General features: G+C 38.1%; 3 long non-coding RNA genes across 4 annotated transcripts; 2 read left to right on the forward strand and 1 right to left on the reverse strand.

The window, feature by feature from the left end:
• The first annotated feature begins 9,151 nt into the window (after positions 1–9,151).
• LOC106015272 (uncharacterized) lies at positions 9,152–10,594 on the forward strand. The gene is made up of 3 exons (XR_002399629.4): positions 9,152–9,325; positions 9,974–10,063; positions 10,189–10,594. It is a non-coding gene; the product is annotated as an uncharacterized lncRNA (long non-coding RNA).
• Positions 10,595–38,150: 27,556 nt separating this feature from the next.
• Positions 38,151–48,462, reverse strand: LOC110351777 (uncharacterized). The gene is made up of 6 exons (XR_002399602.4): positions 48,355–48,462; positions 47,572–47,655; positions 45,295–45,376; positions 42,291–42,391; positions 40,775–40,932; positions 38,151–39,994 (listed from the first exon to the last, which is right to left on the reverse strand). It is a non-coding gene; the product is annotated as an uncharacterized lncRNA (long non-coding RNA).
• Positions 48,463–49,197: 735 nt separating this feature from the next.
• LOC106015308 (uncharacterized) lies at positions 49,198–59,960 on the forward strand. 2 transcript variants are annotated; one of them, XR_005264935.2, is made up of 5 exons: positions 49,198–49,464; positions 52,149–52,247; positions 54,308–54,407; positions 55,511–55,634; positions 57,222–59,960. It is a non-coding gene; the product is annotated as an uncharacterized lncRNA (long non-coding RNA). The 2 variants fall into 2 exon arrangements; XR_003496483.3 differs by having other exon boundaries at positions 52,149–54,407.
• The last annotated feature ends 12,129 nt before the right edge of the window (positions 59,961–72,089 follow it).

A 72,089-nucleotide genomic window follows, 5' to 3' on the forward strand; every position in this document is an offset into this window, starting at 1 on the left:
GAATTCCTTCCCTCCCCAAAGGCATGACCAAACTGCTAGTCAGTGGTTGCCTGCATCCAGACCATCAGATGGATTGTTTCTAAGAAAAGCAAGCCTAGTTTTAGTTGTTGTACCTCTTCTGGGCAGGTTTTGCCATTACCTGGAAAGAGTTTTTAAGAATCTGCAGCTCAAGAAGCATTAATTGGCATCACAATAAGCTGACAATGCCAAAGCAAAGCTTATTTGAAACATTTTTGACCAAAAGGCCATTCTAGATGCAAGTTTTAGATGTTATGACCTTTCTTAAAACACAGAATAAAGCTGCAACTTTTTTCCTTGAGGTAGCTAGCACTCTACTATGTGAAAGTTAGAGTTACAAGCAGCCTAGCACTTCAGTGTTCTAGAAGTGTGTCCTGGTTTCAGTTAGAACAGAATTAATTTTCTTCCTAGTAGCTGGTGGAATGCTGTGTTTTGGCTTAGGATGAGAAAAGTTCTGATAACACCCCGATGCTTTAATTGTTGCAGAGCAGTGCTTATACTAAGCCAAAGACATCTCAGCCTTTTGCTCTGTCCTGCCAACGGGCAGGCTGGGGGTGCAGTAAGAGCTGGGAGGGGACAGACCCAGGACAGGTGACCCAAACTAGCCAAAGGGGTATTCCACACCATCTGATGTCATGCTAAACAATATATAGGGGTGGCTAGCCGGGGTGAGGGTTCCGGACTGCTCGGGGTTAGGCTGGGCATCGGTCAGCGGGTGGTGAGCAATTGCATTGTGCAACACTTGTTTGTACATACTATTATTACTTACCTATTATCACCATTGTATTATTATTATTATTATTGTTATTATTATTTTTGTTATTATTATTTTCCTGTCTTATTAAACTGTCTTTATCTCAACTCATGGGCTTCACTTTCCATTTCTCTCCCCCGTCCCAGAGAGGGAGGGGGGAGGGTGAGCAAACAGCTGCGTGGTGTTTAGCTGCCGGCCGGCTTAAACCACGACAAAGTGTCACCACACATACAGTGTAAATACACATACTTTAAACCACCAAGTACAGTGACTTAGGCAACACTGGACCACTTCTGTACTGGCAGCACTGCTTAGGCCATTTCAAGTACTGCATATCTGGCATGCTTTTATGGCTATAAAGGTTTAGGAGACATGTCTGCAGTAAAAAAGCTGCTATCATACTGAGTGTATGTTTTTATGATGTTTTATGACTCAGTGCAGGCATAGTTGTGAATAACAGTTGCTGTTTTAACTAGAAACATTTAATTAATTTGATGAATGTATTTAGTTTTTATTTAAATAAAAATTCCAAAAGACCAAAGTTAGTTTGCATAAATTAGTTTAAGGTGAGTGACTTCACCTTCCCCCTTTGTCCCAATTATTATATTACTCTTGTACTGAAAGAACACTTCCATTTCATTTTGAGGGAAAGAGAAACACACATTGACTTGGTCTTCAGCTTCTCTGTAGTGCTAAAATATGCTAAAGTCTCACACCAGAACTCCCAGAACTGAGTCAAGCTCTTTAGGATTAAGATAAACGTTCATAAGTGCCTGAAGAGAAATCTGGTTTACATGCTGGAATAGGTTAGAAGGTAAAGAGGTCTGTTTCTTTTAAACCCTTGAACTTATAATTCTTTAGAATAAAACCATGCTGGTAACAAAACCAGCAATCTTCCCTTAGTCGTGTGTTAGCAAACAAGTATTAACTAGCTTGGTTGCTTTTGGATATAAACAAAGACATCCACAGTAAGCACCAAAGTACTATGAATGTCATTGGAGATATTCAAAACTCAGATGGACAAGTTACAGAGCAACATGACCTCACTTTGAAGTTGGCCTTTCTTTGAAATAGAATTTTTGACCTCCAGAAGTCCTTTCCAAACTAAATTATACTAAAATTTTATAACTTCTAACTTTCATTAAAATTGCTCTTTCCACATCACAGAATCATAGAATCATGAGGGTTGGAAAAGACTTCCAAGATCATCTGGTCCAACCATCCCCCTACTACCAATGTCACCTACTAAACCATGTCCCTGAGCACTGGGTCCAACCTTTCCTTTGAACATCCCCAGGGACAGTGATGCCACCACATCTTTGGGCGACCTGATCCGACACCTGACTGCTCTTTCTGAGAAGAAATGTCTCCTAATTTCCAAGCTGAACCTCCCATGGTGCAACTTGTGACCATTCCCTCTAGTCCTATCACTAGTTGCCTGTGAGAAGAGGATGACCCCCACCTCCCCACACTTTCCTCTCAGGTAGTTGTAGAGAGCAATGAGGTCTCCCCTCAGACTCCTCTTATCCAGACTAAACAACCCCAGTTCAGCCGCTCCTCAAAGGACATGTGTTCCAGGCCCTTCACCAGCTTTGTAGCTCTTTTCTGGACATAATCATCATATTCCTGATTGATTAGAACTTACTGTCTCTGAAAGTGAGTAGTCTGGCTTCAGATTCAGAACATCTCTCAGCCTGGATTTCAGTCTGCCTCATTTGTGAGTTAGGCTAAAACTGGTATGGGATATTCAAAGGCCATGCAGAAAAAGTGTGTTCTGGGTGGCAACTGATTGCTGTCCTCAGGCCAAGGCGTAGGCAAAACCTGAGTTTGCAAATGAATAAAGTGTATAGGGGTATGCTTAATTCAGCATAAACACAGACAGCCCCTTCTAGTGGAATTTTCCGTGTCTTTCCCTAACTGTATGTTCCTGTTGCCTTCCTGCCCTCAGTCAGAGCCACTGAGCAGCCATAGAGTTGGCCAGATAAATTTCCACTCTTAATTTAATTCTCTACAAGAGATGGTTAGCTAGTGATATGCAAGGGCTAGCAAAATGTTAAAACAGCTTAACATTAATATCTTTTTCCTTTAACATGTTAACTTGTGGTTTTAATCAGCAACGTATGTACAAACTCTTAATTCCATTGTTCTCACTTGTATATAGTATGTATTAATTTACAGAAGAAAGCATATATCCAGGGAATTATTAGGTGGCTTAAAAGGGAGTTTTCAGCATCCAATTGCAGGAACAGCACAGTTGCAATCCTTTGTAACACATTTACCTCATGTTCTGAGTGACACAGCAGCAGTAGGGACACATTTTTGACTTTGGAGTGTATGTCATAGGATATCCTACCCTTTTCCTTATCCCTCAGTGCAGGAGATGGGAAGGAGATGAGAGTTTCAGAGTTCCTACTTTCCCGGGCAGGGTTGTATCTTGAGATGCACCTGCTTCCCTGACCAAGGTTGAATCTTGAGATACAAGACTTGCAAAACAACTTCTCAAGGTGCCATGCTGCTGGGGGTTGAAAGGGTAACCACATGGCATCCCAAAGACTCCATGTGGGGCAGCTCCCCCTATATTACCAGACTTTCCCAGCCTGATTATCTAGTCATCCTTGTACAGGCTAGGGCTATTCTTTCCTTCCACCTAAGGAATAATTTCAGGATTAAGGCCAACTATAGGTTTGAAATGCTAGAATAATTTTCAGAGCTTAGTTTAAATGAAGTAATTCAATGAGAATCACTCTCTTAATTACTCAATGAGCTCTAGGAACATGTTTTCACCTGACTATCATGTTCTATTGAAGTGATAACGATGGACTACTTCAAGAAAAATACCTCCTTGCAGGTTTTCATTGTACAGTTCTACACAATTCTCCAAGTTACTCTAAATCACAGATTTACCAAGGAAAGGCTTTATAAATTGACCCTCTGCAAAAGGTGAAAAACCAAACCAAACCAAACCAAAACACAATGAATTTCCGCCAGAGCTGTCGTGGAAAAAAAATAAAATAAAATAAAATAAGTCATATTTTATTTTGCCAATTCACCTAGCACTGAAATCTCAGTGTTGCATCTTTTCCATCTTTAGTATGTATAATTCTTTGTGCACATTGTAATAAACACATGGGGCCATGATAGTGTCAGAAGTTTTTCCAGTCCAATGATATAAAGTTCAAGTTTTCCAAGTTCTACACCCTGCAGACCTCAAATTAGTCTCAGATGGCTTGACATGCTCTAATAGTGCACTTGTATGTTTGTGAAGGCTCAGTGAATTGGTTATTACTTATGCTTGGTTAATATCAGTGTTTGACATATTTAAAACAAATTATGGTCTGAACAACTATTGATGTTTTTTTTTTTTTTCTTTTTTTTTCTTTTTTTTTTTTTTCAGACAGTGTTTTGAGAGTTCTTCATCAGGAAGATTGATTTTCTTTTTGACATTTTTTTTTTTTTTTTTTTTTGGCCTGCTCTTTTGGGCCCAGGGGTTGGTAGGCTAGTTGTTTACTTTAGATTTGGTCACTCTGAATACCTATTCTTCCTCTTATCTCTGCAGTGGTATCCTCTCCATCTGCTCAGTAAGCACTAACAATTTTCAGCCTTATCTTTTAAGACCATCTTCAGAAGCTGTTTTGTAAATGTTTTCCTAAAAGTACTTGGCACTTAGGAAGTCCAGCTGAAAAACCATCTAAATGAGATTTAAGGAGAGACTGCAGAGAAATGAACATAAGCACTGCTGCCTTTTTTCTTATGTAGAATTCTTTTATTTTCACTGAGTTTTAATCACCTCCATCTATGAAAAAACAATGAATTGAGAAAGGCAGGGAGATGAAGTAAGAGTATCTATAGCTTCAAGTAAAGTGCATTTACATGAATTTACTCCACCGATACATATGTAAACTGAATGCTATTAAAGAAGGCATACATGACCTTTCATCCCAGTATCTTTATGAGCAGCAGATGTAATATATAATAAAGATGAATGAACACAGCTCATCCCTGTTACTCTTTCTTATTTTCAAAAGGTACCCTGAAATTAGATTGACCACTGAGATTGACTGTTCATTTGGCTGAACACACCTTCAAGCAGGCATAGCATACCAACATAATGTAAGTTTGCTCTATAAGACTATTAATACATTGTAATTAACAAACAATGTAATCAATCATCTGCTTTACTGCTGCATGTCTTACATATGTTGACTTGCCTGAAGGAAGGAGACTAACAACTAAGGACACTGCATTATCTAGTTCATCGTCTTTACAGTGACAGGTGCCATAAATTATAGAAAACAGGAAAAAGAAAGCAAGAGCTGATCAAAATTCCCCCAAAGCTTGTGAGAATTACAGCGTTTTCATCTACTGTTGAATTATGGTGAAGAAGATCTAAAATTGCCCTGTAAAAGGAGTTGAATATCAGTTTAAATAAATTTCTAAAAAGGCTGCTCACCAAAGTCTCTTTAGGAAGTGGTAATTGGAAAATAAGGAAGCTTTTCATGTGGGTGAAACTGGTTAAATCAAAGGAAACTCAGAGTAGAAATATATGGTCAGCTTTAAATGGAGTGAGATCATCACTGAAGTCCCACAGGGACCTCTGCTTGGGTCAGTGTTGCTCAACAGAGAGATAAAAGAACAGAAAAAGGGGTGGATGACTGGTAAAGAGGCAAAGTTCTCTGATGATACTAAATTATTCAGGACAGTAAAGACAAAATTTAACTCACGGTATCTCACAAGCACATTCTAGTATTGATTGAATAGGCAATACAATAGCAGCTTGTATTCCATGTGCCTAAACGTAATGGGAAAGAAAAAATAAAATCCTGTACCATTATGTACTGATGGACTCTGAGCTGACGGCTATTAAAAATGACATCTTGAGGTTAAAACAAAGAACTTCATAAGAACATCAGCTCAAGACCTGTTTCTGGTCAAAAAGATGAATTAAAAAGAAAAAAAGCAGAACAAGGAATACCACTACATTGCTGCATGAATACATCTGAAGCATTGAACAGGAAGGCAAGAGAGAAGGCAACAGTCTATCACAAGGATTCCCACACCCTTTCAGCCACCTGACATTCATCAGAAATCTCATTTGTCTTTAGTCACTGACATTTGTAAACAACTCGTGACATTCAGGAGAAGAATCACAAGAGTTAAAAATCTTGATTTTGCTCATTCACACACATGAATGAAGATTCTTACTGATAGGGAAAGAGTCATACTGAGAAGTAAACAAGCAAACCACTCCCTCTTGAACATTTATAGAGGGCAATACACTTAAAGAATTAATAATGCAGTGAGAGTAGCCATAATTTCAAAACACATCCTTTTTCTTGGGAACACCTGTAATGACGTATAGAAGCCAAAATGACTAATTGCATATATACAGAAATGTTGTTGTGTACAAATAATTGTGAGGACAATCCACTACGTAATGAAAAATTTTTAATTTGTCAAATGCAAAATATTGTTAATACAAATCAGTACAGAGGAGATTTGATCTGAAAGTTAGCTTGTTTTACAACTGTGATCAAGAATCACATAATGGACTATTTCCAAACTTTTCTTCATTTTTATTGTTTACTATTGGGCTCTATGGATTAGTGAGGAGAGAGTTAGCAAGGTTTTTTAGCAAGGTATATTAAACTATTGGTCAGATAAGACACACAGGAAAATCCTACAGAGTAGAGAGTGTGGGAACAGAGGAAACTGCATCTTAAAATTGAGAAAAAAATAAATAAAATTTAAGACCACTGATAAAATACCCATTAGACTTATTGTAAGAGTTGAATAGCCATTTTCCTATGGTTTCTTACTGAAGGAGTTAAATCTCTTCACTGATATGCTGATGACCTATCTGATGAACTATAAAAGTAGCTGGTTGGAATCTTATTTTTGGGAGACAAGGCATATGCCTTTGTATTTGCACTTATTCCACATAGGCCTGTTATGTTAGTACCATCAAATATTATTGATTATTTCTGACAGAAACAAATGCAACATACTGATATTTCTGTTATTTATTTGTAAAGATCTTATTATTTTTATATGATTCCATGTGAAATTTACACAGTAATGCCATCAGTGAGACATTTTTTGCAAGAGCTAAAAATCACCTGGGTGGACTCTTGCAGTCTTTGAAGTCTTTATGAGGGGAATGAATGGGGAATGCATAAGAGTATTATTACATACCAGCATAAGCTAGGGAGGAATCAGTTCCACTGTCGCGTTACTTAGGGCATGACATTTCATCATGCTGCCAGGTGATGGTGAAAGCTGTTGGCTTTCTTGTAGAAACGTTTTTGCCAGGCCACAGAGGCTGGAATTTAGGGCAATAACCCAGTAAGGACAAAATTTAACTATAGAAGGAGGATCTGAGGGTTAATTTACGGCCTGCAGTAGAGAGAGGGAAGAGAAGGTCAAGCTAGTGAGCATCTAAATTATAACATCTACTCTTAGGCCTGAACTAATATCTCTAAATACTGCTGTTTCTTACCACAGAGTTACCAGGTATAGGTATTTTTGCAGTGTGTCCTGTTGTTTCATCTTGGGTGAATTGGGTCTCTAATCTGAAGATACAGTCCTTTGTGTTGATCTTAAACCAGTTAGGTTTGCCATGGTCCTTGCTTTGAATTATTTCAACTCATCAACAAATCTGTTGATGAATCAGATGAGTGTTCTCACCATGAGTATTGGAGCTCATCTGCCCCCTTATTAAGCTGGTCTTGGGAATGAAGGGGAGAGCGCTGAGGTGAATAGATTTTCTTTTCCTGCTTTAATACCCTGAAAACATAGTGCATTACCTGGCAAACACCCAAACACATTATCAACATAAGGGAAGAGAAATAAGAAGTGGAAAATCATCATGGGGCAGGGCCACAACTGCTCTGGCATAGATTGGTTTACAGTGCCAGGAAGTTACATCCTTCAACTCCTATAGCCATGTTAACACAGCAGTTTAGATCAGTGTTTCATTTTCATTGTACCCTTTCACCATGCTTTGATTATCATTGTGGAATAATTTCCATGCCCAAAATGATGGTGGATAGATGGATGGTTTGGATGAAATGAAGTGATAGTTACACTCTTAATGCACTCCAACCATGACAGACAGTCAGTCCACAGAAGCAGGCTGGACCTAGAATGAAATCTTCCCACTGGATGAAAAAAAGGAATCTTTTCCCATCCACACATAGATGTCATGTCTTTAACACCAGCTCTTTGGCTCTACAGATCTGCTCCTGTTGCACTGGGTGGTGTGCTACCAGTGTAGACAGATGCAGATTCACCCTTCGGAGAGAGGGTAAACTTGGAGAGAACAGGGAGAATTTTGTTTCTGGTTTTGGTTATCATCTCTGAAAAATAACTATCCTATATCATACAACCAGATTTCTTTATCCCCAAACGGGAATTCCTTATTTAAATAATTACCATTACATTGGCAAATTAATAAGGCACTTAATATTAGACAGGGTAAGCACTGGGATTGCAAAAGGTTTGTTATTTAGAGCCCCAGGTTGCCTGGTATTCTTGGTTGTTTCTCACTTTGTGCCAAAGTGCTTAACATTCTAGCATCAATACCTGCCAACTATGGGCTCACTCCAAAAGCCCAAAGATATGAAGGTTTGTCGAGTAGGAGAAAGCTGTTACTGCATAGCCAACAGAAATGTTCAGGAAAGTTATGAGCCAGGCCGTCTAAAACAATAATGCTTAATTTACAGATTGTGAGATTAAAACCTTATATTTTAGCTGGGTAAAACCTTATATTTTAGCTGGACTGGACTCTCCTTTTCATTATACTTGATGTATGTTAAACTTAAAAAAAAAAAAAAGGAAACACAAACAATTAAAAAAAATAAAATATATGAAATATTTATATATTCATATACTTCTACCACATGGTTTACAAATGAATGTGAGATTTATAACAAAACCTCAAAATCTGGCAACACTTTTTTAAAAGAAAAGAGGAAAATGCTGAGGTAAACAAACAAACAAACAAAAACAACCCCCCCCAAAACAAAACAAAACAAAACAAAACAAAACAAAAACAAAAACAAAAAATGCTTACAGACATAACCTTGTAAAAAATTAAATAATAGTGAGCAGTTATGGTATTTGTAAAGATTAATCATTTCTGGTTGTCAGCATCTAATACCACTGATGTTTATGGCTGCTTTCTCAAAAAAATAAGAAAATAAGACTACCTATCATTATCTATCTTCCAGTAGCAAATATATGTTATCTTTCCTGTTTATCTTTAAACAAAGCTTTCTTACTCTACAGCCTATGACTGAAGTCAAATCCATAGCACCTGAGTATGATGAGTTTACTGGGAACTAACCAAAGGAATGGTAATTCAAAGCAGATGTTAACTGACACTGACTACATTGTTCTATCAGTGTGATGTGAAAAGGCACACAGTTAATTAGATGCATATTCTTATCTTATGACATGTTCTTAGATGTCTACAGCCTATAGTATTCTAAGGGCCTGCATTAAGTCACACAGATTGTTATGAAGGAGGAAAAAAAAGTACTTTCTTGATATAAGGTAGTACCATTTCACTTGTATAATTTTTGTATCTGCTGTCCTTCCTCTCTGTTGGGAACAGAAGCAAATTTCTATTCCTACCACATGGTTTGTTATCATTGCTTGTATAGTCAGCAAGTAGTTGCTTTGCCTGCAAATGGTCTATACTTCAGTCTCAGTCAGTTTTTAGGTTATTTTTCCAACATAAAATCTTAGGGTATGACTGTTGTACTCCCTGTTTTGTTTATTGACTCACTCACACTTAAAATACTTCCTTGGAGAAACTTTTTTTCAGTATATTAGTTCAAAGCAGATTGTAGTCAGATTGTTTTAACTAATGCAGTAATTAGTATGTGTGTTCAGATACAAGTACTAGATTTTTTTTGGTTTTACTATGTTTCTCACAGTTGCACAAGGTTTCTTTTTTTTCTTTTTTTTTTCTTTCTTTTTTTTCTTTTTTTTTTCCTTCTCTCCATTTAACCATTTCTTAGTTTGTGTATAAATGATTTTGATCTCCTCTGAATGAGCCAATATAGGTGCAAATTGTATAAAAGGATAATAGAGCATACCTCTATTAAGACATGAAGTGCTGATTTGCAAAATTGATAAGAGACTGCAACTGATAGCAACAGACCTGATATTTCTGTAATTTCCCTACTGTCCTACTAGAGCTCTTCATCCCACCTAATTCTTCAAAGAAGAGATTCATCATTTCCTGAACATTCAGTGCTAGAGTGAGCATTGGACAGCTGCCCAGAGGTAATGTCTGCAACTCTGTCTGCAGAGAAGCATCTTTAAAAACAAAGCTATTTAGTGTTGTGAAATATTTCTAAGAGGTTGTTTGTTTTTCTGATTTTTTTTTTTTTTTACATGAATCACTGGAGACCAATCAGATAACAGAAGAGAGAGCCTTTTCATCTCTGGAAAACTCTTCAAAGAGGTGGATGGGAATTTAGCCACATGACTTCTTCATTGATGGAAGACATACAATTAGATCTAAGTATTACTTCACCAGTGGTTTTTGACCCTTGTCAGCTGTGGAGCTGTAAACATTTTCTGTGGAAAATCTAGTCTCTTTAGAAATTTCACACATATGGACAGTTCCGTGCATATATGTGTTTTCCATGTTTTTCCGTGTTTTTTATAATCAGCTGTCATGTTCGCATTAGAAACAGTATTTAGTTCACCTTAGCCATCTGCAGCCATTCATCAGAGGAAATTTATGAAAGTTTTCTCTCTGTCATAATCCTGTGTAGCTCACGTAGAATGGAAATAAAGTTTGATAATTTATCTGTAGATCTCAGCTTTCTTTAGCATTAAGAAAGTATGGGTTATAACGAATTTGCAACTCATATTTTTTTTTCTACATGACTCTAGACTTGTGTAGGAGAACATGTAGGACCTTATCCAAAATCTGTTGAAACTCCTAGGATTCTTTCCATCAAGGAAAGGTTTCTTGGCCCTTATGGTGGCATTGGGGGGTGGGGGGGGAGGGAAGAGAAAAAAAAAATGTTCTTCTTCACTTAGCCTTTCATTTCTTGACTATATTGTCTGTCCTCTGGCTACAGCTTCTATTGCTTTAAAGACTGTATTGTCTGTACTGACAATTGGACTTCACTGAAATCTTTCAGACACTGAAGGGGTCTTCTCACCAGCAGAGGAGAGCTGCAAAGTCTAGTCAGGGCTGCAGAGAAATCTTGCTGATTGGATGACTACATTAGGCACCTCTCCTGTAAATCAGCACTTATGGTGCCTTAACTTGTCATGGTTTCCCAGCAGAGAAGGGATTTCAGAGGTACTTGTTTCACCACAGACTTGTCTGTCATATATTGCATCTTCTCATGAGCCTGTAAGGGCTGACATAACCCAGAGTTAAATTGATCTTGTAGTTGGCAAAATGCACCTGGAAACTTCTGGATGAAAGTAATTCTCTGACACCAGCTCTAGCTACTGCACATAATTGATTTCACTTATTCATAAAAAATTATCTAGTTGGAAGTATAGATGGAATGAATTTAGGTCATTTGGGATATAATTACTCAGACTGGTGTTTGGTCAGGAGACAGTAGTTAGCAACACAAAACTTGAGAAAAATATTTGTGATGTTCAGATATTTCTTCTAATTGTGATACAGAAATTGCTGCTTCTCTAGTGAGTGTTTCAGGTGACTACACACCTGACATTCCCCTTATGATGCATTATAACCGTGTTTGTATTTTTACATTGCTAAGGAAAAGATGGGTCAATCTACTTTTTATCACTGAAGGAAAAAAAAATGAAATTGTGAATAGGTTGTGGCTAAAGGCGAGAAAGGAGGGGTAACTGGAATATAAACTCCTGCTGCAATGATTAAGAGATATGCCAAATGATGCATAGGTACTCCATGTATGGATGGACTTATTCTGGAGTGGCAGGACATAGCCATTTATCTGCACATAGAATATTTTTAGAGGCTAGGATCTGGAACACCTCAATACAGTCTTTCACCAGAAGCTGCCTGTACAACTACAGGCAAAGCAAATACTAACATCAAGATTTAGATTTTGCACAGAAGCCAGGCATGTAAAAATGAGGTGCTGTGTCATGGTGCTATTGCAGTTCTCAAGTCCGTTTTGTAGACCTGAGCCTTAATCTCTCTGTTCTATAGTATCTGACAGAATATAAGTATCTGTCCTGCCCTACGAAAAAGGTGCGGTGGGAGCAAGTGCCACAGGACGCTTAAGGTGCTCAGGTACCTCTATAAATATGGTGTTTAAGATGAGTGGATAAAAACAGTGTTTCATACAGGAAATCTGTTTAGTGTTCTGGACATTCCTTAATAACAGCTAACTGTACTCTGTGCTTTCTAGTAGTTGATCCATATACAGGATGAAAGCCTGGTCTGGCTGCCAGAAAACAGGATGGCATACATCTCATTTGACTCAGATGACAAAACATGAGGTGTTTTGTCCAGACTGAAGATTCTGTGTATAGTCAGGGCAGTGGGCGAGCACTTCCAGAAAACAGCCTGTACCATCCTAAAATGGGTGTCTGAGCCATAGGGGGCTGAGGACAGGCCCCCCCCCCCCCCAGGAGCCTGTCTCTATTCACAGACTAGTGAGGAGGGTCTCTGGGTGGATGGCACAGTTAAGGCACCTCTCTGTCTGATGGCTAAGTAAGATTAGGTGAATCCCACTGTGGTCTCCCTCCAAGTGACAAAAGACTCTTAAGGAAAGTTGAGAGTTTAATCTTGCCTTGTGACCCACATGATATTAGGAGTATTAAAAACCTAGGTCCATAAAAATAATACATATATATATCCTTTAGCTTTTAGAATTGTTTGTTTAGGTGTCTGAAATAAACTGAATTCTGATAAATCCCGTTCCACTATAAATGAAAGGCTAAAGTAGTTAATATATCTTTAAATCAGCCAGACAGCAAGTCATACACCTCCTGTGTCAGCTAAATAATTAAAGTTTGATCTGTGAAACCTTACTTACCTGTAATGAGCTACCTGTGGTTAAGAGAGAAAACAACAACAAGAAGACCTCAATGCATGGTTGTTTTAACTTGAAACTTGACTATTTTTGCCTAAGCTGAAACAAAATCAAATGAAGCAAATACAAAACCCTCTCCTGTTCCAGAGTCATGCATAGCATTAAATTGTCACTTCTGCTGTGATCTGAAACCAGGAAAGGAGTGTGTTGATGCTGAATTGACTCAGGAGAAAACCTGTTTAAGGCTTGCTCATTTGTTTCAATTTCAATGCTGTAACATTTCTTCAACTCTGGGAAACCACGACAGGTTTCTCCAAAGCAGAAATCCTGAAATGTATGTCACAGCTTGAGTTGTCTGAAGGACTATTTCAGACAGCTAACAACTTGGACAAATCATGAAGGCTTATTGGCCATCACTGGAGTGAAGCATGGACCATACTATGATTCCAGTTGTGAGAAACCTTGTGCACTCACGAGGTATGTTGCAGTCTTAGCCACAACAGATTTTATACACTGCTACTCATCCACATATTTTGTAACCCTTTCATATCTCTATTGAAAAAATATGTCAAATTTCACATTTAATATTAACCTAATTAATTACTTGAATATTACAATAAAATTATCCCTTGATCTCTAGAAATGTAAGATGTGTGAAGCTTTTATCTATATTCCTGAAAAGACGGGGGGGGGAGGAAAGAAAAAAAGTGATGCAGATGGATCAATATAAACATATATGACAGTAGCTTGGAGCTGCATGCAGTAGCCTAAGTAAACAGAGTGACAGAATGACTTTTCAAAACAAGCTTGTCATGTTTATGCTTGTTATCAGTTCTCCTGACAACCATTTTCCCATCAGCTAACTACAGACTTAATTAGGGCATTAACACAGTCCTGCCCCCATGCCTCCTGCCTTTCCCCAGCTTAGCACTGGGCCATTACTGGTGAAAAAGAAAGCAAGCCAGCAAACAGGAAAGAGAGAGAGAAAAAGGAAGGCAGGAAAGAAGAGGGATAGAGAGAGAGTGAGAGAACAAGATTTTGGTTGCATTACACAGGGTGGAAGGAAAACAAGCAGTGCTTTTCTACATTTTGTACCACATTTTTGCAAAACGAATAGTTCATGGGAGCAGGCAGGCCAGACCACACCACTGAAAGAAACCAGACTCATTCTGTGATTTCCACTTGTAGATGCCTGAAAATGCAAAAAACGCGAATTCCGTCATCATCTGTTAAGATAAATCCCTCACGCAGAGGGACTGTTCTATGTAAGGAAGATCCAAAGATCCTATGCACAAGACAACATACCAAGTTGTAAGGTACCTTTGTCAGACTATTTTTTTTTTGAGGTAGAGATTAATTACTCACCTGGGGCTTGCACAATACCCTCACTTTAATTAAAAAAACAGAGCACATTTTGCAGTATCCGGTCCCTATGAATAGTTCCCATGTATCATACCCAGACTAGAGCTCCATGTCTTACAGTTACCAATAGTAACTGGAGTAACCCTGAGCATATTCATCACAATGTTATTCTTCATAATGACAGTTTTACATACAGTACTACTTTTAACCCTTCATGTTTTTGTAACTAGTAAAAGACTTGAATTTTCTGGTTTTCATTATTTCAACACTGTCCTGACATATATTTTCTCTAGTATAGCTGGTAGACCATGTCTTTGGTATCAAGGAATTTTGCTTCACTAGTCTTTCCCTCATTCACTACCATAAGACTATCTCAATCAAGATATTAATTGTAGTTTATTACCTCTGACCTGTCAGAACTGCCCAATCAGTACAAGTGTTGGTGAATTTGGACCTTTTTTTTTTTTCTTTTTTTTCTTCTTCTTCCCCCTCAATTGTGTTACTGATGTGAACGGCTGATGGCTAATGATGTAGCATTCTATTGGATGCTCTGGATGAGGAAAGCCCAGACGGTGGTACCCAGACCAAAGACTAAAATATATAGATATCTCCGCAGTGTGTATGAGCAAATGCTATATCCACTGTTTGGCTTCCAGGAAAATTAATAAAATACATTCCATCTGAGTAACCAGTAGGTGTTAAACAGTAGGTATTTGAAGCCCAGGAGATTTTAAATCCACACACAAAATGACATGTTTCTAAGGAGATGTTAGAGGAGCTCTTGGAATGGCTGTTAATTCAGCCCAACTTTGAAACGATCTGAGTCTTCTGGAGAAGAAACAAGTAACCCTTCAAAAAAGGAAAGAGAACACCTGGATTATCTTAATTATGATGTAATCTATACATTTTTTGGTCTAGGAGAGAACAATTGAATGAGAAGTCTGAGTCTCCATTAAGATGGAGAATAACTAAACTAGTACCAATAAACATGTAGTATATAGAAAATAAAGCTTGTTATTACTGCTTAGGCCAGTTCACTTGACATAGATAATAGCATCAATATAATATGTTTCTGTAAAATGTTTGAGTGGTATTCAATGGCTTTATGTTTTAAAAACTAGGTGAAATAAAATCAATGTGGCATGTATTACAGGAACTAAAATTTGGAGACATATCAAATCTCAAAATATAACTGTAAACAGGGAATGGATCATAAATGAACAGATGTGTTTCTAGCCAGGTTCTGAAGAGATCACTGTTTTTCCAACAATATTTAATGTTTTTTTTTTTTTTTTTTTTTTTTTTAAGAACCTGGAAAGAAAAAAACAATTACTGATTCAGCTTACAAAAGGTACATGGATTAAGGAAAAAATTATAAATTTAAAAGAGATCTAGTTACATGTTGCTTAAAAAAAAAAAAGTCAACATGTGATTTAATTAGACCAAATAGGAAAAATGGCAGCAAGAAAGCACGTACATCTTATCTATAAGAAGTACTTGAAAAAGACAAGCAGATTAATAATTTTTGGTTTTGCTGTTGTTATGATTATGACAGCTATTTAGCATAATGCCTAGGAAGAACTGTCTTTAGCAAGGACTGTATGATGCCACAAATACACAGAATAAAAATGCAATTTCTCTCCTCCAGAAGCTACCAGTGCAATTTTGCATCCAAAACACTGTTGTTTTTGGATATATGAACAAGACAGTTTCAAAATGGAGTGGGGAAATGGGTAACCTGGGTGCTAAAGTGACAGACAGATGTGTGGGAATGCATTGGAGCCATAGATGTGATTATAGGACTGGAAATTCCTATATGCTTAAATTCTTAATTCACATGCTTATGGTTCTCAACCCAGATGGAACATCTGAAGGAGTTTATGAGTGTCTCCCTTATACTATGTAAATATAAAGTGTTGAAAAGCTGGAAGTAAAGGGCTTTTCCAATTTTACTGGGCTTTGATATAAGCATCTTGCTTCCTAAGGTAAATTATATCCTTATAGGGTTAAAAGAAGTGACACTAACCTGGAAAATTTTCTCTTATCAGTTGCAGATACTTTTAAAGATGCAAATGTCAAGGGTAATTCAACCACATTGTTTTCACAGTATTTCTTAGAAGACTGTAGGTACCAGATATTTTTATTTGTTGTCATTGGCTTTCACAATATTTTTCCAGATGAGAAAGTCTCAGTGAAATTATATATTCTTTTAAGATGGGACACTGAGCTGAAGGAAAGCTCAAAATGCTGCTTGGTGTTTCAGCTGCATAATTTCCAGTGATTATTGTGGGTCCCTGTGTTCCTGGGCCTAGGGCAATACTTTGAAAATGAAGGGGCTATTGCCCAATCTTTATATCTTTGAAAAGACATAAAATTAGAGCAGTTTTTAGAGTAAGCCCTGCAGGTTCACTGAGCAGCTGCCTTCAAAGGAAATTTCTTTGTCTTGGTAAACAAGAAAGCAGAAAGCACCTGGGTTTGGACACATCGGTTTTCTACCTTGGAATACTAATATCTGAAATCAGATGGTTGAAAACAAGACACAAGTTATCATCAATAAGAAAATATTATCTTTCTGAATGTTCTTTGTCCTAAAGTAATGTTAAGTATTTTTACTTATATAATTCAACTAGCACAGTGTAAAAGCTTCAAGGTTTTATTACTTGAAGGGTAGTTGAGGTACCTTGGACAAAGCATCTTAGTTTACAGCTCTGCTTCTGACCCTGTTTGTGAATGTTCCAAAAAAAAAAAAAAAAAAAAAAAAGCTCACTGAATATTATATTTTTATTTTATATTTATATTTTTTATTATTTTTAATGCTTTTGGAAATTCTCATTAACTTGAAGAAATAATGCTACTACCATTATTTCTATGCAATTCATTTGTAAGGCTTCACATAGGTCTATTTTGTTCAGACAAATCTAGTGTAGAGATACCATTCAGTAGAGACTGTAACAATGGAAGTTAAGTATCAAAAATCTCATAAGAGCAATTAAATTACAGATAATGGGGACTAATCTAACATAGTACAGTATATGACCAGGTCAGGTGAGTCAGGATGAAAGTGTTTTTATTTATTGATTTGCTTTTCTGTCATTCCATTTTTTTTTATTTTTATTTATTTATTTTTAGAATACATTGTACTTCTGAATGCAAGGTCTTAGTTTTATCTAGAGTCAATCCAACAAAGGAGGACAGGTTTAACTTTGGATAAAAATTTCAGGAAGAAAAAATGTTCCTTTCAAAATATAATAAACTTATTTAATCCCTAGGACAGATTTAACTACTGTCAATTGGGGTATGAAAGATCAGGTTCTACAGGGAGTAAGATCATTTGGAGTAATGGTCAATTTGTATTTATTTCAACAGTGTTGTCAGCATCTTATGTGTCCTTACTGGTCTTGGCAAGGGTGATTGACAAGTTTGAAGTCACAGAAACATGAGACGAATTACTGTTTGCTCATTAGTTGCAATACACAAATTTGAATACTGCTTTGCTCTTGACATAACCAGTTTTCTGATTGATTAATTAATAATTTCTGTTTCTAATTTTATTTAAAGCATACTTACTGTCAAGAGTCTACAGGGAATACTGAGAATTAAGATGAAAGGCTTCTGTGAGATTTTAATACATAGAAACTCACACAGAAGTGTCCATGAACATCTCCTGGTAATAGGAATAGACAATTCTAACTCAAAAGAAATGAGTCAGACCTTTTAAAATACAACCTGGTACTGAAAGTCTGCAATGTCCACATCACATTTTCTTTCTCTCCTTCAAGCTGTGATCTGGGAGCTGAAGTGGTACAGCTAGGCAGTTTTAACACTAATTCCTCTGAATTACCAAATTAGATGTCTAATAGCTGATACGATGTGGAAAAATCAGCTATTCCCATCTATAAGCAGTCTTAGAAAACATCACAGCCTATTATTTCTCCTGATCTTGTCACCTAGAAAATACTAAATTGAGAGCAAAAAAATATTTTTAGAAGGCATAAGGACAGTATTTCAGCTCTTCCAGCAGGAGATTGAAGCCTGTTGTTCAATGTGATCATCCCAGCTTTATCAGTGTAACAGCATGATGATGATTTGTATCGTCTGAAACATGTCTGGAGGAACTGAAAGATGTCACCTCGCCAACACTCTCTCAAAAAAAGAAGAGTGATAATGTGTCAGTAAAATTTCTGTGAATTCTTCTTGATTTCTGCTCTCTTTATAGAAAATGAGAAGTCAAAGCAATCTGATAGCCACAGAGAAACAACGCTAAAAGCTAACCCCAGATGATATTTTTTCTCCGTTTATATAGTATACTTTTTGGTTGGCAGTGGATCTTCATACATCACTGTCTCAATATTGCATACTGGCCTGGAATTTAGGACTGTTAGTCTGCTAACTCTCTGTGGCTTTGGGCAAACCATGGAGCTAAAATTTCAAAACTGTCATTTAAGTCTGGGGCTGTGTTAGCTATTGCGGACACCTCTGACTTTATGATGAGGGCATCTGCTTCAAGAGATGGTGAAGAAACCATAACAGCATCTGCTAACAAAGATTTGCAGACACTGTTCCACTGTGCAAGGCAAAGCACAGTGCTTTCTGTTGGTGGATCAGGGGAATGAAGGGGGAGGCTCTGACCCTTAAAGACTTGCTGAAAGTGTAGGATCTGTTTTGTAGAGTAGTATTCCCAGAGACTGCTGTTATATGACATGATCCAAGCAGTGATAGCCAGTCTATTCTCTTCTGGCTCACCATACCTCACTGGTCACTGCTAATGTGATTTCTCCTCAAAACATAAAGACATAAAGGAGAATGGATATGGAACTATGACTATAATACAAGTGAAGAAATACTAACAATAATAATGGTAGTAATAGTAATGTGTCAGAGTCATGCGGTGAATGAATTTACTATAATTAAACCAGCAGAAAATGAATCATCTCTACTATATTATTTAAGTAACCCTATGCATCTTTCCCTTTTCTTCTGCAGTCCCATTCCCAACATCCACCTTCTCTAAGCTAGCCTCCAGCATCTGCTCCCTCCTCTCCTACGTCCTCCTGTGCTCCGTAACACCAGCTCCCAGCCCAGCTAGCTCATGTAAGCTGCTCAGCCAAATAATGCATTGCACAAGTCTCCAATAACCTACCCATGTCTGAGCAGTCTGTGCCTACAGGGCCTGCACTACCTGCAGTTCACTGGAGCTCCAGAGAGGCTCTCTCCAGAGAGGCTGTCTCAAATCCAGGCTGCCTTGAATGATAAAGTATATGTACCTTACCAAAGAGTTAAAGGTTGAGCTCTCAAGAGCAATTTTGGCCCTGTCTTCCTTCCAAATCTGGCAATTTGGCATAACTGATTATTTAATTCTGTGAAGGTAAAGCTTATGGCTAGAAGTCAACAAGCAACAATGCCAACCTAACAGCTTGATGCTGCCACAGAAGGTCTCCCTCCTCCTCTCTCCTTTGTGCTTTCCCTCCACAGTCCCTACCCTGTCACAGTTCTGTCCCCACTGCTTTGTCTCACCCTTTACCTCTTTCCTTGAGCCAACCAGGAGAGAATTATCAAAATTTCTCACAATTTTCTTCCAGATTAGGGAGATGAATTGTCTAATGGAGGCATCTGAAGAACACTTCAGTCAGCAAAAGGTATGTGGCAGTACTGCACTGCCAGGACCACAAGTGGAAAACACGTGGGCAGAGGTGGGATTTATGCTTTCTGTCAGCAATGAGCTGTAAGATCCATCCACCACATCTTGCAAAAGTAGATTACATTGGGTCTGATTTTCTGCTATCATAAAATGTATGTAAGTGATTTTACAAAAACACATGGAAAGGTGCCAACAAGTTGGGGTAGCAGTGTTTTACTTTCTTTCATTTGGATTTCTTCTGTCTCCCTTTACAAGTAATGGAAAATCAGACCAAACATACCAACTCTTTTTCTCTTTAACCCCTTTTGGGAATGTCAGATGGCTTTTGAAGTTTTTTTTTTTTTTTTTTTTTTTAAGTTAAAAAAATAGCAACACAAACAACTAAACATGTCAGAAGTACAACAAATTCCTCTAGTCCATCAGCTGTGGTACAGATAAACATCTCAATGAACATCTCAAAGATGTTTATTATGTACGAGTAAATCCAGATGGTTCTTCTATATGTTTTTCACCAGTGAAGCTGGACAGAGAGTAGAATTCAGCTTTCAGTTGTGTTTTGTTTGCTTTGGCTAATCAAAACTGAAGTTTTACTTCCTACTTTCTCCCGTTTGCCAGGCTTTTTTGTTGTACTGTAAAACTAATTAATGAACAACTTGTATTTAAAAAAAAAAAAAAGGTCTTGCATTCTGTCCTTGTCTTACATATATCATTACATATCATTAATCATAGAATCATAGAATCATAGAATATCCTGAGTTGGAAGGGACCCTTAAGGATCATCAAGTCCAACTCTTGACACCGCACAGGTCTACCCAAAGTTCAGACCATGTGACTAAGTGCACAGTCCAATCTCTTCTTAAATTCAGACAGGCTCGGTGCAGTGACCACTTCCCTGGGGAGCCTGTTCCAGTGTGCAATCACTCTCTCTGTGAAGAACCCCATCCTGATGTCAAGCCTAAATTTCCCCTGCCTCAGCTTAACCCCGTTCCCACAGGTCCTGTCACTGGTGTTAATGGAGAAAAGGTCTCCTGCCTCTTGACACCCCCTTACGAGGAAGTTGTAGACTGCAATGAGGTCTCCCCTCAGCCTCCTCTTCTCCAGGCTGAACAGGCCCAGTGCCCTCAGCCGTTCCTCATACGTCTTCCCCTCCAGGCCTTTTACCATCTTCGTAGCCCTCCTCTGGACACTCTCCAACAGTTTCATGTCCTTTTTATACTGTGGTGCCCAGAACTGCACACAGTACTCGAGGTGAGGCCTCACCAGCGCAGAGTAGAGCGGGACAATCACCTCCCTTGACCTACTAGCGATGCCGTGCTTGATGCACCCCAGGACACAGTTGGCCCTCCTGGCTGCCAGGGCACACTGCTGGCTCATATTCAGCTTGCTGTCTACCACGACCCCCAGATCCCTCTCTTCTAGGCTGCTCTCCGGTGTCTCATCGCCCCGTCTGTACATGCAGCCAGGGTTTCCCCGTCCCAGGTGCAGGACCCGGCACTTGCTCTTATTGAACTTCATGCGGTTGGCGATCGCCCAGCTCTCCAACCTATCCAGATCCCTCTGCAAGGCCTTTCCACCCTCATTTGAGTCCACAGCTCCTCCAAGTTTGGTGTCATCAGCAAACTTGCTCAAAATACCTTCTATTCCTACATCCAGATCGTTTATAAAAATATTGAAAAGTACCGGCCCTAAAATGGAGCCTTGAGGGACCCCACTGGTGACCGCCTGCCAGCCTGACACAGCGCCATTCACCATAACCCTTTGGGCCCTGCCCATTAGCCAATTGCTCACCCATTGTATGATGTTTTTATTTAGCTGTATGGTGGACAGTTTGTCCAGTAGGATCCTATGGAAAACCGTGTCAAAAGCCTTGCTGAAGTCCAAAAAAATCACATCAGCTTGGTTTCCCTTGGTCGACCATACGGGTGATCTTATCATAAAAGGAAATCAGGTTAGTTAGGCAGGACCTACCCTTCACAAACCCATGCTGGCTGGGACCAATGACTGCTTTGTCCCCCAGGTGCGCCTCAATAAGTTCGAGAACCATCTTCTCCATGATTTTACCAGGCACTGACGTGAGACTGACAGGCCTGTAATTGCTAGGGTCTTCTTTCTGACCCTTCTTGAAAATCGGCACAACATTTGCCAGCTTCCAGTCTACCGGGACCTCTCCAGATTCCCAGGATCATTGAAAAATAATTGAGAGAGGTTCCGCAATGACGTCCGCCAGCTCTTTCAGCACCCGGGGATGAATCCCATCCGGACCCATGGACTTGTAGGGATCCAGGTGGAGTAGCAAATCCCGCACATGTTCAGGGTCGGTTGGGAGTTTGTCATCCCCACCGTCCCGGTCCTCCAGTTCAGGGCACCCTGGGTCCCGAAGCCCATCATCGGCATTGAAGACAGAGGCAAAGAAGGCGTTAAGCGTCTCTGCTTTGCCTATGTCATTGTCTGTGAGGAGACCTTCCCTATCAAGGAGTGGCCCTATGTATTCTTTAGTTCTCCTTTTTCCATTCACATATCTAAAAAAAACCTTTTTATTTTCTCTCACAGACACAGCCAGCTTCAACTCTAGGTGTGCTTTAGCCACACAAATTTTCTTCCTACAAACATGAACAGCATCCCTGTATTCTTTCCATGACACCTGGCCCTCCTTCCAGTAACGAAACACTCTCTGTTTCCGCCTAATCTCCATTAGAATGTTCCTGGTCAGCCACGCCGGCCTCCTGCCCCGCCTGCCTGACTTGCGATATTTAGGAATTGCCTGACTTGCGATATTTAGGAATTAATGAATGATAATGATGTAAAATATATCAAAACCATAAATGGTTTGGCTCATGCATTTTCTAATAACTAGTATATTTTGACTTTTGAACATCTCTACACAAAAGATTACAAAGAATATCTGTTGCTCTCTCAGAGCAGCAGGGTTGTATTATAGAAGTTACAGCACTTTTGATGATGCATGGAATGTATGTATTTGCAGTTCTAAAGCCTGATTTCACCCTTCTTCACCATGCATGTTCCTGTTTACCCATAGCATTTGCTTGTCTTCCATGAGGGAGACATTTCTCAAAAGTGTGTAGTCATTTGGTTGATATAGTTGGACTGAATTCAACTGTTGGCTTACAGGGGAGAGGGCAAGAGAGCTTCAGCATGAGAACTTAGTGATGTGGTGCACTGTCCTGTGTTATGCGATACAATTGTGACTATATGCCTGTACTATGGTCCTCTGTATGAAGTTCAACAAGGCCAAGTGCTGGATCCTGCACCTGGGGCACAATAACCCCAAGCAGAGCTACAGGCTGGGAGATGAGTGGTTGGAAAGCTGCCTGGCGGAGAAGGACCTGGGAGTACTGGTGGACAGTCGGCTGAATATGAGCCAGCAGTGTGCTCAGGTGGCCAAGAAGGCCAACAGCATCCTGGCTTAGACAAGAAGCAGTGTGGCTAGGGAAGTGATTGTCTCCCTGTACTCGGCTCTGGTGAGGCCGCACCTCGAGTACTGTATTCAGTTTTGGGCCCCTCGCTACAAGAAGGACATCGAGGTGCTCGAGCGAGTCCAGAGAAGGGCGACAAAGCTGGTGAGGGGTCTGGAGAACAAGTCCTATGAGGAGTGGCTGAGGGAGCTGGGTTTGTTCAGCCTGGAGAAGAGGAGGCTCAGAGGTGACCTTATCGCTCTTTATAAGTACATTAAAGGAAGCTGTAGCGAGGTGGGGGTTGGTCTATTCTCCCACATGCCTGGTGACAGGACGAGGGGGAACAGGCTAAAGTTGTGCCAGGGGTGTTTTAGGTTGGATATTAGGAAAAACTTCTTTACTGAGAAGGTTGTGAGGCATTGGAATGGGCTGCCCAGAGAAGTGGTGGAGTCACCATCCCTGGAGGTCATTAAAAGACGTTTAGATGTTGAACTTAGTGATATGCTTTAGTGGAGGACTGGTTAGGGTTAGGTCAGAGGTTGGACTTGATGATCTTGAGGTCTCTTCCAACCTAGACAGTTCTGTGATTCTTAATATACACTCTTTGTTCTTCATTACTCAAGACTTTTCTCCTTACTCTGAATTGTAAAATATACTGAAAAATTATTCATATAAGGGCTACACAAAGAAAAACTGTGAGGGTAGTAGTTGTGGTTGATGGTAGAGAAAATTAAGAGCCAATATAAATTATTCATTGAAAATTTTCCCGTGTGTTATCCAAAATGCTCTCTACAGTCTTTTTTGTACACCATCTTGTTTTCAGTAACTCCCCTGTTTTCTGCCTTATTTTGCTTCAAGGAGTTTTGTGTCACTGTAAGCATATCTTCATGTGTAGGGAGAGCAGAGTATCTTGCTTAAGCTCTTCAGCATCATTAGAGGAAGTTTTTACTCTGAACTTGAAACACAGTTCTCTGATAAATAGAAATGAGTCTGAAAATGCCTTTTGAAAATAGTTTGTAATGTATTTTCAGGGGGCTGCTAGGAAGGTAAGACCTCTGATTTTAAACTCTGATGCTCCAAACTCTTTTGTCAAATTTCAGATATTTTTGTAATGGTCTGTGACCAGACAGCGTGTGAAGGAATGAAATGATTACTCTCTCTGCATTTCCTTGTTGTATTTTATTTTCCCATTTTTGTATTTTATTTTTTATTTGTATTTACTAATAGAAAAAAAAAAGACTGGATTTTATGGTGTCTTCTGTCAAGAAATAGGAAAGTTCTTTGTACATATCACACACAACCAAATTAGCTAAAACTGTAGCTAAACTTTTAGCTAAAACAGGCTGAAACACCTATATGAGGTGACACAAGAAAACTATTAACCAATTTAAATTTAGTAGTAAATAGTTCTTTTGAAGCTGAGGGAATATTTTGTGAGGTAGTTTGTAATTGGAATTGGAAATTCCTGAATTGGAAACTGGCCAGGACACCATGGTTAATATTACATGTGTCATGAAAAACTCCAAGATCTGTTTTTTTCTTAAGTGATTTTCCTTCTTCTTAAGATTCAAATTCATTTTTGGTTATATTTTTGAATTGTATTCCAAATGCTACTTAACCAGAAACCTGCTTCTTTGAACAATAATCTAGTGACACTTATGTTCTCCCAGGACATGCACCCTGAAATACTGCTTATTTCTATCATAGACCAATGCCCTGGCAGCCCTTGTGAAGTGCCTTTTATTTTAGGGAAGGGCTAAAGATTTTCATAATGTGGAAAAAAATACAAGAACTGTTATCTTTGAAACCATAATTTTGTAATTCTCTTGCTCAAGATTTTTCACTCTACCTAGTACACATGGACTCAAATTCAAACCAAAGAGAGAGTTATATATTTATTTATTTTTCCCCAGGAAAATTAAAAGGTGTGACGTATGAAAACTATGTTCCCACTCCTCTCCAGGAAAGACTTCTACCTTTCTTTACTTCCTATTCTTATCTTTGGCTTCACCACCTCTGGAAACTGTAAAATAAATTGGAGTGAACTGACAATTGTAAAATGAAGCCAACACTGCCCAAAGTAGGCCATAGGGCAGAGTGCATGAAAACCCTGTCTATGAGGTCTTCTTTATCACCAGCCCATGCAACTATGATGAGGGAAGATTTCTTTTCATCACAAAAGGTCAATTTTCTTCTAAGGAAATCTTTGCCATCCTCACCAGTCTGGCAGATAGCCATGCCTAGCCAAACCACAGATGCTCATGTTCCTGTAACAAGGAGAAGGGTAGTCCCATGCCACTGCTTTCTGGAGCCATAACATCTTTGGGCAGGCGGGTCCCATGGGTGTGCCCTGTGTGTTCCCGTGGGTGTGCCCTGGCTGGCACAGGGGTCTCTACAGGTGTCCATTCTCCTGGAAGACTCAGCCTTGCTGAAGCTGAAAAGAAAAGGAAAGAGGAGACCCCTGGCCCAGTTTTTTGTCTTTTACGTGATAATCACACTAAGCTTGCTGGAAAATAATGTGGGTACTGTTAGTGTTAGGTTAGAGGTTGGACTCGATGATCTTGAGGTCTCTTCCAACCTAGAGATTCTGTGATTCTGTGATAATGAATTTCTGACTTATGAAGAAGTTTCCCAGGATTACCACAGGAAGTGTGAGGCACAGCACATAATATTTTGTCCACTGCTATTTAAATTTGCACCCGTTTTTTACAAAGACTTTCTCACCTGTATGCCAAAGGTGAAGGTATTAAATATGTTCTTACAAATGGATTCATATACTTTATTATCTGCATTTTCCTTTTATTTATGCTGTTTTCCACATAAGTACTTATACAGTAGGGTAGGGTAGATTAGAGTTTATTTTAAGTGGATCAAATATTGTAATGTACACTATATAAGTCTATAGGGTGTTTTCACAAGAAATTGCAGACTTGCCATGAGTAGCATATGAGAGCATCAGGGATTTTGTGTAGCGCTACTTATTTTACCAGGGATATAATGCCAGCAAAGGTCAAAATGATACTTGGAACTTTCACAAAAATGTCCTATGATTTTTTTTCTTTTTTTTTTTTTCTTTTTCTTTTTTGAATTTTCCACCTCTTTCATTCTGTGCATTCTTCTGGATATTTAGGTCTGAAAGCTGATGGTCTTTGTCACCCTTACTGTTTAATACTTGGTCCCCTCACAAATACTTTCATGCTCGGGCTATTAGATCAACTGAAGCTGGTTCTAAGAATGCTCTGTCCACCCTACAATGAACAGTTTGTTCCCATTCAAACCACTAGAAATAAGTATTCGAGGACATGGGAAGATTTTGCACTGGACAAAGCTTTAATTAACTGTTGCATACATATGGACAAGCTCAGGGGGAAAAGTACAGTCAGCCAAGAGCTGTATATGAAGAGAAAGGAAACAGATTTGGGTTAAATGATATTGCTTGCCGATCTGTATTATGGAAGATAAAGAAAGCTACATTCAAGAAGAGTATGATAATAATTTTAGGTATCTTTTCTACTGTTGTCAAGGTTCTCTGTTCATTGATGGTGAACTGTCTGCCAGCATTTTCTGCTACTTAATTGTCAAAAACAGGTCAGAACAATTCTCTGATGAAAAAATCTAAAACGTAGAATATAATTATGTATTTTTTACTGTACAGAAAAAAGAGGTTAACCACCACCAGTAAATAAAACAGGCCAGACATTTTCCTTCAGTTCTGAAGCCAAATTGGCTTGACATATCTCACATTCCCATAGCTAATCTCTCCCAGCTACCCAAAACAAGGTGACTGTATTTTAACTACTGGGAATGGTCCCAGGGATTTTACTAGTGATTTAAAATCCCATGTAGCAGTGTTTGGTCTGGGCCCCAAGCCATGCTTAGTTAGCTAATAGAGATGTAACCTAAGGCTTTTTGGGTTTTTAGTCATATATGGTCAAGTGTAACCACTATACACACAGCCAGAATTGCCCTGACCTACAGAGGAGGCTGAAAACCAACAGAAAAATGCTGCTTTAGTAGCCATTTTTGGTACAGTTTGTGTAATAGTTTGATGAAAGGGAAACTGATTAGGATGGTCTTGTACAATGACTTTGAACTTGAACAATTTCCCTGCTATTAATCCGTAACTTCAAATGCCTAGTTGATTAATCCAAATTATGAATGATTACTAGGGGTTTCACCTGAGATATTCAAACAATTTTACCTCTCACAGACATTGGCAGTGCTTTGATACAAGAAAGGTGACAGATGATTCTACCTCTTCAGAGACAGAGAAGGAAAACAGGGTAGTTACCATCAACTTTTAAGAGAAATAAGATTTTTATAAATACATGTAGTGCTTATACAAAGCATCAGTCAGACTGTGTGACATACTTTGGCTTGTTTATTGCTGAAATAAAGGTGAAGCTTATAAATGCAAAGACCTTATTTTTAAACATCACATCACAGTAGATAGTGCAGATGGAAGGTTATGCAAACTTCAATATGCTTTAGTAAAGATACTTTACTGAAGGACTTGCATCTATCTCCATGTATGTATTTTTTCCCCCTCTTTGATCATGTGATCTGCATGTTCTGCAGATACATTGATGATCAAAGAATTACAGATTCTCTTTCTCTCAAAAATCTGCAGAAAGGAAGATTCTTCATGAAATGTAGGAAATCCAGAGCTCTTCCGGAGCTACTCTTTTAAATGAGTTTACTTTCTGACCAAGGAGTAATGTAGACCCCTCTGAAGTCAGTGATAGATACAGGAGAAAGAAAACCCTTGCTGTGTATTATCATGTAAAGAATTAAGTATTTACATACTGCAGTAAACAAACACCTATTTAATATCTATCACAATTAAAATATATTACAAGTAAACCTATAAATCACTAAGGTTATCACAACTATACCTGGCTTTAGAATAGGGAATTTTCACATGTACTTAGATTTTGAAATGCAAAGACAGGCCGTGTAAGAAACTTTAAGAATAAAGTTTAATCTTTTGTGCAGGAATATTTCAAGTGATATTACAAAGATGTAATGTAAAGGATGAAGTCTAGTTAGGAGAACTCTCATGAGACTATATTGCGATAATAAAGAGCACAGGTGATAACTTTTGTATCTTTTCAAAACATTTAAAGTTCTGTTTGAGAGCAGTAAGATAAAAACAAATAAAGCTGGAAAAACAAAAGCTGGAAGAATTAAAACCAGCATGTGTGACAAGGATTTAAAGATAAGCATTACTGTGATTTTATAGTCACGAAACTAGGGATAATGATTTTATATGGCTGAAATCCTGCAATTCTTCTTCAGGGGTGTCTCCCTCTGACTTTGGCAAGTTTTTTATACTTGATCTACAAAGGCATGATCCAGCCCCATGTAGAAATATAATAGAACACTGAATTAATTGCCAAAGACGAACTGATGCAAGTGGTATGTGTTTTATGAAGGATAGTATAATGCTTTGTATACAGTATAACATAAAATCATATTAGATTTTGTAAATGTAATAGTAAAATTAAAGAAAAAATTGGTAGTTAATGTCACAAAAAAGGCAGTTTGTTATTCCTACTGTCCTATAAAACACGAAGGAGAGACAAATTTTGTTTCTAAGCTATCTGTAAATTCAAATAGTATAACTTTATTCTGCAAGAATCTCTTTCATATGATGACTTCAAAGCCATTAGATGTATATATATATATATATATATATATATATTTTTTTTTTTTCCTCCTGAGAGATTTATCTGCATTTGTGGAAATTCCTTCACATCAAAAGAGTGCAAATGTCCAGTGATGCAGCTCACTATTTTACACTGCCAGAACACCTCATCGTTTTTAACACCCGGCAGTTGTTTCCTGTTAAGGCTCTAACCACTTTAACAAATAGTACATCCAACAGGCCTTATCTGTAGGTCAAAGCATTGAGGGTTGTATGTCCATACTATGCATGTTTTGGAGGAGTTTATTTTGGACTAGCCTTATCTGCTTTTGTGGACTGAAAACTCATTCTAGTTGCATTATGTTACTTGATCTTCTGAAGCATGACTTTTGGTTTAGTTATGTTGCAGATGAATCCATTTGTTGTGCTCTAAGACCACTCCATAGTATGAATTGAGGACAGAAAGTGGGGATAGCTGCTGCAAATACATGTCTAAAGTGTGATACTGGTTCCTGAAGCAATACTGCTGTTATATGAAGTTCTCTTGCCAGTCTCATGACTTTTGGGTAGATTTTCATTGACCAGAAGAAAAACCTTTTCTATGTGAGCTGGAAGAGCTGCCTTCCTATGGATCCTATGGATATTTGTAAAAATGTTTGCAGCTCACTGTTCTCCTGGAACAGAAAAACTTCATGATCTTTTCTTTGTCTTCTGAAAGATCTTTTTTCAAACAATGTACCAATTATGGATATGAAGGGCAATAACAGCTACCTTCTGAAGAAATACTCTAAGAAATGTGTGGATAAAACCAGGGGACTGGAGCAAATTTTCCAAAAATTAGCCAAGCGGTAATGATGCAATTTACTTTTATAAGACAAATAAAAAGGCAAGGCAAGACAAGAAAAGACGCTGTTTTGTGAGTACAAAAATTAAAAAGCCAGATTTCCTGTAGATTTCTGCCTTCTGGTTAGAGATTTTGGCATCTAAAGAGGAGTAGACTCTAGCTGAAGTTTCTCCCATTATAGGGTCATTTACAGGAACACTTGTGGGACCTTTCTGATGTTTGTTCATACTTCTCAGCCAGAGTATCTGTGAAATACATCCTTATGCAAACACAGAGTCTGCCCAAACAACCCTCTTTTTTTATGGTAACTTTTAATAACACCCATCCTACAGTGTGAAAATCTTTTTTTCAAAAGGATAGGAAAACTGGGGTAATTTTTATTACAGTACTACTAAGCATCCATATTAAGTATATACATATATTTAAATAAACATGTTTCACTTGTGCAAGAAAATTCTAATATTCAGAATGATTTTTATTCAAGGGAAAAATAAAGGCACTTCTGTGAATGTACTTTCTTACCTTCATTTTTCAGAAAGGTGGTAGGCTAATATAATTAAATTAACTTCTGTTGGCTTACTAAAGACAGATGCACTGTGAAGAATTTTGATTGTTCATAAAATGAAACTCCAGAAAAAATAAATGTGTGTGAAAGAAAGTGGCTCTGTAATGGAGATTTTTTGGAATTTGACTGGGAGGGCTGTAAGTGGGAGTAGATTGAAATATTCTCTCTTCCTGGATATGAAGAGGCTATATAAGAAGCTATACCAAATTAGTGGAAGATCCAAGAAGCATAGTTCTCCAGGAAGCATGGTTCCTTTTTCATGTTTACACTGCAGATGAAGGGCATCTCATACACATGTGCATGCACATATACGTGCATGCACACAGACACATAGTATGTTTCTCTGACTTCATGCAAGAAAGACTGGCTGTTACAAGGAGCTGAGGTGTAGCAACAAGTGTGGGGCATAGCTCTTTCCCCCAGCTCCTTTTGCAACCTGATAGCAGGTGGCAGTCAAGGTGTACAAGCTGCTGATGTTCATCAGCTCTTGCTGCCCAGCTCCACATGGACATGGCCATGATACAACTAGAATGATCCCTGACTCTGTCCAGGATTTTTCCTTATTTTGCTTTGAACTTTAAACAGTCATAGCCATTGCTTTCTGTTATATCCTTTGGTCACAGAATCATTTAAGCTCTGCTGAGGTATGATTTTTTTTTTTTTCTCCGCAGGCTGACACATGAAAACATGATTTTCATAAATTCCTAGTACAGCTAAGTGTTGAAAGGTCTTTCTTTCATTTACTCCTGCTAATACTTGATGTTAAAGAGCAATAGCTCCAATAATAGTAGAATTTGACAATGGTAATCACATACTCATTGTTTTCATCTTATCTGTCATTGCTATAAGGCATTGATTCTTATCCATGGTGCAACTTTATTGGTTGTTAACATTATGAGGATGCAAGCCAAGTGAACTTTGTAGCTAACCACACTTTTTCTTCAGGAACATATTTTTTTAAGAAAATAAATTCTTCCATTTGTTTTTGTTCTCCATAATCAGACTTTTTTTCACTTTTTAATTTCCAAAGGTTTTCCTTTCTTCATTAAAAAAGCTTGAAGAATTTCCTCTAATTAGTTTCTAATGGCAAACAACATCTTGACCTCATTTGTCGGAAAATGCAGAACTGAGTTCTGTATTTAACAAGGGAATACCACACATGTATGATTAATGTATGGCACTTTCCATGACCCGATTTGACTCCCTTTGTGAATATTTAATATATATAGCATTGTGTTTTCAATCTCAGATGACATAAAAGTGAAGAGCTCTTAGCGTACAGTGCTTCATCTTATCAAATAAGCAATAATAAATGAAAATCAGTTTCAAGATATTTTTACATTAATTACAAAAATAAAATATAAACAAAGATGGTAGAAAAGACATATATTCAATCCCTCTATATCCCTCACTCTTGAGCATTCATCTTAAATCTAAACAGAAATATGCTGAGACAAAGAAAAGGTGGGAATGCAGAGAGATGTGCATATAAAAAAAATAAAAATCCCCTTGCAGGCAGACTGGGATGCCCTATTACATCAACAGTAATAATTGAGTTGACCTGAACAAACCCATGTCATTTGGGGCCTCTAATCTATTACTAATTTTCCTGCATCTCTAGGATGGGGTCAGCTTCTCCAGAATATAAAAACCTCACTTGATGGAACAACTTGGATACCGTAAAATATAAATACATACCCCTTTGTCTTCTACAGCATACACTGTTCTGCAGGAGAGTGATATCATTTCATAGTCTTCACCTTTGTGCTCCCCAGCCTTGGAACAAAGCCATGCATGCTAGTCGGACAAAACTCTCATTGAAAGCACTGGAATTTTGCTGGAGTCTAACATTAAGAACCAGCTCTTGTTTTGTCTCAAGTACAAAAGGACAAGGAGGATTCCCACTGTTTTTTATTTAACATGAGGCCACATTATAATGCTCAGACCTATCCATATCCTCCTCTGAGCAGCAGGGAGACTATGCAGTCTCTGTATCCTTTTCGAGGGTCAGTCTTGCCTCCATTGAGCCTGTGCTTTCCAAATGGCTTACGCACCTTCAGGAACGAATAAATAATAATAAGACTGGTGTACGCTTTTGTATTAGCGCATAGGTGTCCACACTGTAAGATTGGATTTTCTCTGAAATTTTCTTATTCAAGGACTGGCAAGGCTCTGCTCCCTTCATTCACTTAGTGGATCAAAGCTTCATACACTGGTTTATTTCATCTTAACTCAACATGGTTTAAATATGGGCACTCAATACTCAAATTCAGGTGTAGCTGAAGATCATGCCACTGTCAGTGTAATTTGATGCTAATCAGTAATTTGTTGCTGCATCGGTATAATTTGTTGCCTTGTGGTCATATAAACTGACTCAAAGTCAGAGATACATGATATTTGTACACAGTATTTAATAAAAATTAGATATTACTTTTTATTATTATTATTTTTTATTTTTTTTCAGTGAACTATAGCAGGAACAAGAACAACGGTAAACAGATAAAATATTGGCTTTGTAGGTGTCAGTGACAAAATTCCCAGTCATTGTAGTATGGTCAGATTTTTTCCATACATGTAAATTTCGTAAAATATGTTTGTAACGATATGCCTGTATCTACCTGCAAGTGTGTTGTTGTTGTTTTTGTTTTAACCTTTTCTCATTCCTATCAGATAATATTTATTTTAAGGCTAAATATCTTCCCCAAATGTAGACTTATTGAAACGAATAACAACAGAAACATGTGGATCAGAAAAAATAATCAGATAAAACAATGTGTAATGGTTTGAGAAGGCCACTTAATAGATACAGATTTTATTAATGGTCATTTTATCAATGCAATGTGCCTATGGCATAATACATCCTTAACAGCACAGAAGAAAAACTAACTGCATGTGCAGGAGGTGAAATATGAACGTGCTGTCGCAGAGTCATTTTCAACAGCAGTTTGTTATATTTCCACACTTGATTTTTAATATGAATGGTGTGCTGTATTTTGAGGTGTGAAATGTGAACTACAGATGCAATGAGAGACTGAATGATCCATGAGCAAGCTTTGTGCAACTGGATCCTTGTGGCCTTCAGCTGGATTCAGGGGACAGGGCCTCTGGACAGCAATGTGGAAGACTGGGATTAGGTTACTTGACAGGAAAGCTTTAAAATGCATTTTTGGGGGCCATGGAGATCCTATAAGTGCTTGTTCTGGGCACTCATAATAAATCCCTTGTAAGGAAATATTATGTGTCTGTCTCTGACTAAATAAAATCAGTTTTGTGTGGAGAAAGAGCCACTGCAGGCCTTCAAAGTTATAGTGGCACCTACATTTTTAAGCCAGTCTTTGAAAACTGAAAACTTTTAAAACCTTTCACTCTATCTACACTCAGCAATCAGAATTATTACTTATTCTTTTACTTACTTTTAGTGTTTCACTGTGGCTTACAGATGTTTATATGCAGGATGCTGCTGCCTCAGAGCTTGCCACTGGAATGGATTTTGTGTAATATGCTGACTTGTAAAATATAAATTCAGAGTAAAGCTGATGCTCCCATATAGACCCAGCATCTAACAGAGATATCATGCTAACAGAAATGAGAGGCACAGTGAATTCATATTTTGCAAAACTCCTTAGACCACCTTGAGTTTTAAAGGTTGTAAATCAGCTTTATGTTACATTGCACAAGGAACAACTCCCTAGACATCCTTTTCTGAAATAATCTCTTTTCATGTCAGGATAATGTTAGTTGGTATTTTTTATTATAGATGTGAATAGAAATGTACCTGGTCTCTATTACTGTACTGCTAGGTCAAAATTCATCTTAGACCAACTCTTCCTGGGTGATTAATGGACACTACAACGACAGATATACTAGAATCGTGTCTCTGACACAGCAGAGTGACAACGGTATGCTGTTAAAGACACATTGCTCCAGAGTATTAAATGACTAACACTTGACACAATATTTATTCACTTGTCGTTTATCATTCCTGAAATGTTTCAGGGAATATCTTGGCATTCAAGAATCTTGCAAGAGATTAGTATTTTAAAGAGATTTCTCACTGAAAGTGGTTCATTTCTGCTTGTGCCTTTTATTCCATCTCTCTGGAGGTCATTACATGGGTTCCATAAGACCTCCTTGCATACATAAAGAGCTTCATGTTGCCTTTCTGCTCTATGATCCCATCAGATCCAATGGGAGGGGTCTTAAGTACAGACTGTTGATAATCACTATTGAGCTCAGTGGCATGCTGTCACTCCACTCTGCAGCATCAGTATGATGTTGTCTTCATAACACCAATACTAAAGCAACTGAGAATATATTGAGGGTAATAGAGATTTTGCCTATTGCTTTGAAAGAGTGCCAAAGGGACTAATAAAAAAGTTATGGACTTGTCTCATGCTGCCAGTCTCTCTAATGTGGCCTTGCTCATACTCCTGTTTACAATTTTTCTGTGCACAAAGAACTACAGCAATACAGTCTAGTCTTTATATTATTATTATTATTATTATTATTATTATTATTATTATTATTATTATTATTATTATTATTATATTTTATTTTTCCCCTTACCTGGCTTTTCCTTCCTTTAAAGATACTGTGTGAGGGCTGCAGTGCAAGGACAGCTTGCTGAGGTGGGAGTTGGAAGATTTTTTTCTGACTTGTACCCAAACAGCCTCTCTTAGATAGCCAGTAACCATTTAGGCTGATAAGATCACTGGACGTAGCTGTTTGCTGCTAGCTATTAAACTAGCTTCCTAGTTTTCTTTTATTTCTCTGCTACAGTGCCCCAGGCTTTATGTCATCATTTTTTTTCCTACCCACAGCAGCTGATTCCTTACTGTATTATTTCTGCCTTGTCTTTACTGAGTTTCTGATTATTTCAAGTAATGAGTAACCTATTTCAAGTGATCAAGACTTCTCCAAACACTCATGTCCATAGTACAATAGTGCCAACTACAGAAAGCTTGTTCTAGAATGGAAGTGCAAAATAGCAAAATGGAACAAGATTATTCTTCCTATAAAACTTCCCAGAGATTAGTTTCCTTGGGTTTCTTAGCATGTTATGGCACTTCCTACAACTTTGAATACTGTGTTCTTTGATTATATTATCATGAAATTTAATTGTTTGATACAACTAATTTAAGAAGATACTAAGGAGGTGTTTGGAAGAGTGCAAAATGAGAGCCAGTTCCAATAGACATATCTCACAATATAAATAGATTCAAGAGAATAATGGCTTCAGCTGTGCTGAGATTCCTTAGTGGGTTAAACAAGCATGACTGTGATGGATTATAGCCTGAGTATGGTAACACTATGTAGAATAACCACTTGGAATAGAATTTAGGAAATCTTCCATAGTTATATATAATATCTTGATTGCCTTGAAGTTTAGGCATAATATGAGAGTAACGCTTTCTTATCAGATTTGTCTTGTATGCTAATGTACTGATGGCTGTAGAACTTTCAAATACAAAAATGACAAGGGCTATATAGCTAAGGTCTTTAGTTCAAAGCCATTTCCACTTTACTAGAACATTACAGTCCTGTGAGCTGCAGTGATGGCTAATGGATCTTCACATGCCATTACTAGATATTTGGAAAAATATATATATATATTTGGAGAGAGGAAGAATTTTATGGAGAATGCTTGATTTTTCCTACCAATTTTTCAGAGAACTTTTTATTTAAGTGTATGGGTTCTTACCCTCACTTAATTACACTCTGAGTTGCAAATAAAAACAAAGACAGAATCTCCAGGAGAAACTGCATTATTGTTTTATTTTATTTGTATAAATTACAGAAAAATTAACTGTTTACGTTTTTGAGCCTCAGTGTGACTTTGAAGGTTAAAATCAAAGCTGAAGTCATGTGATTTTATCTCTGGATTTAATTTAGGAGTGCTCAAACCTCTTCTGCAAAAAATCATTGTTCTGGTACAATATCACATACATAATTTAACATCGTAACATGATGCAATACCAGCTTCATGTTGTCATATTTTGGATCAAATATCATACAAACACTATTATGTAAATGTAATAGAAACACTGAATACTAGAGATAATGAGAATACCTCAGGGTATATTTTATGGTAGCAGGATTGTTGTTGTCCTGTTTTAATACTAGCAGTTAACCAAATGTTGCAATTCTTCAGGGTGTTTCTCTTAAAAATAAGGGTAAAGCTGGTGGTAGAACTAGACCTCACTGGTGGATTTAGGTTTACAAGGAATGCACAAATTTCTGCTCCTCCGCCTGCAGGACAATGTAGCCTGTTGTTTCTTGGCACGTGCTCTCACAGTCCTGTAACACCACATTCAGGTGGTGCCTTCAGGCCATTCCCACAGCCCAGTCCCTCTCTGTCTCCTGGGTTGGCTTTTATACTCTCTTTCCCTTTCTTTCACAGACAGTTGAACATAGATAAAAGTATTTGTAGTAAAAGATCTGCTCTCATGTTGTCTTCCTTTTGGGCAGTGGTCCATTACTGTTCTGGGGGGAATACGAGGCTCATTTTCACTACCTTTTTCCCTAAAGTAATTTCAGTAGATTCTCACATTTACTTTTGAAAAGTATGGCAGGTTTACCCACTATCATCAGTGTGTTTTAAGTCAAGACAGAACAGTATTAATCTTTCTTTCTTAAGGGAGTGACCTAACAGTTCTTAGACAGATGAGCAACTCTTCCAAAATACCAGTCTGACTCATCACTTTCTGCCCACATAGCCCCCTTCTAGTTTCATTTGGTTTACTGCCATGTTTTACTTCCTGTTTTTTTTTTTTTTTTTTTTTTTTTTCCTTTTTACTTACTGTTCTAAGTTATCGTATATTGTTTCTACAAACTGTAAACAGTGGCAGGGTTTCCACCTAAGAAACTTCTGTGGTGGATGGTACGTAGGGACAGTTTAAGCAAAGCAGGATTTACTCTGGCAAAGGTAAAATAGATTATAGGAGGTTCAAATTAACATCAAAATCCTGCGGGGCCTTTTTTTTTTTTTTTTTTTTTTTCCCTGGGAAGCATTAAATAAGACTGTCCCCCAAACAGACAGATGGTCATCCCAATTAAGAAGCATATTTCCCTGTTATTTTTACAATACAGTCAAGGCAAATATTCCATCCCTTTCCCCATTTGATTACAGCAGCTCTTTTTCTGTCTTTGTGTCTCATTGCTCTGAGAATGCTCACCTCCCCAGACCACTGTCACAGGCCACTAGTCTGTGACAAAGCTCAGTCTCAATCTCCCACAAAGCTGAAAGAGGGAAAGAGAGGGAAAGTCACAAAAGAGCCCAAAAGAGCCCTTTTTTTTTTTTTTTTTTGGGGGGGGGGCTTTGCTTTTTTCCTCACCATGGCTGTAATGGGGACTGTGCATAGCACAGGAATGAGTAAGATGAGAGCAGGAGGAAGGAGACAGCAGCAAAGCCTCAACTCAAAATGCCATGGCTGAACACGTCACATCAGGGATGCTCCTGTTGCTTCTACCTTTGCCATTCCTGCCCCATTTGCCTCTCCTGTATTGCTGCCACTTCTTACCCTATCTGCACTGTTTTTTCTTTAATCCACATACTTTCTGAAAAGTGCTGAGGAATTTGTTACAATAAAAAGGATTTTGCTTCTAGCATTTTCTCTGTCTTCACAGTGTCTGTTCTAAATTATTCAGGTATTTTCGTATGGTGTTCATTTATATCTTCTCTTTGGCAGTATGTATTGTCTACACTTTCCTTCTTCTTTCTCTCTGGATTGAAATTTAACTAATATTTGCATGTTTATAATTTGAGGAGAGGAAAGAAAAATGCAGAGGTATCTTAGAGCATTTTGTTTTTCTGCCTTCACACATAAGAGATAGATCCTTAATAAACAACCATGTAAGACCCATTAACCCAACTATTTCAGGACTTTTCATTCAAATAGAAGTTATATTTGGCTTTTTTTTTTTTTTTTTCTCCAGTTTTTGGAAATATAACAATAATCAGGAATTATGTTTACAGGAATAATTAACTAAATATTAGAGAATTTTATCCAGATATTTTCAGTGGACTAACACCTCAAAGGTTCTTTAATGCTGATGTTGTAGTTTAAAGGCAGCTAAAACTAATTCGTTACCACTAATTAGACAGCCTGAATTTCATAGGACACTGTGACAGAGTAGAAAATCCACCTGGGAATCTGAGGCTGGGGCTGTTGCCTACACTCACCTTTAGGTTCCTTAGGGGTATTGCTTAGTGACTGATACTTTCACTTGTCATGTTTAGATCTGTGGACCTGTTAATACAGAATTTAGCTGCAGTGAAGACATATTATAGACCAAGTCAGGTCTGTGACAGACCCCAAGAATCAGAGACTTCCAAGTATTCTCACCTCCTTTCCTTCCTCCTATGAAATAGTTACTGACTGTCTTTACTGGCAGAGGGAGATAGGGCTAAATAGTTAAGGTTTGATACAGCTGTGGATGAGAATGCTTCAAATTTTAGATGTCTCTATAGTTTTTCTCTGCAAGTTGATTTGCTGTACTTGCTGAGAACTGCCTCTCTCTCATGCTGCTTGATTGGTGATGCCTATCTCCTCTCTGTATCTCACTGGCATCTCCTGCTGAGCTTCACTGTGGAACTTTACCTGGCAGACATTCATAGAGATCATCTTCCAACAGGGTGAAGCCAGTCACAAGCTTCCAATGGTGTTTGCACATTTATCCTCCCTTTTAAAATGTTATAATGTTACAGCACCCAACAAGGAAGAAGAAAACTGAGATAAACTTCTTTATCTTGTTAATGGTCAGTGGCAGAGTTGTACCAGCATAAATTCAAATGATGGCATTTTTTCGTCAGTTGTGTACTACTGTTTTCCTCAGCCTTCTCTTGTCTTCATGACTAATCATCTTGAGACTTCTGGGCTAGGATACCTCAGTGCATCTAATGGGTCCATTGCTGATGATATTCAAAGTGACATCACCTTCATTTGTAGCCATTTCCTTCTAATCAGAAAGATAAAGATACCTTCTTGCTTTGTTCAAGATAGAGAGGCAGGGGAAACAGTCTGTTTCCTTCTTGAAGACAGAATGGGAGAGAGACTAATTTACTTCCGGCTGATGCGTTTGTCTGGGAAAAGCCCCTGTTGATCTTCTGCCTTTCCCCTGCCAAGGACCTTCTCCAATAACAGTTTCATTCAACATTAAGAACAGCTACACACAGACATAGAGTATATCTATTTTATTTTGTCTCTTTAATCAAAGATTGATTTGTATGTTATTAATCTGATTATTGCCAATTTCCTTATAAGGCAACACAGTTTAAAATTCTAAATGAGATATTTATATTTATCATTCATGCTTTTATATTTAGGAGCTTAAATATGATTAGTTTTCTAGATGTTCTTTCTGTACATATACTTCTAGGCTATAGTTTTATGCAGGAAAATATGATCATAATGCATTTATAACCTTAACTTAAGTGAAGCAGTATGTTTTTTGGATAAGTTCTGTTAGTACTTAGCTTTACATGGTGGAGAACATGACTTGTCTAAGTTCTTTTTCTTTTTTTCTTCATAGTTTTATGCAGTTAGTTGAAGTCAGTCCTGGAGTAACTCCATTAAATATAATGAAATTAACTTCGGCATTGGTTTGGCACAGTGTGTTTCTATTTTAAAGTGATAAATTGTCCATAAGAAGCATAATCTTTTATTTTGCATGTGGTTAATTTCACAAGAATGGCAACAATCATTTCTGAGGCTCAGCATCCTTGAAAGTATCTTTGTGGATCATGCTGAGAATGAAAAATATTATGGATACATAGCATCAAAGGCACCAACATAAAGCTATAGTTTAAAAAGTCAGCATTCCTGTGGTATTAAAAGGAATTCATCTGAGGAAAATGGCAGAAATCATTCCTCTGAGAGGAGCAACACTGAACAAATGTACGCATGTTAAAATGTCTAAATGTTTTACTGTTGTCTATAATTGAATTAGGTTCCAAGTGAGTGAAGGGAAAATAAGACTGTTTGAGAAAGAACAATCAATCGTACTAGTCAATGAAGGATCAAAGAAGGAATGTGAAAAACAAATGAGCCTGTGGCTCTAATTCACCTGAAAATAAGGGGACACTGGTCATAATGCCATCAAAGAAGACTTTTTTTCAGAAGAGCATCCAGGGTATTTTTACACGTACAAGTGTATCTTTGACAGGGAACTATCATCATTTCTTGTGAGTGCAATGACCAAATCAATAGTTTATTAAAAAGACATAAATAACCTAATTTCACACTGGTGCCTTATGTGGTTTCCTGACCATGCCAAGGAACTCTGTACAGAAATCAGGACATACAATGACATTCCTAAAGGCTAGATTCAGTGCAGAATTAAAATGCTTTAGTAAGTGCTTTTATTTACTGACTGAGCCATGAATTATGTCTCTGTTTTCAACACTCTTTCAACTGAGCAAATAAGGAACAGAGTTGTTAAGCTCCTCTCTTTCCCATTTAACTATTGCAACATAGGCCCTAGGACTTAGACTCTGTGATAAACCCATTGGACATCCTGAACTTACCTTGCTCCTGTGGTAGCTTTGTTCCACTTTGTGAAATTCATTAATAACCATGTAAAGACCACCAAGGCTAATAGTAATAGCTGTCTAGTCCAATGGTTAGTCCATTTCCTAGGGAGATGCAATGCCTGAGTTTCTGTTCTTGGTCCAAAATGTACTTACTGAAAATAGAAATCCAATAGAAGTTGTAAAAGTAAAATAGAATGAAAATGAATAAAAAACAGATATTATAACTATCTTATATGGTTGTTTTTGAGTGGAAGTTTTTTGTTTGGTTGGTTGTTTGTTTTGTTTCCTGAAAAGCATTTCATTAGCTTAGTCTAAAAGGCTGAATGAAATGTTTCTTACAGAAACAAACAATATTTTTGTTTATTTGTTTGGATTCATTCCAAACATTATTTTGTTTTTGATTTATTTTTTTCTAAAGCCGTGGACTTCAAAGTCTGTTCTTCACAAGTTCCTATTACAGACAAAATCATTTGATCATAGAATTTAGGTCAAAAGTGACCTCTGGAGGCCATCTAGACTGGTCTCCTGCTTGAAGCAGGACTAACTTCAAAGTTATGTCAGAGTGTTGGGGCCTTTTAGCAGTGATTTATCTAGTTAAGCTTTAAAAATCACCAAGAAGAGAGATTCTCCTTAATTGTCCTTAGAAAAGATTATTAGCTCCTAATATCTTTATTCAAATGTTTTGGCCCAATATGTGATATAAAGTTGTAATGATGAGACAGTCTATCTCAGATGGTAGCCATCAAGGATAATTTTACCTTGAAAATGTTTGGGTCTCTATACAATATGTCCTCTGCCTTGTGCTTCAGGATGGAACACAGACTATCAGCTCTGGGTCATGAAGGAAGTTCCCTCTCTAAGCCTAAAGAACTTCCCTAAGTTTTTAGTTGCCCTCTGATCTTCCACATTTGCAGACTGTTTTTCAAAACAAGCTTGCAGAAAACTTCCTGTTCCATTACTTTGAAGTGTTTTGATTATATTTCTCCTCATACAGGAGTGCTTGTATGACTTTACTGCATGAGTTCATTTTATGCTTACTGTATAAATTAAGATTTGTTTTGATTTTGAGCCAGGTAAGTCACCATTTATTTGCGTGTCACAAAATATTTATCTGTGTTTCCAGAAATTGCATTGTAATCAGCCCCACTGTTTATTTTGAAATTCATTCTTCATTCATTTGTTTGTGACACCAAGAAAACAAAACAAAACTACAACAACAAAAACAACAGCAAACATCCAACAACTTATGGGCTTCTGCGAACATTTACCAGGTGAATTGAGTAAGATAATGGTTTGCCTCTGCCTCATAGTCAGAACTTTATTTTTCGATTTCTGTTCTTGAGCAGATTTTGATTTTGATCTTTTTGGAATTTCTACAGAAAATCACATGAACTCTGCAAAAAGGTTACTTTCTTTGCAAGACATGGTTCCCCCCTAACCTGATAACCTTGTGTTGCAACTGCCTCCACATTGATAGTGTCAGCTATTGCAGTCTCTACAGTTTACGTACCTTTATATTCAAAGTTTCTGACTTCATACCCATTTTGTAACAGATATATCTCAGTCCTTGTATTTGCAGAAATTTCAGTTTCCAGTTCCATTTCATTAACACTGAAAACACGGAATAATTTTTTCTGAAAATCAGGTCAATTTCTTACAGTGACATTCTTTTAACATTATATTTCCTAAAATAATTTCATTTTTAATTAAACTCTTTTTTAACCTTCACATTCACACTACCTAGTTCAATTGATTAGTTTTGTTAAGTAATGGTCAACAAAGTCAACTGCCTACTCTGCTTTAAAAGGAAATGTGTCTTTCCTTTCTGATTTGCTATTTCTTCTCTTTCCTGGTACCATACAACCTATATGTGAAGTCTCTTCAAAATTTGCCTTTATTTTTCCCGGCCAAGGAAATATATCTTCAATCCTCTTGCAGTTCTTGTTTTGAACAATTGGGTCATTCTCCATATGACTTTTCCAACATTTTTTGAATCAGTGAATAGGCCGAACTTTAGGAATAATTTTTCTTGATATTCTTAGTGTCTGCCATCCTAACTTTGAGCCCCACACTAGAGATACCAGAACCTTAAATCCTGTATTTGATTTCTCATGGATTTTGAGTAAACTGTTTTATCTCACATACCATTTACATTTGTTGGCTTCCTGTAATACTTTATAAAGATATTAATTTTATTGCTTCTTATTCTGTCTTTCTCTTCTACTCTGTTCCAGTTCTCAAGTCTAATTGAGAATAATTTTTAATAATAATTGAGAATAATACTTTTGTTGGTCTTGAACATCTGTATGTTGGTCATTCTCAACATATGGCCCAATTTGACAATGGAGAAAATCTAGTAGCTCACTGTCAACACAAAAGAAAGCATCTCTTTATGTTCTTTGGATTCTTAGTGACAGCTCTGTTTCTTAACTTTATGTTTAACAGATTCAGCTGATTAAGTAAGCTGAAAATTATTTTTTTCCCGAGTTAGTTTTCTGTGAATTTATTAATTTGAATTTTCTTGCTGAAATACCAGCTGAGCACTGGATTTGGAGAAAAGGACGTGATAGCATGTAGGAGATGGTGGCAAGTGAAAGAGTCTTCCTCTGCAGCGATAGGGAATTTTTGATCAGACAACGTAAAGGAACTGCAAATTCCACAGATCTTCTTTGAAGATTGACTGTGCTTTTGTCTTAGATTTTTTTTTCCCTTTCTAACTCATTGTGTCACTCCATAATTACAATCTGTGAAATAAAAAAAAATAATTTTGTCCTTCCTTGCTCTCATTCTTTTAGCTTTTTTTCACCCACAGTTATCTTTCAAAATTCCTTCTCAAAGGTTAATCTTACATCCCTTCCACCATGACATACAAAACCTTTTTTTTTTTTTAAATTTTAAAAGTCTTTTGCTTTTTTTTATTTGTGTTTGGTTTTGTTTATCATGTCCCTCAACAGAATGTAGATTTCAATTCTGGAGGCAACTAGTCCTTGATGTATGTTTGCTCTGTGTCATTTTCCACAATATTGATCATATTACCCATTAAATAACTTTTATAGTCTCTTCTTCAGCTATTCTTATCTCCTCTCTCATAGTCTTCTTTATATGAGTATCCTCTGCAATTTTAATGATACATTTTAAAGTTTCAAGCCTGTTAATCTGCTAAAACAGTCTTTATTTTGTCTGTCTTTGATATCTTATAACTGACTCAAGTCTTTTTTATGTGGTTCATGCATGTTGCAACTCACTTTTTCACTCTTACTTGCTCTTACAAAACAGTGGCCTAAGTCACAACTGGCTTCCATGAGACTTTCAACAGTCTGAAAACTCCCATCTCTTGAATCCATAAATATACTGAGTTGATCATAACACTTAAATTTTTCTTCATTGACTTTGTTTAGCAATTTTAGATCTCAAGTGAGTTTATTGACTCCAGTTTCTGATCAATAAAATGTGCTTCCAGGAAAATCTGGAAGTGTTACAGTCATCTCTACCACTCTGCCACGTTCTTCCCCCATAAGACTTTCAAGGATATTTTTCCGTACAGTTGTTTTCATTCATTTTTCTTAGGTACCATGCAAGGCAGATATGATAAGTGTTACTCCGAGGAGAGAGTTCTGTGTTTCTTGGCCATGTTTCTTCTGACCTGACATGTGCCAGTAAGGTTACCAAATCTAATATTCCCTCATCATATGACAGGCATCAGCATTGACTTGAAACAAATGGTTACTAGCTGAATGTAGTTCTTGACAACTTTTGATTTAATAAGTGAAAAACCATTTTTTTTTTCATTCATTGTAGTAACACAGAAGATGAACTCTTTTTTTTTTTTTTCTTTTTTTCTTTTTCTTTTTCTATTTTCTTCTCTTTTTCCTTTTTCTCTTTTGGTGTCCATTGGGGTTTTATGTAAGTCATTGCAATTTAGTATTAATTAATATCCACTTATAGCAAAGTGTTGACAATAACTTTCCAGAACTGTGAATATGACATTTAGCAGCATCATTTAACAGAGCAAGAGGAGCTTTCCAAACTACAGTTGAAAGTAAATTAACTGTGATATAAATGTTTATAACTTTAGTCACTTACTGAGTGGCTAAGGAAGCTTTTGTTACGGCTAGAGATTTCCACATGGATGACATGAGATACTTCCTCTCCAGTTACCTTGCCAGACATTATGCTTTGCCTAAAGTATTTCTGTTTAAAAGGCTCATTATTTTAGTTTGCACAGTTGGAACTAAAATTCTGTGCACCAGGGCCAGTGTGCTCTAGCAGATTCTCTGTTTATTTCAAATATTTTATCAACTGGCTACTGCTTTAATTCATAGCCGACACTGAAGGGATCCAAAGCAAAACACTTGGGGATACTGGAGATGATACTCATCCAGCAAGTATCTGCCACCACTGGTCCTTGTGGTCATTTACTAAGTCAAAAATGTGACTGTAACTGCTGTAGTACCCTTAATTTACTTACCAAATGGCTGAATCCTCATCATGTATTTATTTTTTAGTATACTCACGGAGAAGCTTATGGCCTGATTGCTGAAGAATCTCTTGAAATAGTATTTGCCTGAGCTATGAAGATCCTCCAAGGAGTTCATTCTGTAGAAAAGAGATTCAATCCTTTTTATTGACTGAGGGACTGGTCTTTTCCTAACACATTCCAGGGAGGGGAACATGCTTCAGACATTTGTCTTTTTCCACCCGCATCAGTATTTGAAGTGGTATGAGGCAATAATTGCTCTGTTAAGGCATTCCCTGATGTCTGTAAACAAGAGAAGAGTCCACAGTTACACTAAGTGATTCAGTGGGAAACTGCCAACACTTGTTTGATGAAATCCGTAAGGTCATTGGTAAGGCAATGTATAACTTAGTGTACAGATGAACAGTCATGAGCTTCAGACTGGAAAGTAGATCACATGTATTCTTGCATCTTTCAGTACAGGTGTTAGCTAAGAAAGTAATTAAATTAATCTCCTCGTTATTTCATTCTAGGCAACAAAATGTGGACTGTTATATTTACAAAATGACAAGGAGGTGAACTCAAAAATGTCCACTTTGATTTAAGAAGAGCACATGTATGATATAGCTGTGTTTATGATGATGTCCTGTAGCAAGCAAGATTTGTCTTTTCATCATCACCAGGACATGGAAACCTTCCCTTCCCTTCCCTTCCCTTCCCTTCCCTTCCCTTCCCTTCCCTTCCCTTCCCTTCCCTTCCCTTCCCTTCCCTTCCCTTCCCTTCCCTTCCCTTCCCTTCCCTTCCCTTCCCTTCCCTTCCCTTCCCTTCCCTTCCCTTCCCTTCCCTTCCCTTCCCTTCCCTTCCCTTCCCTTCCCTTCCCTTCCCTTCCCTTCCCTTCCCTTCCCTTCCCTTCCCTTCCCTTCCCTTCCCTTCCCTTCCCTTCCCTTCCCTTCCCTTCCCTTCCCTTCCCTTCCCTTCCCTTCCCTTCCCTTCCCTTCAAGGAGGTGAACTCAAAAATGTCCACTTTGATTTAAGAAGAGCACTGTTCCCCTGCTTCCAATTAGAAAAAAAGTTTCCAATATAGGTTAGAAAAAAATCAGCTATGAGAGATACATTTATAAGGTAGCCTTTTCTGCAACCCTTCTCCAGTCAACCAGCACCCACTCCACTCTGCTTGGAGAAGGGAGCATGACAGAAGTGTGTCATGTACTTCAGTTCTTCCAGTGCATTGCAGAGTTAATTAGCTCTTTTCCATGAATTGCCTGTTTGTCCAGGGGTAAGAAAATGACCCCTTATCAGGAACTCATGGCTCTTTAACAGTGGAATGTGCAGATCGACTGCAACTTGGGATTTATCTGGCGATTCTGCTTCCATGGAATGTTTCTTTTCTGCCCATAAAGCTGTCCCTCCCTCCCCACGCCCTGGAATCCCTCCACTTGGTAAATGGCTGTGGAGTCCCCTGAGTTTGTGATTTACTGCGTTTTTTGGAAACAGGAAGGCTAAAGTTATTTGCAAGTATAAAATTGTATTCATGTCAGAGTTAGGAAATGATTTTTATTTTTCCTTCTCAGCTACTTTTTTTTTTTTTGGTTTTATTTTCCTCTGTTTTATGCACAGATTTTTGTAGGCATGCTGTTATAGACAAAATGCCTTCAGAACATATTTGATGAAAATCAAATTGCAAATTCTATGCTATGTAATTTTCATATCAAATGAAAATCACAACCCTCTAGCTCCCTTTCCATCCAGGTAAACCTCACAGACTGCCTGATCTCCATGCCTGTCATTCTCTAGACTTGGCTATTGGGGTATCAGTGGCATGAAAAGAATTTTATCACACAATAGCAGATCTTTATATCTCTGGGGATATCTTTTAATGAGTCTGTTCTGGTGATTGTTAGGTATAAACCTCATATGCAGAATGCTTCACCAATGATTAATTTGACTCTCCTCCTTTGAACATTTGTTTGCTTTACAGAGACAATGCCTGGTAGACAAATATTTCCATCATTTGGTTATATCAGATGTGTTATCAGAACTATTCAGGTATCATTGAATAATCATGGAAAAGAATGCTGAAGGATTTAAGACAAGTTGCAGTGGAAATAAGAAAAAAAGATGAAGCATGTGTGATAGAATAAGTAAAAGCCTTTATAATGTATAAAATATTTTTTATCATTAGGAGAAGTGAAATTCTGAGTTATTATCAGGAGTGGAAGCCATTCTTGAACCTGTCCTCACATCTTTTTCTCTTTCCCTTTTTCTTTATTTTACATCCCTCTTGAAGAAATGTGTGAATGCATTGCATTGGTCGTGTGTAATGCACATTACTTACCTCCTGCATTTGCAAGTTATGTCTGTGTGCTGCTGTTCAACAGCAAGGGCAGTTGTCCAGTGTGCCTGCACGATCCTAGCACTTCTATATGAACAAACGAGAGATTTCACTTTAGTTAGAAACTGACATTGGAAATGCAGTCCTTACCTATTTCATCTTTTCTAATCAGTATCTGTAAAGGCATGCACATATGCAGTGATCATGGCTTATCTAAGACCTCATCATTACATTCTGTTCCTTAGTTTGTGCTGGTTTGTTCTGCCCATGTCCTTAGTGGTATTCTCACAAGGGGTGTCAGACATCCATCCATCTAGTAATGTCCCAAAGCTACATCCAAAAGCTGAATATTTCATCATTTCATTAATGCTTTCTACCTACTGCCTATGCCAGATTTTTACAAGACAGAAAGAAATAAGGCATGACAATGAAATGTTTGGCATTTGATGTGTCAGACCTACAACTTGTACAAGATAAGAACTATTTAGTATGTGTGCCATGAAGCTGAGGCTTCTGGGGAACTGCAGCCCCCCATGTGTTTGTTGTGGAGTTGATCTCTGCATGCGCAGTAAATCTGGTGTTCCCTGGGAACTCCCGGCTCACCCTGCATGCACTGAAGGCTGATGCATCTGTGTGCAGGGTCTGCATCCTGAATCTCTGCTGCATAGCCAGCAATCCCAAACAAGTACAACAAATTCTGCCTAGACAGAATTTCTCAACATAAAAAGGAAAAAGACAGGAGAACCGTGTGACATGGTAACCCTTGTACTCAAAAGAGCTACCCACCTCATTGCATCTCTGCTGTTATGGGTCATTGTGCATCCCTCCTGTGGGTGAAGGCTGTGTCTGTACTTGAGCCTGCATTATCTCGTGTAGTGCTATCAGCATCAGCGGGGTGTGTTGTTTTAATTCTGCTCCTGATTTGGCCCCATTCCCTGGCTTTTTATTAATGATTGCTTTTTTTTTTTTTTTTTTTTAAATGTATTTTTTTTTCTAACAGTCACAGAGTGGTAAATGATAATAATAGATTACTGCATGGATGGGTGTATCAGCATATGTTTGGGGGGTGATGTGAGAGACTGAACTGTGGGACGACCTCCCTGACATTCTCCAAAGCCGTTTTTTCTTTTCCCAGGCTTTTTTGGAGGGTGCTTGTTGGGGGGTGGGGAGATGTTCATTAGGTATGCCAGGGAAAAGATTTCATATATTTTCTTGCAGATCCTTATAGCCTTTATGGAGAGGGATGCATGGTTCCCATAAATATGTGATAATAATCATTTGGAGTGTGAATGTTAATTTGTGTAATGGGTTCCCAAAATATGGGCCATGTGCCTGCTGAGTATGTTTTATTTTAAAATAAATGTGCATACATAATACACACACAGACACATGCTGCCTGCATATTCATCCATAATTAAAAAATCTAAAATTATAATTTGTTTTTGAAGGAGACAAAGCAGCAGCTCCCACAGTACACTAGTAACCGTTGAGCGGGAGCCCAGCCGTCATGATGGTTTTGTTAGCCCTGCCGGAGATCACAGTCCCACACGGACAGCTGCAGCTACAAAGCACCCCAGTGACCTAGATTCAGCTGTAGATTACTGTCTGCTTTGGCCTGTGCCTCCCAGAGCTGCACCAGGAGTCTGATTTTGTTGCACAAGCTAACTTGCTTACTGCTCTGACCCATTTTACCATAGCAACCTGGTTTGCTGTACTAGAGGCTAGAAAAAGCACGCAGGCAACTTTTTAAGGATTCCAAGATTAAGTTCTCTCTCTGCTCTTTTTTTCTTCTCCCCCCCACCCCCAGCCCTATGCCCTGAATGTGCTTAGCAGACATGATGAAGATGAACTGACAGTTTCCAACAGCACTGGAAGCCAGGAAAAGATTTAGGCAAGGTACTACTTATGCACTTCTAATATATTGTTTATCATAATATGTGTTTTTGACTTATTATTCCATTCTTGGCAAAATTAGCTAGATGCTTCTCTTGCCTAAATGTCTCATTGCTGATTTCATCTCATACATCCCCATCCACTGTCCTCAATAACATGATCATTACCCTTTCATAAGTATATTTCATTATGTCTTCTTGTTTTTTATTTTCTGATAATGCATGCATAAATACAATTAGATGTTGAGGAGTCAAACTTCTCACTGTAGTTTGTTAGTTGTTGTCTCTATATTTGTATGCTTACATGTGTGTGTATGTTAGAAACAGGAGAAAGTAGTTCTTTTCATACGTTAATTTAGTCTTTGTAGACATGATTCTGTCTGGGAAGAAAAGTAAAAGATAATCCAAAACACTAAGGATTATCATAGTGAAATATTAGAAAATAAAACGTTGATTATTTTTTAGGACTTTGTATCTTTTATTTATGTGCTTAATGTTGTTGAAGGAACCCTTCATATTTGTTAAACTTTGAGATGTACACATAATCATATGCAAAACCAAAGAAAATTTCAGGAAAGTCACAAAGAAAGACATTTTACAAAAGAAATTAGCTCTTCTTTCCATGTCTCATATATTTCTGAGATATTCTTAAAACACCTGAGCACTTTTGCTAGTCAGCCAAAGGAAATTTTCTCAGCACCTCCCAAACCCAGCTGTGACTGCTCATGGGTGCTGGGAGAGGCACAGTCAGGCTTCAAGACTGGCAGGGATCAAAGGTGTCTTTTATTTTCCAAAATATTTTGGGAATCTGTTTTGCAACTCACAGAGAGAGTCCCAGATATTTACAGGTCACCACACTTTTGAATTTGCTGGTGGCAGTGCTGCTCCAGGTGAATGGTTTGTTTTAGGCTCATTTTTGTTTTAGACAGCTCCTGGTTGTGTTGGTTCATTTATTTTTAGCTTCCAGAACCAGTAAGCAGGTTCTTATTTTGCTAATCAGTGCTGGTATTGTATAAGGCTTAAGCTGCATATCTCTCCCAGCTGGCTAGTAAAACAAGGTACAGAAGTGATACTCTGTAAGACTCTCAAAAAATAGTGCCTAAATGCTTCTGATATAATTGAGAAGTGCATCTCTCTACATTCCTCTTTCAAAAGGACTGTCCTTATCTGCAGGAACGTAGATGTTTGAGCTGTTTGAGTTGAGTGCCCTTTCAAACATTTCAGCTCTCCTACAAGGAGGTTTCTTATTCAGCCCATGACCAACACCTTGAACTGCATCTGAAGCTGGTGGTCAGAGCAAGCCATCTGATACCTCTTGTGAAAGCACCGCGAAGCATATGGACAGAAGAAAAAATCAGCACAAATTAAGGAACAGTGTGCATTTGCAAGGTCATAGATACACCATGAACACTTCTTGTGTGCCTGCCTCTAATACAAACTGAATGGGAATCCATCCATCAGTCCCGTGAATGCAGCTCTCCTTTCCAATGTATTGCAAAGTCATATCTGGGCTTACCTCAGGGTAGAGTATTGCCCCATATCTTCAAAATGTAATGAGACCTTGAATCCTATGTAAATGCTTTTCCTAAGATGTTTCAAAATGTAATTGAAAGCAGATCATACATGAGCAATCCACTCTGGAGAGTGGAGAGAGACAAAGATGAAAGCAACCGTGGTCTATTAAATTCATGAAGTTGCAGACTTCATGAAAGATTAAAAATAAATAAATAAATCATAAATAATAGAATCATAGAATATCCTGAGTTGGAAGAAACCCACAAGGATCATCAAGTCCAACTCCTGGCTCCACACAGGTCTACCCAAAAATTCAGACCATGTGACTAAGTGCACAGTACAAATGCTTCTTAAACTCTGACAGACTTGGTGCAGTGACTACATGTATGTTCCTGGGGAGACTGTTCCAGTGCACGACAACCCTCTCGGTGAAGAACATTTTCCTGATATCCAGCCTGACCCCCATTGCAGCTTGACATCATTTCCTTGGGTCTTATTACTGGCCACTAAAGAGAATAGATTGGTGCCTGCCCTTCCACTGCACCTCATGAGGAAATCACTGCTATCATTTAACCCTCAAAAATGACCCAAGCCCTCAGATCGTACTTTTTTTTTTTTTTGACAATTCCTTCCTAAAGAAAGTTACAACTTATTTTGAAAGAAACTATGACAACTACTTCTTCCTCAACTCAGATAACTACTTCTTCAACTCAACACCTGGGTATTTGCTATAATTTCCATTCATTGGACTGAAAGTTTTTGCTAGTCCTTATCTAGAGGATATACATGTAGATCTGGCTTTTGGCTCAGATAAGTCTGATGTTTGCCAGAGCTAGGAGAATGCTTTTGGTGGGGAGCAGTCCTATCATAGAATCATAGAAAAATTAAGGATGGAAAAGACCTTCAATATCATCTGATCCAATGATCACCCTATTATCAATGTCACCCACCAAACCATGTCCCTAAACACCATGTCCAACCTTTCCTTGAACACCCCCAGGTACAGTGACTCAACCACTTCCCTGGACAACCCGTTCCAATGCCTGACCACTCTTTCTGAGAAGAAATGATTCCTAATTATTTTAATTGTTGAAGAGTAGTGCTTTTTGTTCAATTACTTGATTCAATTCCTGAAGAGTAGGGGCATGACATTTCCATTTTTTCACTCAACAGGGACATCGCCCAAATGCCAGGACTTTTCAGCTGTGATGGAGAGAGGCTTGGCAACTACATCAGCCAGTTCCCTCAGGACCCTGGGATTCATGTCATCAGGTCCCATAGACTTGTACCAGTTTAAATTCATCAGGTGGTCTTGAACCTGCTCTTCATATATATTGGGTGGGACTTTGATCCCCCAGCTTCCATCCACCATCTTCCATGGGAAGCCCATCTACCAGTGCAGACAGAGGCAAAGAAGTTGTTGAATACCTCAGCCTTCTCTATTTCTGTCATTGCCAATTACCCAGATATAGAAACTCACTCCTAATATAGGAAATTAGCAACCTATAATTGGTTACACACTACTATTTTCACACCTCAGTCTATTTTCACAAATGTTAAAGGTGCATGGTGGCCCCTGGGGACTCCTCCTGTCACCCCAGCTCAGCAGCCCAAAGGAAGCTGGGTCTTCTCTTGTGCTCTTCCTCGAGGCTCTGTGTAGAAGGGCTGCCACCTCTTACACAAGGGCTGGGGGATGGGAAAGAAGCACCCACACAACCCTTGAGAATGAGCAACGGAGTTCTTTATTGCCAGGACATCTTGCAGGTGAGCCTGCTGTATGTCCATGGTGTTTGGCGGCTCCAAGCTAATGCTTGGGATGGAGCCTGTGTGACATGTAGGGAGCTCACTGGGCACTGCTGCAACACTGTTGGTGGACTCGGATGTCAGAGAGTGAAGACATGCCAGCGTAGCTGCAGGTCTGATCCGGCCGAGGTGGATCCACTTCCATTGGTTCCTCCACATCTGCTGGTGGATCCACCTCCATGGGCCCCACAATGTTTGGCAGAAGGACAAGCCACTCCTTGCCTGGGACTGCCCAAATGGGATGCCTTCCAACTGGAATGTTTACAGGCCAAACCAGGGGCTTGTCCACTTCCACCCCTAGGTCCCATGCCACTGTCTGGCTGATTCCCATTTGTAGGTTTGATACAGCTGTCTGGTTTATGGCCACGGCTAGGTCCCACACTGCGTTCCAGACTATGGGCAGGTGTCTGCTCCCTGTGGCTGTCTGCCTGATGCTCCTGCCTTTGTCCCATGCTGCTGTTGTGCCACTGGGAAGGACCAGGCCCCCTGTCACTGTGTGGCTGAGGGGGTGGCCTGTTCTCCACGTCGTTGTGGTGCCAGTGGTACCACCTGTAAGTGTCTGTGGGCTGTGTGCCAGAGGTACCTCGGGCACTGGTGTCAGTTGTGCCACAGGTGCTACCCCTCTGCCCATGACACTTCTCGTTAGGTGCCTTCATTCTCGGTGCTTCCTTGGACTGCATTGCTGTTCTCTCACACCGAGGAGGCCTGCCTCTCGCCTTACTGCTTCTGGACTTCTTCCTGCCACACAAGCAGGCTGTCAGAGTGCTTTGAAGCTCAGAGAATGGTGGGCCAGCTGCAGGGGTCCTGTTTTTTAGGGACTGGAGCAAAGGTGGGGCAGTGGTGGCCACTGTGACCACAGCAAGCCTCTGTGATGGAGTGACCCACACGTGGCCAAAGGCAGCTGTGTTGGGAGCAGCCTGGAAGATGACCTCACATGGAAGAAAGAGGAGGGTTGGGGAGGCTGGCTCCCCTGGGTCATTTGGCTTGCCAGAGAGAAAGGCTGCCCTTCGGCCACAAGGACTGCCCTCCACCTCCCATCCTGTGTCCCGTGTTTATTTTTAACACCGTTTTTTAGGTAATTAAAATTAATTTTTGGAAAAGAATAGAGTCAAGGTGCATCTTCAGCCCTAGTTCCCATGTGCGCTTTGTGCTCTGAGTGAAGAATTTCTTCCTCACATTACATCTAATCTAAATCTCCCCTCCATTTGTTCAAAGCCATCGTTCCTTGTTTCATCGCTACACTCCCTGATAGAGTCCCTCTCCAGCTTTCTTATAGGCCAATTTTATGGGTTAGGTTAGGTGGCAAAACTGCAGGACCTTGCAAATTGCAGCCTTACCTACCTTATTCCACATATTCTACACGATGCTTTCCAGCTCAGGCTCTAGCCTCTCATCATTGTAACATAGAATCATAGAATCATTCAGGTTGGAAAAGACCTCCAAGATTATCTGGCTCAACCACCCCCCTACTGTCAATGTCACCCACTAAACCATTTCCCTAAGCACCATGTCCAACCTTTCCTTTCCAGGGACAGTGTCTACCATGATCCCCAATACCTTTTCTGCAAACATCACTTCTAGCCACCTGGCTTCCAGCATCTACTAGTACAGGAGATTTCTCTTCTCCAGGTACAGGTCTCAGTATTTGCTTTTGTTGAACTGCATGATGTTCCTGTCAGCTCATTTCTCCAGCATGACATATTGAGATTATTTAATTTCCATAATGATTAAAATTCATTATTGCTGAAGAGTCACTGCAAAACACATGAATTACTTAACATGATTTAAAGCTTTCTCTTAAGTACAAAGAGATGTCTTAAATGGGCTTATAATATTTTACTGTTGTTATATAAGATACATGAACATGAAGGCAGGTATCATCAGTCTTAAAGACTTATTCTGAAGAATTAATTTAAGTCTTTAAGAATTCTATCTCCAGAAGTACAAAATATTCTCACCTCCAAAAATGGTAATAAGGATAGCTAATTCCTTGCTAGATAAGGCTAGGGCTAGCTTTGTGACTCAAGGTCACACAGGCTATATGCATTCAGATGTCTGGACCAGCTCTACATCTTCCTCCTCTCCCACGTCCTTTGTCAGACCACAGCAAGCTGTGCATAGTCCTGCCAGAAGAATATACTACTCACTTTTGAGGAAAACAAATCTATCTTTTCATTAGTGGAACAAACCTCCAAGGGAAAGCCCCATGCAACCCTAACCTTAACTAAGCAAGTGTGAAGTCAGATTGTGACAGGGCTTCAATAGAAATGGAAAAGAGACTCATAGCTGACAGTCACTACTACATTAACGGTAATGTAATACTAAATTTTCATTTCTGCTTTGGATCAGCCTAACCTACATGGTAAACAGAGTCAACAAGAAAGTAAGCTATAATGCTTAAGGCATGAAAATCGCAAAGACAGATTGATCCTCTCTCAAAGATTTCAGAGACCAAAAAGCCCTACATTTATACTGATTAATTTTGTTTTATAAAGATTGCACCAGAGTGTCGTTTTTTCTGGGCTTCCTAAAGTATTTCAAAAGCCATCACGTGTAAAGAGAGATTATTTTCCACATTTCCACTGCCATATGTTGTTCAGTTATTTCATGGACTGTGTAGGATTCATTAACCAGTCTTGTGGATGGAATCACTGCAGTGAACTGATCATTTCTGTATTGCTGCCTGGGGCCATGATGTTCTTAATCATAGTCACTATTTGATTTTTTTCAAGATGAAGAACCACCAAAAGTGTAGTCCAATAAATGTGTGTTTTGAAGAAAGAAAGAGTATATAACCCAAGAATTATTTCATTGGTCAATGGCACCAAAGGCTTTGTCACTGTGCAGAAAACTGAGGTTGGTATAATTTGCAGAGGTACAGCAGAAATATTACAAAAAGACTGAAAATCGAAAACAATACCATTATTATTATTATTATTATTATTATTATTATTATTATTATTATTATTATTATTATTATTATTATTTTCTCTGAAAACTGAACTGAGCCTCTTTTTCTGACTATCTATTGAGGGGTTAAGTTATAAACTGTAGATGCTAATTTCTGAATGTTAATTTAAATCTTCTCACACACTGTAGACAATTGCTGCAATCTAAATTCCCCAGTACACACCACCTTTGATTTGGTGGTCTTTTAACTAAGCTTCCCCATTCCTGTTCATGTCTAGAAGTAAATGGGTTTAACTTACTATTTTTGCATTTCTTTACTTATTATCCCAAGTACACTGCCAAAGTACCTAGAGGATCTAGGTAATGCCAAGAACATACAAATGGAGTTTTCAATTTCTTTGTCATATGCTGGTGAAGAATAGATGGTCCTTTTGGCCTTTTCTAAACACGTAGTTAGAATTTGGTAAACATTAACTGGATACAAACTGCAGATGGTTTAGTTAATTAGAAAAATGAAGAAAAGACTATAGAACTGTGGAAAGAGATGGCAACAAGAAATGGAGAATATGGCAAGCAGAAATAAATGAAGCGGGAGCAAGAGTACTAGAAAGAGAAAGGTGGGAGGGGATGGAAACACAGGCCTCAAGAGCATGAGGAGGAGGCTCCTCAGCTGGGAAAAAATGAAGCCAGAGTTGGAAAACACCACTAGTGTCCAGTGCCTATGAAGATGTGCAGCTGCTTCTGCTTTGGCTGAATCTTTTATGCAGCTGTTGGCTCTGCCTAGGAATGCCTTCTGCCTCTGAGGCCATATGATACACATCTGTATTGGAAAGAGATAGAACACTAGCACGACTTTATTTCCATACCAAATTGTGTTGTCACATTGGATGAATATATAAATGAATAATAATTTTAAATAAGTATGATTATATTTCAGTTTAATTAATTAAAGATTCCCTGCTTATTTTTATTCATGTCCACTGTCTCCAGCTTCATCTGAATCTTCTCACTTTTCCCAAAAGTCCTTCCACAGTAGGTATGACTATAATAAGACAGGTACATTTAAAAACACACAGTAAGAATAGTTTCCTTGTCTAATATTCATCCTCCAAAGGCCCAGGAGAAAATAAAAATAAATAAAAATAAAAATAAAAATCAAGGTCATTTGCAAAAGCAGTGCATCTGGACAGGTGCTATAAGATTATTCATTTTAGTGCACTAGGAATTAGTTCTTGGGACCTGGCTGGTGCTTCCAGCTGGAGAGAAAGCAGTGGAAAAAGGAGTGAAGATGGGACAGAGCCTTGAAGCACAGTATTTTCTTTTGCTGCTGCTCCTGAGAGGGTGTGAGAGATGGTGATTTTCCCCACTCTCCCTGCTTGCAATTTCTTTGCTCTTTCTCATCTCTGTAATACTGACAATAATGAGTGATTCTGCTTTTGCTTAGAAGAGTGTGTGCAGACACTCCAGAAATTTTTGGATTAAATTTCAATAAAACATTCTTGTTTTAAAGTCTCTCTGTTCTTTCTGTCATAGCTGCAGCATCAGCACCTGGCCTGATGTATCCCACTGCATAAGAGAAAGATGGACTGGCTTTTTAAAGGCAAAGATGGGGTATGTATAAGACGAGGAAAGAAGAATGGAAGCACCAAAACAGCCTTTGTGGAGTGGAATGAAAAAGAAGCAAAGATTTTTTTTTTTTCCTGGGGTCAAGGTAGAGTTGATGGAGAAAATGCAAATGAATTTAACCATTCATGCATCTCTTCTCATTAATTAATCCCTTATGGAGTGCATACTTTTCCAGACACAACAGGACTATCTGTCTGTACTGCTGTACTGAATACCTGTGAAAAATGAGACATGACATCCCATTAGAAAGAAGATTCCCATTCTCCCAGAGTTGTACCAGATTATTCATAGAGTTGTAAGCTACCAACATAATCGGCTTTACACTTTACCTTTTGTGTTACAGGAAGTTATCTCCGGGCAAACAAATGCTTCTGATTTTATAGGTGAAGGATATGCTGCTATTTAAAGCTTTCCAGAGCTCATGCATGTGACCCTTGTATGTTAAATTTTATACAGAAACAACAAAGATGTAGAAATGTTTCACATTTAATAGTTCTGTGCATGTAGTATAAAAAGTAGTCTGGTCAAATAAGACCAATATTGGAGGCTTTAGACCCCTGTAAATCAGATGGAGATGTGTTAACTACACAGTCAATAAAAATTCAGTCTGATAGCTACAGTCCTGTCCAATGCTTTCTAGTAGAAGAAATACTTAGAGAAAAAGTAAGGTATTAAAATGTGGCAGAAATACATAAACAAAGCTATGCAAATTGTTTTCATCTGCCTATGGTAGAAGATGCCAATGCTTTAAGTTAATATTACTTAACTGCCATGGGCATTTTTCCCCATCAGGCTACCTTTAGACTATCTAAACTCAAGTTTATAAAGCTGTGGTGCTTGAAAGTAATGAAGGTTTTCATTAATAAGTAGATATTCAGTCTTCATTAAGGCTTATGATGACATTAGCAAGCATGCAATCTTGTTGGAACAGATCTGTAGAATGAACAGAATGGACAGAATTCTGACTACCAGTGCCTGCACCATACATTTTTGCAGTGGGGATTACTTTGAATTAGCTATTTTCTGGTCCTATGGATCAATTTAATTTATAGTATAGAAAGCAAGAGGAATTCCTGAAGAACATCTTTTGTCTTAGCTTCATCCATAAGCAAATCTAGTTTAGATGTTCTGCAACTGCTCAGTGCAAACCAAGGCATGCATTGTAAGTAAGGATGCACAAGCAGAGTCTTCTTAAAAACCACTGGCATGCTTCTTTAGGTGCATCCTGTTTTACTGAACATTAGAAAATCTGTTTTGTGACACAAGAATCCAAGAAATTCAGTTTTTTAAATTATTCTTAAAGTTCAAGTAAGAAAGCTCCATCCCACTGTAGGTGTAATGAAGCTGTCATGCATACAGAACATGTAAGACAAGCTCCAAATAACAGTATTGTTGATTACATGGTCTTGGATTATCAATTTTTAATTTGTAGTTTGAAGTGACTAGGCATACCTTCCAGAGCTGAAGATGTGCCATGCTCTGCATAATCTGGTCTCATTTACAATACTCTAGTATGTTCTTCATCATAATTATTCTGAGGTTAGAGGTCTGGTCTCTAGAGATGACTGCAGTTTAATTATGTTTGGTTACCAGCGAGTCACCTTCTGAAATTCATTTCAGCACAGAAAGCAGTATAAAGATATTATTTTATTTTTCCACTTCATTAAAAGAAATCTTAAAATAATTTAGGTTTGATGGATCTCAGAAAGCCATCCGGACTAGACCCTGTTCAAAGCAGGGATAACTTCAAGTCTGCTTCATAATCATAAATCTTCTTCCAGTAGTTTAAGGAAATCTTTTCCCACTTCCTTTCAGAGTGGATGCCTACCGTCACATCCCTCACCTCTGATCATAATTTATAATCTCTCATTCTGTCCCTCAGCTTGTCCACAGTGCATCTCCATATAGCTGCTCCTTTGTGTAGAGTGAACTCTTCCTTATTTCACTTGTTTCTCCTTCCTGAGGACATGTGTAGTCACAGGACCACTCCAATCATGTGAGCTATTCCACCATGTCTCTGTGATCCCATTGAGGTAATGGCTCTGCTGAGGTAAGAGCCATTTATTTTCATCCTCAGAGCCACATGCCCACTCTTGGCATACGTGAGAGCCTCAACAGTCTCTCTACCGTATCTCACACCTTGCTTTCTACAAGCAATGAACTTTCCAAGACAGCAAATCTGCACCTGCAGTTGGAGAAAGAGCTTTCTTCCTCTTATTGAGTCCATAAGCTTCCAAAATTCATTATCATTGAGTCTCACATCTTCACTGCCTCTAGCCTGACTGTCCCCTCTTCTGTGAAATGAAGAGTGTATCATCTTACCCCTACAATGTTTTAGCAAAGAACCTGTTGTTCTCCTGTTCATCCTGCCTTGCACTGTATAAGCTGGCCACCTCCATTCTTAGATCTTTCATCAGACAGCTAGGCAATTTGACCAAAAAACACCTTCCACTGACGAGGCAACTTTCTAGAACAGCCTGTAAAAGCAGCCTAAAGCATCCTATGAAAGGCCATATGACATTAGAACTACTGATGCTGAAGGAAATGCAAATTATAAGCAAAATATGATATTTAAAAATATCATTGTCTCTGTGAGAGGATAATTTAAATTGTTTTGCATTTTATACAGACCTTTATGCAGTTCAAGCCTAGATGTAGAAATAATTTCTGTTTATTTGAATAAGGATTTTAAAGACAAGAAAAAAAGTCAAACACAGGAACAGTCTTTGAGATAATCACCCTCGGTGTGTAAAATGTTGACTTTTCAGATATTTTCTCTGTGGTTCCTGGCTTTCACAGGGTTGTTTTAAGTTTCTTGTCTTCATGTCTCCAGCTGTATACTACTGTAAGCACAATCGAAGGTACTTGGATACTTGGAGGTTGCAAAGGGTCTCTGACTTTGAGTGCTGGCTCTGCAAGCACTCAACATGCCAAGTTTTTTCTTTTTTTTTTTTTTTTTTTTGGTGGTCTCAGCTTTACTAATTATCACTGCATCTATTTACACAAAAGCAGTTCTGTAAGAAGGATAATTTTTATTTTATTTTATTTTATTTTATTTTATTTTATTTTATTTTATTTTATTTTATTTTATTTTATTTTTTATTTACTTTAAGCTAGATTCTTTTTGTGTACTTAACAAAACAAACATAATAAACTTCTTAAACAAAATCAAACATACTAAAACAATCTACCTAACAAATTAGACAAACAAAAAAACAAACAAACAAAAAAGTACGGCTATGCGACAATTAAAACTACTTCGGTGGATAAATAGCCTATGATGGTTTTGGCTGTCAGGAGGAGGATGCACTTAGGAGTTTATGTAGTTAAGAGAGAAATAAGAATCAAGTCATCTTTACAGAGAAAGACGGGAGGAGAGTTAAAGACAACCTCTGCCTCAGAAGCAGTTTCACTTCCAGAGTTTTTTCTTTTACATGAAAATTGAAAACTGCTCATGGCTTTAGCAACAGGCTTTTGGGGGTTTTGTGTGAGCCTTTTCATATGATAATTGGTAGATTCTATGGCAACCATTGAAAACGGAGGCCTGAAAACAAAAGCTGCAGCAGAAGAGGATCAGTACATATTCACTGTGTCTGCAGGAATAACGGCAGAGACTCTCTTCAGAAAGGTATCTGATGGCAGCCTGTCAAAGGCAGGGGTTTGTTTTAAGTCAGGCAGAGTTAACTCAGTCTGTAATTAATGCCGGATTTTATTACTCTGATTTTCACTCTACGATTTTTTATTCATATTATTATTATTATTATTTTCCCACAAAACCACATCTAGAGCAGACGTTCAGGTAATGAGTGGTTAATACTGATCTGATCATACTTGGGAGTGAACAACTGAAGTGAGAGACCGAAAAGAACAAGTTTAGAGCCAAATGCTGTGACTTTCCTCGACTAGCTGCAGTCTTAAAAGAGACTTCACATGTAAGTTGTGCAAGCAGGATTTGACCTATAAGGGGCTGAAGTCATGTGAAATCAATGCTTAATTAAAGATTAAAGGTATATATCCATTGATATAAAACAACAGTGTCATCTGAGCAAATGGAGTTATGAAATATCAAGCCCAGTTGTTTGCAGAACAGCAAATTACAGTTTTTGAGATTGTATGTTTCCCACAAAGATAGAATTAGCAAATCATGTAGCATCATGTAACATGATGTTGACAGCCATGAAATACTCTGTAGGACAGACTAGCAAAAGCATTGCTGTTATTGACTGTGGGAAGAATATATGTTCGAATCAAGCTCGGCCTTGCAAGAAAACAAGCAAGCAAACAAAACCAACAAAAATCTATGAAGTGAGAAGTGATACAAAGTACAAAACAATCTGAAGAGGAAATAAAAAGATACCTCTTCATATCTGCTTTGTGATGTCACTATTTCTGTACTATTTAGTCTAGAAACCGTTAAAATGCAGTGACACATAAAACTGGCAATTGTGGGTGGTCTTGCTATTCTTATTTCGAAAGTTTTGGTTTTCCCATGCTCATATCACAAGCTTTAAACAAATTAGTTTACACAACCCTCAAAAAAAAAAAACTCATAGCAGAGGGGGAAAAAAAATCCACTAATGAACATGGTGATACTTTCTCTGTTTGAAGTAATACTGGGACTTTATTACCACAGGTTGTCAAAATAATGTTGTATTATAAGAACAGCACTACAAAAACAAACAAACAAAAAACAACAAAAGTATAAACAACAATCCCCACCCACCAACTTCATCACTTTTCTATTATTAATAACAGTAATAAGATGGAGAATGGTATGCCAGTTGTTGAAAATTATTAGTCTAGATAATTTTCCTAAGGCACTTGTTTTACAGAGCACAGGTTAATCATTGTATTTATAAATAAATGAGGAAAACCTCAATGAATGAGTACACAGCTCCTAAATCAAAACCAGGGTAGGATTAAGTTCAGATTCATTGACAATTGCTTTTGAAAACTTCAGATCCGCTTACGCAGAATCCAGGTGAAAAGAGAAAAAAAGAATTGAAAAAGAAGGTTGAAATTATCAAGAAGAGTGCTGTGAATAACAAGGTTCCATTATCAAAGAAGGATGATTCACACTGCAGGTTTATTTCTCAAATTAACTAGTTTATTTTAATATTTCTTCTCATACTAGTATGATTGTAAGCTTTCACACAAGTCACATGAATAGCTGTGAACATAGACTTTTCTCCTCTTGTATATGGGATTGTGTCTTTGCTGTTCTGGATACAAGTTCTTTCCAGTCTGTTAGCCCTTTGTGGAATGGTGATCACAGAATTCTATAAAATAACAGGGCTCAGGGTTCCCACGACTCAGGCTTCTACATATGCCTCAACAACTAGAGCTCACCTCTCCTGTATCCTTTCCATTCAAGATCTCATGAATGGTCTGTGATGGAGTTGAAGTAAACAAGGTCCATTTTGTAAAGGTTCCAGAATAAATATTAATTTTATTTTTATTTTAACATGAAGAATATGTAAATGCATTTAAACCGCAAAAACTTCCCAAACTTCCCTGGGTCATGTTCCTGATTACTCTCTAGCTTTCCTCAAACTAAAGGAAACTTTAGCTGTCCAATCATCCTCTTTCTGCATTGGCTTTCTTTACACTGAATTATCTCCCTCTTCCTGACCCCTCTCTTCTAGTCCCTCTGAAACCTCTTATTAATGACTGTGGAGAAACTTTTCTTCCCTTCAAACTCACCTTTTCTTTTATAAAGTCATTCCTGACTAGCTTCATCATAGGAGTCAAACTCTGTTCTTCTTCCTCTAAGATATTTTACTTAATTACATCTTCCTAACTTCAGACTTAATAATAAAGCAAACAATCAAACAAAAATTACAGCCTGTATTTTATTTGCAGAGATTCTCCACTGAATGGATGGACATCAGAAAGTCTCAGTCCACTCATGTTAATGCTCACATAGGTGTAAACATTTCCTCTGTCAATTCTAGTGAAGATTATTTCAGTAGAGAGATGAGGAATGGGGTTGCAAAATGGGCCTTGGGAAGTATCATTGTATTTTGGTGCTAAAAATCCCACGTCAAACTGAATTCTCAAGCTGAACATAGTCAAAATCATTATTTAAGGTAAATTATGTTCTGGCCTATCTTTTTTATGGCAAAACATAATCAGCAAAGGAACTCTGTTTGAAACCTGGCACAGCGGAAAGGTGAGCTAAACAGCGTACTGTACTGTACAGCTAAGCTAACATGTTCGTAGCTGATTTTTTTAGTTATGCTGTTTATCTTCTCTTCTCATTTAATTTCTCCTCTTTTTAGCTGTTCCATTCCCTCTTTTATTCTGGTTTGGATACCAAGGTGAGAGGTGTTGCTGAAAGACTAATTTGGATCTTTTCACAGTACAGTTGCTGTATTGGTGATGACTAAAGGGACTTCTGAGTTCTACAGTCACAGAATACAAGAACGGTTGAAGTTAAAAGAGACCACTGGAGGTCATCTGGTCCAACCTCCCCTGCTTAAGCAAGGACACCTAGGGCAAGCAGTTAGACTAAATTTCTGAAGAATTTACAGAATTCATTATAAAATAATTTCACCAAAAGGAATCTGGAGAGAAAAAAAAATAAAAATTTGAAACTGATCATTTACTTTAATATATCTATATATATAATTTTATTTTTCCTTCAAAAATGTCATGGTTTGAACTTCAGATTGTGGAAATTCCACTTTTTCTCTCTTCCTTTTCTCATGTTGTTTAGTGGATTTCCCCAAATACACTTCTGAAATACAAAAGCAGAAGTGATGAGTGGGGATTTGTGATGAATTCTGACATAAATATGAAGGAAAATAGTTTGCCATTTATTTACTAAGAAAGATGAGCTATTGCCTATTCCTCTGTGTGTAATTCCCTGTGGTGGTTTTCAGCCTTCTGGGCAGATGAACACCACAACTGCTCTTTCACTCCCCTCCTCAAAGGAAGAGTGGGAGAAAATACCAGGTAAAAGGACTCAAGGGCTGAGGTAAGGACAAGGAGATCACTCACTGATTACTGTCATGGGAAAACCAGATTCAGCATCGGGAGATAAATATAATTTATTGCTTATTAGTAACAGGCTAGAGCAGTGAGAAACTAAAAACAAAATACATACTCCCCCACCCCCATCGACCTTATTCAATGTCCTCCCCCCAAGAGGTGCAGGGGAATGGGGAATGGGGGCTGCAGTCAGTCACTAACACTTAATCTCCGCCACTCCTTCTCGGTCACTCTCTGCCCCTGCTACATGTGGCTCTCCATGGGCCTCACCTTCCTCCAGGCCACATCCACTTGCTCCACCAGGGGCTCCTTCACAGGCTGCAGCATGGAGATTTGCTCCATGTGGGACTCATGGGCTGCAGGGGGACAGCCTGCTCCACCAGGGGCCTTTCCACAGGTGCAGGGAAACTTCTGCTGTGTGCCTGGAGCACCTCCTGCCCTCCTTCTGCACTGACCTTGGGGTCTGTGGGGCTGTTTCTCTCATTTTCTCATTCCTTTCTCCCAGCTAATATTGTACATCATCTTTTACTTTCTTAAATGTACTTTCACAGAGGTACAACCAGCATCACTTGCTTTGCTCAGATCTGGCCAGCAGTGGGGGTCCCTTTTGGAGCCAGCTGGAGCAGGCTCTTATCTGACATTGGGCAGTGTCTGTAACCTCCTCAAAGAGGCCACCCCTGCAGACCTTTTGCTACCAAAACCTTACACTGTAAACCCAATATATTCCCCTACAGGTTTGAACTTAAACTGCTAATTTACAGATTTCGTAGAAGGTTGTTCCTCTGTCAGTAACAGCAGATATAAGCACGGTCATGTCACCAAAGATTTTTTCATCCCAGACTTGTTCTTTATTCCTTGCGAGTAGTTTACATTTCTGTTGAGTTAGAGAGACCTTATGAAACAATATGGCCTTGATATAATTTTCATGTAAGTGTGATAGATATGTTTAAATAGCTCATGCCAAATCTGGTCATTAGTAACTGAATATGAATATAAAGGTCTTAGGTATCTACTATCATTGGGGATGCTCAAGACTGTAGAATATTATGTTCTTCTTTGCTTCTATTTCTTTGTCCCAAAGCATACGGCTTTCCTGTAAGATGTGTGCCACTTCTGATAACTCATCTTTGAAATAACATAGCATGTCTCAGACAGAACTAGATTACTATTATTTTTATACCTTCTATTGAAATAGATCAAAGAATGTTAGAGAACTTTCCTGGACACTGAGACCCCATCCTCTGTACTGCTAAAAACTTGTCACAGGCATGGAATGGCTCACACCTGCTACCATCCCCTAAATAAAACTTGGGCTAGATTTGGCATTTAGAAATAGATGAGAACAATTTCAATAAGCATTTTAAGCATTTGGATGTTGACAATATATTTTGGTGGGTAAATATGTTTTACACAATGGATGCACACTCCATATTTGCTATTTCATCTCAGTGCCAGGGAATGGTCCTTTGCTCTTTTAATCTACTAGTATAGACATTTCCAAAGCCTACTACTGTAAAGCCAATCAGAAATACTTTGGACAAGTTTGACCCAGCTGACACTGGACAATGATTTGTATCATGTGGTTATGGTACTTTTGATGTGGTATGACGACTTCCAAAGCCAAAATGACTCTGTGATTGAAGGATATCCAAACTAAGTTAAGAGCATATTTCTCTACCCAGAGTGGGCATGTTTTTAGCATTACAAAACAGCAACCATATCCAAGGTGGGCAAATTGTGCTGATTCAGCTAAACTGACATAGGTATAGATTTAGTGGAACCAGTACCACTGCAGTACGCAAACACTTCCATTTAGGTTGTAACATATGCTATTTTCACTTAATGGAGGTGAAATTCTTACTGCCTTCACTCAGCTAATTTTTATTTTTATTTTTTAAAGTGATTTCCTACTGAACATTGTTATATATTTATATCATGCATATGAATTCTTCTCTACAGGTTTACTAAGGACTGAAAGTAGGCAAAGTGACTGCTGGCTTTCCTTGTTCTATTTTAAAGGTAGTTTGCATACATACACATCTTTAATTCATGCCGTAGATACCTTGTACTTCTTTTAGGGTCTAGATGAGCAGAATGTTTTTTTCAGCCAAGTTTCTGTCTACTCATTGGAATATTAAAAATGAGAAACATTCACATGTTGCTAAATCACAAAATCTATACTCAGCACAAGAAATATGACCGCACCAAAAATGCAGCTGTTCATTTGTGTTTTTATATTCTCCATGTAAAGCTCAAATAATGGCAACATTGAAGAGAAAAATTTCATTTTGGAGGATGTTCTGTGGAAAATTTCCTGCTTGTCTTCTGCAATGGGATGGAAGCATGATGTGACCAGCAAACATCCAAAAAAAAAAAAAAAAAAAAAAGCTTCTTTGTAGTAATCATGAACTATCTATCAAACTCTGCCTCTTTTACTCATGTTAAATACTGTGTCATTCTGTCCTACTGCTAAAGCAGAGATTTTCTGTCAGTGAACAGAACACCCTGCAGCAAAGGAATGATCAGAACTGGGCCTTTCTACCCCTGGAAGGAAATAATTAGTAGCAGAAAAAAAAAATAAAAAAAATTGATTTTACTTTTTAGAAGGGTCATTGATTATATTAAAACATGTTAAAGATAATGGCAAAAGGCCAAAAAATGCTGCATTTATAAGCATTGATCTTGCAGAGTCCTTTTCCTAGTCTGGTAGAGTTGAACTTTTTTAATTCTGATCCATCTTACTCTGAGCTCTATAATGTTCCTCTGTTGAGTGCTTGGCCACAGTCCACACCGGTGTATAAAAAATGATATTACGACACAGTTGCTAGGAAGAATTGTTCCTGAAAATGGAAGATGCCCTACTTAGTTTCATCTTAAAAGGAATTTTGCTGGGTTGAGGAGAAGATACAACATGTATGGAGGGCAGAGAGAAAGAAAAAGCTATCTTGTAGACAAAAAAATGAGAAGCATTCACATTTAGCAAAACCTGATAACAATATTAATGAAGAGAAAAAGGAGAAATGAAACTATCCTAGTGTTATGTTAACTTATGTTAGTATCTGTTTACTTTGTGAGAAAGACTGCCATGAGGCATTCTATCATAAGGGGGAGGATAAAACATTAATCATCCTAGAAAATAAGATCAGATCCTCTTTAAGACAACAGCATCCCTGTATGGAAGAAAAAGTCCAGTTTTCTCATTTCACAAGTTGAGAGACCAACTGTTGATTGAAATGGATGGTGTTTGTTATGGTAAGTATTATTAAATGAATGTTGCCATGATACAAAAGTATAATTTTCTTATGTAACTGTGCATACACTACATTCCAAACAACCAAAAAATCAATGAAAAAAATACTTAAAACAAAAACCCCATTGAACTGAATATAGCCTAATAAAATATCTTAAGTTTTTCTTTACAAACATCCATACTGTACCCTTGGACAAGGTAAAAGGTAGAGTGAGGGAGATACTTTTGGGTGCTCTGATTTGACTGCTAAAGGTTGAAAATACCTCGGCTTTGAACCCTTCTCTGTGAGTTAACCGAGAGCCTGCATGTCACTGTACCTTGGATACCAGGGCAAAGAGGGACAAGGTCAAAAAATGTATTGTAACCTTTTTACAGGCAACATGGCTGGACTATCTTGTCCAACAACTATCCTGTTCCATGTTTTTAGTGAAAGCTTTCTAGCCCAAATGTGTCTATTGACCTTAGTCTGAAAGTCTTAAAAAAACCTTGTTAGATAATTGTGTCTTCTGGCTAACAGAAATAAAAGCACGTTCACTTTCTCCCCTTTGGTCTGTATATTTCTATTTTATTTTTTAAATGTACCATATCTGCAGGCATCTTGTGTGGGCATTCAGAACCCCCATCAGTAAACGTAACTGTTTGGGGAGAAATTATTGTCTGGGTAAATTTACCTGGTTCTTTTCCCAACAGTCAAATGGCAATAGAGTTGAAAGTCTTTGTGCTGATGTCCATTCTGTGTGTATGTGTCTAACCTTCGTTGACATAAGATTCTGTGGAACAGGAGCCTACAAGAAAGGTTGGGAGGGGAGAAGGGGGAAGGGTTGGGGTGGGGGAGGGGAAGGTAAGAAATAAATTATAAAGAAGGTTAACTAAAAACAATACTGTGTCCAAAGATACTGCCTCATATCTATGTTTTCACAGGACTGGTTGTTCTCTTCATATGGTACTTCATATAATAAAAAACTGATGCCAACATGTGCCTAGCCTTAGGAACGTAAATATTCCTCTCCAGATAGGAATTTTCAACTATTCAAGGTTAAGCATGTGTTTAAATGCTCTACTGGATGAGGACCGTCCTATTATCTTAAAAGTACCTTTCTGTACTGACTTGATTCTAAAGGCCTTATTCCAGAACAGGAATGTGGAAATTTGCTCATATAGTCAATTGACAATAACTTTCTGATAGTGAAACTCTGATGTATTGATTGAAAATTTTGGCTATTCTCCCACAAAACTCACTGCTTCAGTTTTTCACTTCATTTTCCTAGGTCTGTGTGAGTGAAAAAGCAAAATGTAGTGTCAAATCACACTGCTCTGTGTTTTGTTGTTGTTGGCTTTGTTTGTTTGTTTTGTTTTAGTTTTTAGCCCAGGTCTCTGTACCACTGAATTCAAGTTAATTCTCTAATGGAAGGAAATGGAAACAATATTTGTAAACATTTGCAAAGCCTGAGCACATTTCAACAGTTTTTCACAGGTTTGCAATCAGTAAGTAAAGACGATTGTCAAATCATCTTTGTGCACCTTCATGAAAAAAATCAAATTATATTAACATCAGTATTATGCAACATTCAAGAAAAAATATGCAGATCTTTTTTTCCCCTTGCACACTGTGACTACTGCAGAGGTATTACAATCAACTGCATCGCTGATGGAGATGATAACAGTTAAGCATCAGATAGAGCCCAATCTGAGTCTCAGGTCCCCACATGATTTCACAGGACTAATGGTTAAAAAATTATTTGCCAGTAAATGTGGTATGGCTGTTTCTAAGACTAAAATGGGGTTCTATGAATTAGCTCTGACTCCTCACAACAATATTAGAACACTGATATTGTTCACAGAGCATGTGAGATAAAACTCATCTGTGAATGTTCATGCAAGTAGAGTGTATGGGAAAAGAGGCATGAACATAAAAAAGCCAATTAATTTTTAAATTCAAAGGAATATATGCAGACCATTTCTTTTTTTCTCCCAGCATTTTCACAGCCCTGAATAACACTATTCTAATGACAAAATATAGCATTTTCATACTCCTGTAACTGATCTCTCCCATACACATGTTGCAACAGAAAATTCCCTGTGGATTATTTCCTACCTGTTATATCTATTTCTGGAACCTGAAAAAAAAAAAAAAAAAAAAAAAAGTCATTATGCACCTCTTTTAGAAACATAAGCACATAAGCTTTGAATTTTGTCACTACCTTTTAATGAACTGTCCTTTGGAGAAAGAGTCCTTGGAAGAGAACCATTATAAAATACAGTAAAAATACAATTCCAGCTTGTTCTACAGATTGGAATGGGGGACTCTATTAGAAGAAACCTGTTAGATTTTACTGATCATCTGTTTTGACACATATTGACTTATTTTCACAGTCCCTGGCATTGAAAATGCCATGCAGCCAATACAGGAGCAATTTGAAACGTGAGGTGATCCATTACTCTGATTGCAACTAGGCAAGCAGCTCTGTGGACACTGGCAACTAAGTAATACAGCCAAGGCTAGAGATTATCGTACAAAATAAAAATACAGCAAATAAAAATGAAAAGAAAGAAATAAACTCCAAAGGAAGTAAAGAGAACTATGAGAACATGTTCATAGCTAATACAGCCTCTGTGAAATCAGAAGATTTTTTCTTAATTGATTTTGATGTGATTTGGACTGTACTGCAGAGGTAAACACATGAAACTCTGAATGAAGAGTTATTTAATAAACAGTGCCATAACTATTTACAGTAGTGTACTGGAAGACAGAAGGGGACTGGGAACCAGACTGCTGGACTTACAAGGAAATCTTCAGCTGTAAAGAAATTGCAGAGTTGTATTGAAAGTTGGCCTGGATGAAGCAGGAGGCTCTTGGGAGCCTGTATACAAGCTAAATATAGAAAGCTATTACTAAAAGTGGGAAAGTACTGTTTTTCTACCTCTCCACGATGAATAGCATTTGATACTATGTTCATAAGTGCTTTGTCCAGCTGAGGTCAAAGGGACTCCATCATAGGGTCTTTCCACTCCTCAGGAAAATTATTTCCTAGTAAGAGAGAACTGACTGCTGTGTGTCTTAATGTTACCCAGAGTCTGCCCTAAAATAGAAACTAATAGTGAATGGAGGATGTAAACACAGCACAAAACCTTATTTTGACCCAAAGGCCCTGGGCAACCTTGATCTACTGGGTGGCAACCCTGACCATGGCAGGGGAGTTGGAACTAGGTGACCTTTAAGGTCCCTTCCTACCTGAGCCATTCTATGATTCCATGATTCTATGATCTCCGTTCTGTTTAGCTCCCATGAATGGGACAGCAGATATTTAGGAGACACTTTGCAACCTTTTCCAAAGCATCTTGTCTTACCTTGTGGTATATAATATATATATATATATATATATATTTTTTTTTTTCTTTTCTGTGGTGACTGGTTTATCAGAGCATCAGGGACAGCTTTAATCTATTAGTTAGAACTCACTAATCATAATAAAGACCATTTGATTTAAATTTGATGTATTTTGAAATTATTTATATTAGTGACTTCTCAGCCATTTTATATTGGTAGTAATGATATATAGCAAAACAACTTCTGTTTTCCAGAAAGATTTTGAATAAAGCATTTTTTAATGTAAAATGCCAAATTAGGGATTCTTTACTAATGGCATTCAGTCATCTAGCATTAGCCTATGTCTACATGTGGGTGACTGAGACTGTGCTTCAAGTAACCTTTTGCACACTCAGTAGAGTTCTCATGCAACCAAGACATGCTCACATCCCTCCAAAAGAGAGAAGTCAGGAGAAGAAGCCCTTGCAGCTGTGTTTCCAGCACTGCCTGCTCCCCTTGTTAACCTTGTGGGTGGGTTATAAGAAGCCCCGCTCCTTCACTGGGGAACTTGGAAGACCATTTGCCCTTTCTTCTCAGACATGTAGCAAGCCTGGGTCAGCACACCACTTCTCTGAATGCCTGTGAGAGTCACCGTGCTTGTCAGAAGCATAATATGTCTTGGCATTTGTTCCTTAATATAGCTCAGCCTCACTGGAAACTGACATGTGGCTTGCTGTGCTAAATAGGCTGCATTTCCCTCAAACACTTTCATTTCTGTAATCCTACGTGTGCGATGTGCTGCCCTCAAGGAACCTTACCTCTATCACTTTGCTTCAAATTGGGCTGCTACAGCAAAATACCTTCCAGGAGAGAGGGTTAGGTTAAAGGCTTAGGCTTGTGAAAGAACCACTTTTTAATGGGTACACAGTTAGGCCTTCCAGATGCTGCTTCAAAGCTGGGAAACATTACCAGTAATGGGGAAATGGGGATACCACGCAGGAAATGTTGGGTGATCTGGATAGAAAGTGGGATGGAAATTATCATTACAGTAGACAAGGTCATGTACTGAAGGACTACTAACTACTAAGGCTTTGAGATGTCATCAGTGGTAAGTAAGAGGAAAAGAAACTGGGTGCCTTAGTTGGCTACAGGATGACTGTTAAGCATACTGAGAAAGAAGCAAAGATTACCCTGGAATGAAAACTGAAGAAGGTTTTTCTGGAAG

The sequence above is a fragment of the Anas platyrhynchos genome, chromosome 3, assembly GCF_047663525.1.
Source record: "Anas platyrhynchos isolate ZD024472 breed Pekin duck chromosome 3, IASCAAS_PekinDuck_T2T, whole genome shotgun sequence".
Lineage (NCBI taxonomy): Eukaryota > Metazoa > Chordata > Aves > Anseriformes > Anatidae > Anas > Anas platyrhynchos.